Source organism: Bos indicus, chromosome 11 (assembly GCF_029378745.1).
Source record: "Bos indicus isolate NIAB-ARS_2022 breed Sahiwal x Tharparkar chromosome 11, NIAB-ARS_B.indTharparkar_mat_pri_1.0, whole genome shotgun sequence".
NCBI classification, from domain to species: Eukaryota; Metazoa; Chordata; class Mammalia; order Artiodactyla; family Bovidae; genus Bos; species Bos indicus.
In genome coordinates this window covers 25,229,753-25,300,974 of record NC_091770.1, presented here as the reverse complement: position 1 = coordinate 25,300,974, position 71,222 = coordinate 25,229,753, and the positions used below count along the sequence as shown (strand labels likewise).

Sequence of the window (71,222 nt, the reverse complement as noted above, 5' to 3'; positions counted from 1 at the left end):
ACACTTAGCCCTGGAGACCTGGGTTCCGATCAGGCTCTGCTCTGACCCACTGTGTTGCCTTAGGGCCACTCAGCTCTCTGAGCCTCAGTTTCCTGGACTGTGACAGTCCCAGTCCCAGTCACTGGCCGAAGAGGGCGCTCATCAGTGCTGGGAAGCCTCTCGCTTCTCCAGTGACCATGGTCTGCCCACCCCGTGCAGGTCCAGGCTGGTGGGCACCCCAGTGAGGCCTGGGAGTGGTCATGGCGAGTGGCAGGCAGCCAGCAGCTTCCATTGGTAGTCACAGCAGAGAGCTGTGAGAGTCTGAAGACCTGACCATGACCATGACACCAGGGGTGGTCTGCTCCTTCCTGGTCTAGTGTTCTGGGCTTGCCCCACTCCACTCCTGCTATGCTGTGTCCCCAGAACCCAGGCGTCTCCAGCTCTGGCTACATCTCCAGCCTTTCTCCAGGGCAGGTCTCTGCTTTACACACCTCGTGTCATCCAGGCTGCCCGGGTAGGTTTCCATCAGTGCTGAGAGCTGTGCAGGGGCCACTTCCAGCATCCCAGCTTTACCACTCAAGATCCCCAGCAGACACAGAGCCCCCTACTCAGAGGGCAGAGCCCAGTGGGGCCAGGATTCTGAATCCAGATGCACATCTGCTTATCACAACACGGTGATATGCATTCATTTGCATCAAAGTCCATATCCACCCCACCCTACACCCATTTCCACTTCTAGGAAGACTACATATTTAACCAGCAACTCCAAAGGTGTAGTACCTAAGCCTCCAACCCCATCCCATCCATTTCAAGTGGGTTTTGAGGACCTGGGTGTGCACAGGCCTGTACCTGGGCTGCTGGGCAGATGAAAGATACAAAAAATAGGGCCCTTGCTCTTGGGGTATTTACAGTCTAGAGGGAGAAACCAAAGTCAGGGATAGGATCCTCAGAAAAGTATTAGATGGACTACACTCGAGTGTGTGGTAATGCAAATGGTGGATGTTAGGGTTGGGCTGGGAGTTCAGAGTGGGCTGGAGGAGCCCAGGTGGCAAGCGCCAGGGTCCCTGACACAGGGCTTTGTGCAAGCAGGCCACTGTGTTGGAGTGGGTACTCAGTCCCAGGTACAGTTGCCTTGGGTGGTATAATTGATCTGCTGTCAGCCTGGACCCCTGGAGAAGGCAATGGCAACCCACTCCCGTACTCTTGCCTGGAAAATCCCATGGACGGAGGAGTCTGGTGGGCTGTAGTCCATGGGGTTGCTAAGAGTCGGACACGACTGAGCGACTTCACTTTCACTTTTCACTTTCATGCATTGGAGAAGGAAATGGCAACCCACTCCAGTGTTCTTGCCTGGAGAATCCCAGGGACGGGGGAGCCTGGTGGGCTGCCGTCTCTGGGGTCACACAGAGTCGGACATGACTGAAGCGACTTAGCAGCAGTAGCAGCAGCAGCCTGGACAGAATGGCTCAAGTGTGAGGCCAACCAAAGCTAGTATCCAGGCTGGACCTGAGAGCTCTGAGCGTGCAGGAGTGTGTGCCCCTTCCCAATCCAATTCCCAGCTAATGAGAGGAGTGAGGCTGTGAGGTACTAGAGACTAGGTCACATGCACCAGCAGCCCCCCAGGAAGAGGAGGAGCCAGGACAGGAACCAGGCAGCCTGGCTCTTCGGCCTGCTCCCCCAGCCTCATGTGAAGGGACGAGCTGGACAGGGCTCCAGGGAGGGGTTAGCAGAGCTGGACTCTGGAGTCTGACTCAGTTCAATTCAGTTCAGTTGCTCAGTCATGTCTGACTCTTTGCAACCCCATGAACTGCAGCACGCCAGGCCTCCCTGTCCATCACCAACTCCTGGAGTCCACCCAAACTCACGTCCATCAAATCGGTGATGCCATCCAACCGTCGCATCCTCTGTCATCCCCTTCTCCTCCTGCTCTCAATCTTTCCCAGCATCAGGGTCTTTTCAAATGAGTCAGCTCTTTGCGTCAGGTGGCCAAAGTATTGGAGTTTCAGCTTCAACATCAGTCCTTCCAGTGAACACCCAGGACTGATCTCCTTTAGGATGGACTGGTTGGACCTCCTTACAATTCAAAGGTCAAGTGTCTTCTTCAACAGCTTTCTTTATAGTCCAACTCTCACATCCATACATGACTACTGAAAAAACCATAGCCTTGACTAGACAGACCTATTTTGGCAAAGTAACGTCTCTGCTGTTTAATATGCTGTCTGGGTTTACCTGGGTTCAAATCCTGACTTCATTGATTACCAGGTGTGTGACTTGAGGGAAAGCGCTTGATGTCTCGGCTGAGGTTTCCTCACCTGTGCAGTGTAAAAACAGTGCCTGCCTGGTGGGTCCCTGACTCACTCTGCACAGTAGTAACTGAGCACCGAACGTGTCTGCCATTGTGTGGGGACTGAGGGAGGAGGAAGAAGAGTGGCCGGCTGTGAGCTGTGTGAAGAGATCAAGCTGATGCGGCGGGAACTGCTCAGGGAGAGGGAAGGGGACAACGCCGGGTTGGGCGGAGGGAAGCCCCAGTGTTTGGGGCTGTCACCCCCGGTTACCTCTGTCATTCCAGAGGCAGACGCGGCAGCCATGTCCAGAGCTGGCCAAGTCTAGGCAGCTTCTCTTCACTGAAATTCCTTGATCATTTGTGTGATGATAGGGCTCCAGGAACACAGGAGTGCCATGCCTTTGAGTCCCAGGTCCTAAAATGTCACCATCTGCCCATGCTGAGCCTTCAAGGCCTAAGTGTGGTGAGACTCTGAGTTATCTGTCACAAACCAGAAAAGCAATCCCTTAAGGTTCAGTTTCGGGTTTCTTCTCTGGGCTCCTTAAAAAATGTCCAAGAAGGATGAGGACTTGGTCTCTCCATGTCATTGTGAAAATCTAATCCCCCTATCAGGGCAGGAAAACTGGGGGTATCTGTGGAGAAGGGCAGGGATGCTGAGCAGAGGTGAGAGAGCAGAGTGGGTGAGGGGCTGCGTATATGAAGGTAAAACCAGAAGAGCCCATTATAAGGAAATACAATACACAGGAGCAGACACACTCTTGAGCGTACATTTCTGCCCACTCACACCCGTAGACCATCATCAAGACGCAGGTTTTTGGAATGCTCTTTCTTTCTTTTTCGGCTGTGCTGGGTCTTCATTGTTGTACTTGGGCTTTCTCTGGTTGTGATGAGCAGGGGCTACTTTTTAGTTACGGTGCACCGGCTTCTCATTGTGGTGGCTTCTCTTGTTGCTAAGCATGGGCCCTGGGGTTCATGGGCTTCAGTAGTTCCGGTGTGAGGGCTCAGTAGTTGTAGCTTGTGGGCTCAGTTGCTCCATGGCATGTGGAATCTTCCAGACCAGGGATGAAATCCATGTCCTCTGCATTGGCAGGTGGATTCTTAACTACTGGATGACCAGGGGAGCCCCAGAATTCTCTTTCTTATGAATGATTCCATCCAGGAGTTTAGATAAAGCAAGCAGAATGAATAAGCTCGCTCCTTGACACCTATTATTTAAGTACATTAGGGCAGATTGAGTTTATCTATTAACAGTGGGTGAAAGAGAAGTTTGGAGTTCAGACTATTCTTTGCCCCACAAGTATGGGCAGGATAGGAAGGCGGGAGACAGATGATCTGAGACCAGCCTCCACGTTGGGTCCCAACCACAACGTCCAGCCCTGTGCAGGTCACACACTGCAGGGTAACCTGACCTGACACATGTGGGGTCAGTGCGAGGGCCATGTCCTTCACGTCCTACCCACTCCTTCAGGGCGGGCCCTCCTTGGCCAAGTCACTCAATCTGGGAAGAATACTCCAGGCCTTCTCTTTTCCACTCTTGGCTTCACTCCTTTCCTGTTTCCTGGCCTTCGACCCCGTTCCCTGTAGAACTCCTCCTGTCTGCCTGGGTTAGACCCTTTGTGACTTGGGGTGCTCACCTAATAAAACATGTATACATTAGCGTAACAGTGCACAGCTGGATGGATTCCACAAGTGTGCCTGTGCCCATGTGACCAACAGATAAAGAGATATAGCGTTTCAGCACTACGGAAGATCTCCTGTGCCCCTTACCACCCCTAGAGGTAAAATCCCATGGACGGAGGAGCCTGGTAGGCTGCAGTCCATGGGGTCGCTAAGAGTTGGGCATGACTGAGTGACTTCCCTTTCACTTCTCACTTTCATGCCTTGGAGAAGGAAATGGCAACCCACTCCAGTGTTCTTGCCTGGAGAATCCTAGGGATGGGGGAGCCTGGTGGGCTGCCGTCTATGGGGTCGCATAGAGTCGGACACGACTGAAGCGACTTAGCAGCAGCAGCAGCAGCAGCAGAGGTAACCAGTGGTCTCCCTTCTCCCACCATTGATTCATGTTGACTGTTACTGACCTTCTATGAATGCTGTCTGGCTTATTTTACTCAACATCATGCCTGGGAGATTCATCCATTTTTGTATGTTTTGTGTGTAGCAGAAGCTCTTGTTGAACATATGGATATAGGAGTCCATTATATGGATACATTGCAATATGTTTAACTATTCTCCTGTCAATGAATATTTGGGTTGTTTCAGTCTGAGGTACTGTGAATGAAGCATTCTTGTGCGTACCTATTCATGAACGCATACATTTGATCCTCCAGGTATGCAACTAGGAGTGGAATTGCTGGGGGATTTGGAGTTTTAAGAGACCTTCCTTCTCACTGTCCAGGCCTTAGGACAAGGCAATATTAGCAAAACAAATGGTCCCTTCCTCTCCATGTCCTCCCATCTCCTGGGTGCCTCTTCTTGGAAAGTTCAGGCGGCTCTTACACAATGCTGGGTATGAGGAACTGCGCAACCTACCCTGGAGGGCTCTGCACTTTGAAATAGGCCTGAACAGCTGCAGAGGGAGTTGTGGGTTCTCCTTCAGGGTCTGGAAGGGAGGTCAGGAGAGGGTGAGGGCCAGGGCAGTGAGACAGCAAGAATGTGATTGCCCAAGATGCTGGTGGACAATAAGCTCCAGGGTTAATGACCTGCCCAAAGTCACATGGCCAGGATGGGGCCAGCGAGGTGGTCAGCTCAGATGGGCCTCACTCCAGTCCAGAACTCTTTCCATCACAGCAGGCTACCTGCTCCATGAGGAGCCCTTCAAGGATAGTTAAGTATAAGGGTCATGGTCCTGTGGATTGTTCCACCCTGAGATCAGACTTCAGGCCACCCTTTCTGGGCCTCTTCACTCTTGCCTGCCCATCAGCCTTGCCTCTGGCTGGGTGGCCTCTCCAAGAGGCATTCGCAGGCCTTGGACAGCCTGAGTCATGGCCATGGACTGGAGGAGAGACAGAAACAGAGTCTGGGGGGTCCAGTGCCCAAGACCCTGTGTCGGGGCCTGCCACTGAGCCAGCGTGGGTGAGTGGGGGTGGCCCCCAGAGAACACCCCTGGAGAACAGCCTGCCCTGCATAATCACTTCAGGCTTTCTTGGCCAGACCATCATCACAGTAGGTTCCAGATTGGCAGGGGTGATGGGATGGCTTTATTAAGCATCTGGTGAGGCTGTGGCAGGTCAAGGGAGGACCTTGGCCTTCTGGGAGCTGGTGATGGACATCTCCACTGGAAGGCTCTGGATGCTGTGTTCCCAAATAATACTAGGTGTGGTTCATGGTGTGAAGACTTCAGGCTGTGGAATCAGAGATTCTTTGACTTTGCCGTTCTCTGGGAAGGGAGAGAGGCTAGCCGGGCATGCACACATGTATGTGTGTGTATGTCTGGGTAGTGGGTGTGTGTGCATCTACTCAGTAGCCGTTCAGTCTGCAATTATTTACTGACTGCTCATAATGTAGGGATCCTGCTGTGAATAAGAGAGACAAAGTCCCTGCCCTCAGAGGAGCTTATTACACCCAGAGCATGTCTCCACACGATTGTGCGTGTATTTGAAAGTATGTGTTATACGGCTTCCTCTGTGTGCCTATGTGTGATGTGTGTGCATATGTGTGTGTGTCTGAAGGGGGTGGGGTGTGGAATATTTGAGTATGTACATGTGTGCCTGAACATGTGTGTCTGAGTGCATGTGTATGTATATTAAGGGGAGAGAATTACTCATCCACTCAGAAGACTATTCAAGAAAGGCCTCTCCCAGGGCAGTTACATTTTCACAAATAAAAATAATCAGATAATGAGTTCATTTCCGATCTCAAGTTTGATGCCAACATTCCAGTGAAACAAGACCCGCTGGCGGGCGGGCTGCTCTTTGTGTGACTTGGATTAGCTGGGGGAAGTGCAGGGGTGAGACCTGCCACTTGCAGGCTGCAGCGGGGTGACGGGGGAAGAGGGAGTGACCTACAACCAAGGGAGCAGCTGCACACGCCTGGGGCTGAGAAGCCCCTTACTCTTCCATGGGCATCAGGGGGCCCCCCACAGCCTGCATAAGGCCTGGACTTCCTCCATTCATTCCTTCGGGAGCAGGAGTGGGCAGAGTTGGTGTAGCTTTGTAAATGCAGCTGGCTGCAGAAGGAGTGGCCTACCAGGCTTCCCGGGGTCAAAGAGGCGTGCAGATCAGTGCTCACAGATCCTGCTAGGGGATTGGGCCGAGGGGTACAGACAAAGCCTTGAGGAGAGAGAGAGACATGGGGGCCACGCCCGGGCCACAGCTCCTGCCTGGATTCACAGCAGGGGAGTCAAGAGGGCACCTTGGCTTGGCTGTCACAGCCATGCACAGCGCGTGCCCCAACCAGTCCTGCAGCCTGTTCCCCTCGTCCACCTCCCCTTCACCCCTGCTCCTGTCAGGCTGAGCCACCCTGCTCTGTTCCTTCTCCTTGTAATGTTCTTTCTCCCACTCTGTTCCAATCTATCCATCCTTTAAGATCCACATGTTACCCCCTTCATGACATCTTCTCTGATTCTGCTAACTGGGAACGCTTTCTCACCCTCAGCAGTTAACACCTTCTAACTGTCTCCTGTTTTTTCTCCTTGAGTCCAAGTTCCAGTTTGTGCCTCATACAGCTAATTTTCCTCGGCAAGTCCCAGCCAGCCTGAAGATGGGCTTTCCCTAAAGGGCTGTCCAGAAAAATGACCTGAGCTGGGGTTGGAAACCTGCTTCTGGCCTGAATCAGGGGAGTCTGTGAGAGCTTGTGCCCTAAGATGATTTGCCCCTGTGCTGAATCTGAGAGCCAGAGCCAGATAAGAATTCCTTGGCAGTTGGACAGAAGCTGGGAGCAGGGCATTTGGAGAAGAGAGGGGTGAGGAGAGGGTTTTTTCCCAGGAGGCACAACTTGGAGCCTAAATCAAGACATCTGTGAGATGTCAGGGAATGACGCTGGGGTGGGGCAACTACGGCTAATCAATTCAGAGGCAGAGGCGGATTGTCTGCAAAAAGAATTCACAGAGGCCATCTGTCCATCCGTCCGTCTGTCCATCCATCCATCGATCGACTGTTTACCCATTCATGCATTCAACAAGCAATACTGAGCACTTACTGTGTGCCAGGATCTCAGGGGGCTTTACCTACATGCAACCACATACATTATTCATCAATTCCTTAGAACAGCTGGGTGAGGAATGCATCAAGATCTCAGAGAGGAAATCTGAGCCTCAGAGAAGCTGAAGTCAATGTTCAGGGTCACACAGCTGCTGAGGGCCTGAGTGGGATTTACACTCAGGTCAGGCTGCTTCTCCGAAGACTGAGCGCTTCCCACGCCAGGCAGGAACAAATGGCTTATTTCTCGGTCTCTCCACGGCTTCAGGCCGAGCTGGATGGAGGCCCTCTGGCAGTATGATTAAGCCTTACTCTTTGTCTGGGAAGTTCAGCCTGGGTCCCTACCCACTGCCCGCACCACAATGTTGCTATAAGCCAGCTGTCTTTATCTTTTAAAATCTTTGCTGACAAGGCCACTTGTAGGGGTGGGATTCTAACCCAAAGGACCAAGTTCCACTAGTGGAATTTCTAGCCTAGAGGGAAGCTTGGCTGGGCAGGGGGTCCTCTTGTTTTGCTCAGCAGTAAAACAGTCCTGGCAAGAGGGCATAGCATTAGCTAAAGAGGTAGGCAGGGTTGAAAATGTTCTCAAAAAATCACTTGGGAGGTGGTTGAAAATACATCTTCTGGGGCTTCCTCCCTATACAGCCTGAATGAATAACCTAGGTGGGCCCCCAAATCTGAATTTTTAACAAGCCCCAGAAGTTTTTGATTTGAGTGGTCAGTGGACCCATAAGAAATCCCTTAATGGGATTCACAGGACAAAGAAATCTTGGAAAACAAGAACTTCTTCAATGTAGCTGAAGATCACATCTCTGTTTTGTTCAGATTAACCACACAGTTGATTGGCAATATGCTGAATACCCCAGATCCTTCCGTGTTTTTTTTTTTTCCCCACACATGCTGAGGCAGGTGATGTCTTGGACCCCATAAGCAGAGTGTGACACTGAACCGTCTTCAGACTCATCTCAGAAATGGGCCCTATTCACCCAGCCTGAGCAAACCTGTTAGCTTTTATCACACAGTGCATTTCCTATTCTTCTCAGATTTGATGGTCTGCAAACTTGAGGAGTCTTCCACCTACAGCTCCATCCAAGTGCCTGCAAACATGCTGAAGACTTGGAGGCTGTATAGGAAGTGCTTTCCTTGCTGCCATGGGCCTTGAGGCTCATCCTCGGACAACTCACCAGCCCTTGGACATAACCACCCTCAAGGTCTCCGTCATGAAGGATGCTATGAAACACTGTCTGGTCTCCAGCTACAGAGGCTGTGCATCTGGGTGTCTTCCCTCATTCCCATCAGCAGAATGCGAGGGCTATGGGTCAGACCTTGAGCTCACTGCTTTGTTGCTATTGTTCAGTCACTCAGTCCTTCCACCTCTGTGTGACCCCATGGACTGCAGCATGCCAGGCTTCCCTGTTCTTCACTACTCCCGGAGCTTCACCATCTCCTGGAGCTCACTGCTTCCTGCATTTTGAATGTACAAGCCCATCTTTCCACAGTGCGTGTCCAAGACCATGATGTCAAGTTCACCAGTGGTAAAGCAGGTTTCTCTCTGTACCCTCCTCCTGAGCTCCAGGCCTGCCTTGACATCCACGCTGCAGTTAGTCATCTCAAGTGCTCTAGGTTGGAGGTAGGGGGTGCGGGTGGGGGTTGGTGAGCAGAGCTGGGAAGAAAAAAGAGAGACACTTGGGGGAATTTGACTTTCCTCCAGGGTGGAGGCTTGAGTACATGGGCAATGTAATTAGCCTGAAGCCTTGGAATGAAATTCCTCCTCTCCCCTGGTGGAAGGGTGGGCTGTGCCTTGTGCTTCCTGAGCTGGAACTTGAGCTCTTGTGCTGGTTACGTGCAAAGTGGGGAGAGAGGCGAAGAGAGGGACTCTGAGATTTCAGTGTTCTGGCCCAGGCTGGGAACACAGGACTCAGAAATTTGATCGGGGACTGTAAGAGCTCCAGAGTTTTCCCACATTTCTCGGAAGTCTTTCTCACCAGAACTTGGGTTTCTTTGGAGTAATCCTTCCCCTTAAACATGTCTCTCATTCTAACAGGGTGGGGTGAGGACAAGAAGCAAGCACTTACCGCGCTTTAGGGATTCTGGCCTCACTGTTTCTGAAACCACCATCAGCTGCCAGAAGAGCAGAGTGGGCAAGTGCTGGAGGAGAGAGGGGCGAGCACCCCAGGACCCCCAGAGCACTCTAGTGGGGCGACAAGCTCCAGTGATGGGTATTCCTGAGAAAGGAGAAAGTTCTTCCTGGTTCTCAGGTTCTGAGCTGTCCTTTCCCCCATGGAACTGTCCCATGCTCCTTGAGGCCAGTGATGCCTTTCTCTGACTGTCCATCTCTGTGGTCTCGGGAACCCTGATTTGTGCTCTTTTAGGGGCCGGGAGAGAGAGTGGCCTGACCCCCTGCTTGCCACCACTGCCCCTTAGACATCCCTCCCACAAGAAACACCCCCCTACCCCCACCCCAGGTCACTCTGGCCTGTGTCAGAGGTTGGGAGCACTTTGCCACACAGCCCTGCGCCTCTCAGGAGCTAGAGGCAGCAGCCACTGGGGTGTAGTTTTGTCTGTAAAAAGGAGACCACGTGGAGGTAGCCAAGAGGAGGAAAGGAGAGACTGTGTCCTGGCTTTGTGGGGGTTGGGAGCTGACTCAGTTCTGAGCCAGGGTTCCGCCTGGCCCATGGAGCCAGGCAGAGCCCCTCGCCCAGCTTTCCATGAGGCAGACCAGAGGAAAGACCTCGGGAATCATGGGGACCAGAGGAAACACCTGAACAAAAACAAAAACAAAACTCCTTTATGCCTATCACGCTCCCTGAGGAAATCAGGGTCTTGGGTTCAGGGCTACTTTGTCACGAGCTGACTTTGGGGGCTGGTTCCCCAGCCCCGGCTCCTCTCTCTTGTGGCTGTGGACTGCTGTGCTTCACAGTGAAGTGCCAGGCTTTGAGATGCCACAGGATAAACGTGGCGTATCCTCCCAAGGTCAAGCTTACCAGATGATCAAAGGAAAAACTCCCCTTATTTTTATATTGAAACAGCCATGTCTATGTTATGAAGTGGGAAGCAAAATTCACATCAATCATTAACATTTCAAAAAATCTTAAACTTGGAGCTTCTTCACGCTATGCCCCCTGGATGCTCACTCTCTACTCCTTTCAGACACACATTGCAGCTCTCCAGGTCTTATTTTTTTCATCTGAGAAATGGGATTACAGCAATCTTACCCTGGCCAAGAAGTTCGTGAGGGTGATGGAGGAAGAACTGGGTGGAAGCTGGCATTTCCTCCTCCTGTAGCCGTTTTCACACTCCAGCACTGCAGAAAAATTCTCCTTTTCTGGTTCACTGGGCTCTCCCTGGCCGAGCTGGAAGTGACAACCTCCAGCTTTTGGCCAGGCACCAGGTCAGTCAGATCTCAGTAGCCTGCAGATTGCCTGCCTGAGCCCTCTGCCTCATGGGACAGCCTGATGCAGGGCCCAGGGATCTGGCAGGGGCTGGGCATCCTCCAGCACCCATCCCTCACCCGTTCCTCACTCACTGACTCTGGAGAAGATGGAGGGAAAGGGTCTTGGGGGAAGGGATGGGACGTTTCTTTCTCCCGAGGCTCTGAGTACCAGAGCATCTCTAACACTGCACCTAGGAAAGGGGTTTGTGAGCTGCCAACCTGCGGGCTGAATCTATGTTAGTGTGCTGTGCTTAGTCACTCTGTCACGTCCGACTCTTTACAGTCCGACCCCGTGGACTGTAGCTCACCAGGTTTCTCTGTCCACGGGGATTTTCCAGGGAAGAATACTGGAGTGGGTTGTCATGCCCTCCTCCAAGGGATCTTCCCAACTCAGGGATTGAGCCCAGTTCTCCCACATTGCAGGCAGATTCTTTACCATCTGGGCCACCAGGGAAGCCCCCACAGCATATTTTAAAATTGGGAGATTCCACCAAAAAGGCTGGATTACTTTCTTTCTCTCTCTTGAAAAGCTCAGGCCTGGCCATTTTGGCCCATAAAGCACTAGTGGGCCAGAAGGAGCAGTCACTGCCACCTCCACTACAGTTTGCCACAGTCCCCCTCCCACGGCCTCACACCATGCCCCCTGCCCGCTTTGCCCACTTCTCCCACTCCCATCACCAGCTGCTATTGTGGGCAGGGTGTGTGCTCTCCGACTACACCAACTGTGAGGACGGTAACACCCACGGCTCAGAGGATGCTCTTCATTTAAAACTGGAGTATTTGGGGCCCTCTGGAGTTCAAGTGAGAGCCAAGTGGCAGGACAAAGTCCCAGGTCCTCTTCTTCCTACCCGCATGGGTCACCATCAGCTCCTTACACTGCTCTGTGCATTGGAGAGGCCTGTGGGGCTGCAGGCATAGATCCTGAGGGAGGTACAGTTCCGCTGGGGCTGCTGGAAAGGAGACCACGTGGTCGCATTTCCTACCCCTCAAACCCCTGACCCTAGTGACCAAAATTCCCTGGGTGAGTGGAGGTGTGTACCAACACACACCCCTGCACGGATCTCCTAGAACAGCTTCCTAGAAGGGAGTGGACCGGAGTCTCATGCTGGGAGCCCCCACTTCCTCAACCTCCCAGGTCATGCAGGAACCACAGAGTGAGGTCTGGGCCAACCTCCTCATTCATTTATTCATTCACAAATTCATTCATCCGGCATGTACTTGTTGAGTGTCTAGTCAGGGCCAGCGAATGTGTGAGACACCATTTCCTACTGCAAGACCTTGGGCAAGTCACAATCTCTGCCTCCACCTCCCTTATCTGTAAAATCGATCTTACACATCAGCCCTGCGGAAGTTCCTCATGAGGATCAGACGAGGTGACACATCCCTTGGCATGCAGCTGGTACACAGTAAGCCCTCAATAAATGGTATCCATGTTGCCAGAGCGCTTATTAATAGTATTAATAGTCCAGCTCCCCGATCAGATCCCGAGGCTGGACAGGGCTGCCATCTCGGGCCTCTCTGTTCTGAGTCCCCTGCTCTCCTCCCGCACAGTTTGGGGTCCCAAGTCGGGACCCCAAAGCCCGGCCCCGTCAGGTGCACAGAGGCCCCATTCTCTGGCCCCGCGTTCCCTCGGCCGCTCCTGGGGGACCCTGCCTGGTGACCCCGCGAACCCGCCGTTTGCACGGGCAAAGAGGGCCCTTTTGTTCCCGACCGGCCCGCGAGGCTCCCGCCCTAATCCGGCTAATTACCGTCCACATGGCGGCGGGGCGCGCGCTCGCCCACCAGTTTCCCACGGCTGCGAAGAAAGCCCCTCAGTGCGGCGCGGAGAACAGAGCGGCGATTCAGCTGCGCCCGCCCGCCCCGCGAGCCCCTCAGCCGCCCCTTCCCTCGTCTTCTGCTCTCTTGTCCTCCGACTCTGCTTGCCGGGTCTCCAGGGCTGCTTCCCCGACTGCTTCTCTCTCTCATTCCTTTTCTCCCTGCCTGTGTGTGTGTGTCTCTTCCTGTCTCCTCGCTCCTTCCCTTTCTGTCTTGTCCACTCTGAGGCTCTCCCTGTCTCTCTGTTCCCTATATCTTTCCCATGGCCAGGGTTCAACTTGCCTGCTCACCTATGGGCCCATCTAGGGGCTCAGCACTCCTCAGGCCCTTCTTTCTCTCTTTCTTGGGGACTCTAGCGACCTGGCTCCTTAAATGTAAGGAAACCAGGATGCTTTGGGTCCAAGCCATGTCTCTTGAGGTTTGGAGGAAGCTCTGGGTTCTCTGGTGGGGGCAGCTCTGAGATAGTGCTAGCTTGGGGAAGGTGTGGGGTGTCTCCTACAGCAGGGTGTGAGCACAGGCCGGAGTGGACCCAGGACACTCAGCACATGGCCTGCCGTGGCCAGTCCAGAAAGGGGAGCAGCTGTGAAGCTGTCTCAGCCTGTGGGCCGCCACGAGCCCCAGCAGGGTTAGCCAAGGAGAAAGTTGGGTTTGGGTTGTCTTTGATGTGGGTCTGGTTGGCTGCTCTTCTAGAATTCATTGACAGTATATATCTTGGGGCTTCCCAGGTGGCTCAGTGGTAGAGTCTGCCTACCCATGCAGGAGACGCAGGAGATGCCGGAGACGCAGGAGATGCCAGAGATGCGGGTTCAATCCCTGGGTCAGGAAGATGCCTTGGAGGGGGAAATAGCAATCCACTCCAGTATTCTTCTTGCCTAAGAAATCCCCAGGACAGAGGAGCCTGGTGGGCTACAGTCCATGGAGTCGCAAAGAGTCAGACACGACTGGGCACACACACATATATTTGAAGAATTCTGGGCAGGCTATGGAACAGGTCTTTTTGACCACATTTAGGCCTAAGAAATTCATTCATTCATTCACTGAACGAATACTTATTGGGTGTTTACTCTGTGCTGAAAACCATTGTAGGCCACAAGGGAGAAAGACATGAACAAAGCAAAGTTCCTATGTTACATTCTAGTGGGAGAGTCCTCTGGAAAATAAGGAAACCAGCTGTCAGATGGTAGGAAGGGCTATAGAGAATGGCAAAATCAGGAAGGGGGTCTGGGAGCTGGCAGGGGGATTGGGTGGTCACAGGAGGCCAGTCTGAGTTGGTGACACCTGAGCAGAGACCTAAAGTGAGGTCCAGTGCTTCTCTCCAAGGGGGTCCTGGACTTGCTGGAAAGTTCCCACCAGGAGCCTTTTCCTAGTGCCTCAAACCCCAGTCACTGGGAGATGCTGAGACCCTCTGTGGCCTGGTGGAGGCACCCGGCTCACCAAGGGACTGTAGCCAGAAAGGGGCTAGCCAGGAGACCTGTGTTGTGGGAAAACTCTTCCTGGCCCTCACTTTTCTTGCTTTTTCCTCAACGCTGTCAAGGATTTCCCAGTGGTGACCTTTGAATGAACAGATCACAAATAAACCACAGAGCCTGTTGGGCGGGGTCCTGGCCCGGGCCTGGTGGTCCATGCCTGAGGGACAAGTAGGGCCCTCTTGTCTGCAGAGAAACCAAGGGCTTCTCTACATCGAGGTGTTTGAGGAAAAAGTGTTAGTGAGTTTTGTGAGCTCGTAAATCACAGGACAACACAGTTTTGTTGTGGGTGTTCAGATTAGGAGGGACAAGAAAGGAGGAAAGGGACAAAATGCATTCCTAGCGGGCTCATGTTGGTCTCAGGCAAAGCAGGAGAGCCTGGGGAACAGAGGACAGATGGACATATTATAGGATCCGTGGTTGCTCCGGGCTGGGATTCAGGCCCTGAGGGAGTCTGGAGTCCCAGCCAGAGCATGTTTTTATGAGTGTGCTTGCTAAGTGTGGTGTGTGTGGCATCTGGGTGGAGGCAGGAGGCCCACGGGGTCTTTCCCAGCCTCTCCCAGCAGCCCACTCTCCCCGCCCTAATTGCCCACCCTGGCAGAGCCTTGGTCCTGGCTGACCTCCCACTGAGTCTGCTTCTAGGAGGGGGTGATGGTGGGGGGATGGCAAACCCGCCTTTCTCCTGCCAAGCTGAACTGGGGTGGGCCAGGCTGAGGGGTCCAGACACCCTCCAACTTGGACCTCCTCCCCATGGACTATGCTGCCCAGGACTTTGTGAAGCAGACAGTGCCACAGTTCTGATTGGGGTCAAATGCAGGGAAGCCCAGCTGGGTCTGGGAGCCGGGAGAGTTCTTCATAACCTTCCCCTCACTACCTAGGAGACCTTGCGTGTAGCATCAGACCTCTCTGATGCTTGTTTCCTCTCTATTTTTAAAAAATTGCAAGTCATGAGACTTGCCTGGTGGCCCAGGGGTTAATATTCAGTGCTTGCAATTCACGGAACCCAGGTTCAATCCCTGGTCAAGGAATTAGATCCCATATGCAACTAAAGATCCCACTTCCTGCTACTAAGACCCAGTGCAACCCAATAAGTAAACAAAAATAAACATTTAAAAATAAGAATTGCAAGTCATGACCCATTGGGTCCTGAACTACAGTTTGAAAAACACTGCTGTAAACCATGGAATGGGATACAGAAGCTAGTGCAGTTTGCCTGGAGAGCTTGCTGGGGAAAGAGCAGGGTGGGAGCTGCCATTCTGGGGACACTCTGCTGACCACAGTGCGGCCCACCGCTGCTTCTCCATGGTTGACTGCAGCTTTGCTTCTCAGCTGCCTCTCCTGACTGCCCTCCCTGCTGACTGTGCTTGGCTCCGTGCTGAGGCCAGGCATAGCTTGCTAAACTCTAATAGGACCCAGGGATCACCACACCCCTCACGACTTTAGAGAAGAAGAAACTTCTGTAAACTTCCCAGTCAGGGAAAGCAATTTAGTCAACACCATCTGGTGTAGTCAGTCAGCAAAAACAAGATTAGGAGCTGACTGTGGCTCAGATCATGAACTCCTTATTACCAAATTCAGACTTAAATTGAAGAGAGTAGGGAAAACCACTAGACCATTCAGGTATGATGTGACTCAAACCCTTACGATTATACAGTGAAAGTGACAAATGGATTCAAGGGATTAGATCTGATAGAGTGCCTGAAGAACTATGGGCAGAGGTTTGTAACACTGTACAGGAGGCAGGGATCAAAATCATCCCCAAGAAGAAGAAATGCAAAAAGGCAAAATGGTTGTCTGAGGAGGCCTTTCAAATAGCTGATAAAATAAGAGAAGTGAAAGGCAAAGGAGAAAGGGAAAGATATAAGCATCTGAATGCAGAGTTCCAAATAATAGAAAGGAGAGATAAGAACACCTTCCTCAGTGATCAATGCAAAGAAACAGAGGAAAACAATAGAATGGGAAAGACTAGAGATCTCTTCAAGAAAATTAGAGATACCAAGGGAACATTTCATGCAAAGATGGGCTCAATAAAGGACAGAAATGGTATGGACCTAACCAGATGCAGAAGATATTAAGAAGAGGTGGCAAGAATACACAGAGGAACCATACAAAAAAGTTCTTCATGACCCATATAACTTCGATAGTGTGATCACTCACCTAGAGCCAGACATCCTGGAGTGCAAAGTCAAGTGGGCCTTAGGGGGCATCACTACGAACAAAGCTAGTGGAAGTAATGGAATTCCAGCTGAGCTATTTCAAATCCTGAAAGATGATGCTGTGAAAGTTCTGCACTTAATATGCCTGCAAATTTGGAAAACTCAGCAGTGGCCACGGGACTGGAAAAGGTCAGTTTTCATTCCAATCCCAAAGAAAGGCAATGCCAAAGATTGTTCAAACTACCTCACAATTGCACTCACACACTAGCAAATAATGCTCAAAATTCTCCAAGCTAGGTTTCAACAGTATGTGAACCGAGAACTTCCAGATGTTCAAGCTGGATTTAGAAAAGGCAGAGGAACCAGAGATCAAATTGCCAACATCCGTTGGACCACCGAAAAAGCAAGAGAATTACAGAAAAACATCTACTTCTGCTTCATTGATTATGCTAAAGCCTTTTACTGTGTGGATTACAACAAACTGTGGAAAATTCTGAAAGAGATGGGAATATCAGACCACCTTACCTGCCTCCTGAGAAATCTGTATGCATGTCAAAAAGCAACAGTTAGAACTGGACAGGGAACAACAGACTGGTTCCAAATCGGGAAAAGAGTACATCAAGGCTGTATATTGTCACCTTGCTGATTTAACTTATATGCAGAGTACATCATAAGAAACACTGGGCTGGATGGAAGCACAAGCTGGAATCAAGATTGCTGGGAGAAATATCAATAACCTCAGATATGCAGATGACACCACCCTTATGGCAGAAAGCAAAGAGGAACTGAAGAGCCTCTTGATGAAAGTGAAAGAGGAGTGTGAAAAACCTGGCTTAAAACTCAACATTCAGAAAACTAAGATCATGGCATCCGGTCCCATCATTTCATGGCAAATAGATAGGGAAACAATGGAAACAGTGACAGACTATTTTCTTGGGCTCCAAAATCACTGCAGGTGGTGACTGCAGCCATGAAATTAAAAGACCTTTGTTCCTTGGAAGAAAAACTATGACCAACCTAGATAGCATATTAAAATGCAGAGACATCACTTTACTGACGAAGGTGCTGTACTGTGCTGTGCTGTGCTTAGTCGCTTGGTCGTGTCCAACTCTTTGTGGCCCCGTGGACTGTAGCCCACCAGGTTCCTCTGTCCATGGGGATTCTCCAGGCAAGAATACTGGAGTGGGTTGCAATGGCCTCCTCCGGGGGCTGACAAAGGTCCATCTAGTCAAAGCTATGATTTTTCCAGTAGTCATGTATGCATGTGAGAGTTGGACCATAAAGAAAGCTGAGCGCCAAAGAATTGATGATTTTGAACTGTAGTGTTGAAGACTCTTGAGAGTCCCTTGGACTGTAGAGATCCAACCAGTCCATCCTAAAGGAAATCAGTCCTGATTATTCATTGGAAGGACTGATACTGAAGCTGAAGCTCCAATACTTTGGCCACCTGATGCAAAGAACTGACTCATTGGAAAAGACCCTGATACTGGTAAAGATTGAAGGGAGAAGAAGGGGATGACAGAGGATGAGATGGTTGGAAGGCATCACTGTCCTGATAGACATGAGTTTGAGTTCTGAGAGTTGGTGATGGACAGGGAAGCCTGGTATGCTGCAGTCCAGGGGGTCGCAAAGAGTCAGGCACGACTGAGCGACTGAACTGAACTGACCCAGTGAATGGGCTTCCTCAGGTGGCACTAGTGGTAAAGAACCCACATGCCAGTGCAGGAGGCGTATGAGACTGGGATTCAGTCCCTGAGGTGGGAAGATCCCCTAGAGAAGGAAATGGCAACCCTCTCCAGTATTCTTCCCTGGGAAATCCCATGAACAGAGGAGCCTGGCAGGCTGCAGTCCATGGGGTTGCAAAGAGTTGGACACGACTGAAGTGACTTAGCAAGCATACACGCACACCCGGTGAACAGGTGGCAGAACCAAGATCATAGCTTGGGTGTCCCTGTCCATGCACAGCTTGTTTTCACTTATGGCCTGGTCTCCTGCCTGCCTGAAATCCCTTCCTGCCTCCATCTCTAGGGTCTGGGAGCCACTCTTGACCTTAGTAGAGTAGGAATAAAGCAGCAGGATCACTCGGGTGTGCACACACCGGCCATGTAGCCAAAGGCAAGCTCATTAATGCTTCTGAGCCTCCATCTCCTCTCCATGAAGTAGGAATGATGCTTCTGCTCTTTTCAACCACTTTTGCAGATTAAATAGGTAATGTGCATAAGAAGAACTTCGAAAAAGCATTTAAATATGCTCTAAAATTGAAGGCTTCTTGAGGATGGGGAAAAGGTTGAATAAGTGAAGCCCAGGGTTGGTGGGCTACAGTCTGTGAAGTCATAACGAGTCAGACACGACTCAGTGGGCATGCAGGCATGCATGAAGGTTTTGTTTTTTTTTTTTAGAGTGAAATTGTTCTGCATCTTTTAATGATAGGTACATGACATTGTGTTTGTTGAAACCCATAAAATTTTACAGCTGCTGCTAAGCTAAGTCGCTTCAGTCGTGTCCGACTCTGTGTGACCCCAGAGATGGCAGCCCACCAGGCTCCCCTGTCCCTGGGATTCTCCAGGCAAGAACACTGAAGTAGGTTGCCATTTCCTCCTCCAGGGCATCTTCCCCACCCAGGGATCAAACCCGAGTACTGTATCTCCTACATTGGCAGGCAGATTCTTTACCACTGAGCCACTTGTAAAGCTTAAATCTGGATGTATGCACATTTAGAAAAATCATTTAGGAGGCCTGGAGATCCCAGGATGGAATACAGACTATGACAAACTTATCTGTATTACAGATGTATGAAACAGCCTCACTGAAGTGGGTTGGGGGGAAAGGTTTCAATTTAAATAAAGTTTGGAATGCATAGTCTGTAAGACTAAAGGCAAAAGAAACTATGAGCACTGTACGCTACTCGATGAAGGGGTTTCCTGTTTGGTATGGACTAACAATTCTGAAACCTCCATACATGTATATTGGAACTGAACCACCAACCAAATGGATGGTGGATGGTGACCTCCAGGTTTCTCTCTTTGGGAGTGGGAAGTGGAAGTTACAGACAAGCAAAGGGAGAAGGCTGGTGTGATCCTTGTGATAATGGGTTAAAGTTGTAGATATCAGCATGAACTCAGGTTTACCTTAATATAGATATAGAAGGTTACATATAGGAACGTTTATAGATTTGTGTTTATTTGGTTAGTTTGATAGACACACAGGTCAGTATACATACATATTTTATTGTTGTATCAGCTGAGAGGGCCTAGAAGCAGTGATACCCCACTCAGACCTTCATTTCTAACACTACTTTCCAATAAAAAGAACTAGGGCTCCATGGAAAGATGGCTGCTTCTAGGACAGGAGGCAGGAAATACACAAGATGAAGCTGGAGCATCATGTAGTGCCGGAAAGCAAAAAAGTGCCTAAAAAAATAGATGGGAGTATGCCAAAGAGATACACGGGCCAACTGAAAGAGCTCCAGTGATCAAAGCTGGAACAACCTGAGCAAGAAAATAATTACAGTTGTATTGGATTATTACCCAAAGTGTAAAATGAATATTCATGAGCCTGTACTTAAATAAATAAATAATTTATCAATTAATGTCATATTTAACTACGTTATTAAATAAAACAAATAAATGGGGGAGGAGAGACAAACTCCAGTGCAGAAAAATTCCCAGTGATTTATGCAGACACGTTCCTCTCAAGGAGGAGCCTGGCTCCCCACTCCTTAAATGCGGGCTATACATAATGACTTCCTTCCAAATAGTGCAGTGTGGAAAGGGGACAAAAGAGTAACTTGATACTGGAGAAACCTCAGCCAGGTGGTCAAGGTCAGCATCAACAGTGATAAGTCATGTTGGTAGCATGTACCCTTGCTGTGATGCGACGACAACAGCTTTACCTCTGTGGTCTTCCTTCCCGAACCCGGGATTCCAGTCTAACTATGAGAAAAAGCACCAGACGGATCTCTCTGGAGCAATAGTCCACACAATTCCTGACCAATACTCCTCAAAACTGTCAAGATGATCAAAAACAAGGTACGTCTGAGAAATGGTCACAGCCAAGATGGACCTAAAGAGACGTGACAATGAAGTATAATGTGGTACCCAGAAAAGAAAGAGGACATTAGGCAAAAAACTAAGGAAATCTGCAGGAAGTATGGACTTACACTATAATAATAATGCTTGCCATAATACATTGATATTGGTTTATTCATTGTGACACATGTATCAGACTGTCAGCTGTGGTGTGCTGGTTTAGTGCATAGATTCTGAAGCCAGACTGTGTGTGTGTGTGTGTGTGTGTGTTAGTCACTCAGTCTTGTCTGACTCTTTGCGACCCCGTGGACTGTAGCCCACCAGGCTCCTCTGTCCATGGGGATTCTCCAGGAGAGAATACTGGAGTGGGTTACCATGGCCTCCTTCAGGGCAATCTTCCCAATCCAGGGATCAAACCTGGGTCTCCAGAGTTGCAGACAGACAGATTTTTTAACTGTCTGAGTCACCAGGGTAGCCCAAAGCCAGACTGTTGGGATTCAAATCTGACCCTACAACATACTGATTGTATGACTCTAGGCAAGTTACCTACTCTCCCTGTGCCTGAGTTACTTTATCTCTAAAATGGGGATATTGTTGGGCATGGGGAACAGTTGTTGGGGAGATTAAACAAACGTAAAGTACATAGAAAAGCACCTGCATGTGCATAGTTACTCTGTCAAGTCATGGTGCCAGCCCCCCTGGGTGCTGGGGTGCTGGCCAGCTGGGCCTACCTCGGAGGATCTGTCATTTTGTTTAGCCACTTGGGTCCCCAAGCTGACTTCCCAGGTGCCACCAATCTGTCTCTCTGGAGGATGAGTTATTGCTCTGCCTGTGTCTTGCTCACTGTCATGGCCCTTGGCCTTCTGGTCTCTTCTGTGCATCTCTGATTCTGACTGCCTATCTTACTTGCTTTGGGCAGGGTCATTGGGAATAAAAAGAGTTGTTAGATGCATGTAGAGTCCCCCACTGTGGGGAGTGGTGTATGACGGGGTGGATTTTTAGTTCATAAACTTCTCTGGGAAACAGTTTATCATCCACACATCTCACGGGAAGACATTGATTTGTTGCTGAAATAAGAGTCCAGAGAGAATGGGACACATTTTCAGTGAGTCTTGCCGCAGGGAAGCCAGAGTTTTCACAGCCCCTCTCAGGACCTGCCTGATGGATGCAGCAGACTCCCGAGGAAGCTAAGGTTTCATCTTAATTACTTGTAGCCAGAGAAAAATGAACAAACTCTAAGAGACTTTCCCACATACATCTTCGAGAACTCAGACGTGCTTCTGGTCCAGCCTGCACCCCAGGACTCAGGTTTCACCATCTCAAGGAGCCTCCTTTTGATGAAGGAATGCAGTGACCTGGGGAGTAGGAAAATTTCTTTGAAATTCCTTTGGAGGGGGGAGCCCTTGCCCTAGTCTTAGGAGCAGGGAGCAGCCTGCGTATTGGAGCTTGCGGGGCCTAAAGCTCTCCTGAAAGGTGATCACGTAACCTCCAGCAACTCTCCATCAAGTGCTCCCTGGTGCCTTCCATTCCACCATCGCACCTGGAAGAATGACCCACCTTTTAGTGTGGGGAAGCCCATTTTGATGATGTGAACTTGCAAAAACAGAACTGGAAAACTGTCCACCTTCCTTCCTACCTGCAGGGGAGCCAGATTGCTGGGAGGATTGCGAGCCTGCACCAAACCAGACCGAGAGGGTCTGGGCACAGGGAAGGCACTAGCACCCCCGCAGGGAGGACAGCACGGGCTCTGCCATATGTGAGGGGCTGGACAGGAAACAGACCGGGCCAGACTGCAGGGAGAGACAGCAGTCCAGCTGCAGAGGGAGCTGAGTGAGTATATTGCCCATCTGGGGCCACCTGACTCTCAGGGGGCGTTGCTGAGAGTGCCATTTCTAGGGGGGTTTAGGAGCATTGAGTGGGGATGATGTTCAAAGTGGAAGGAGACCTGTGTCTGAATCAGCACTCTGCCCCTGATGTGGGGACCACATCAAGCAAATGTCCTAATCTCTAGGAGTCCCATTTATAAAACAGGGATAGCATTGCACTGTGCACACGCATGTACACACACACACACACACTACCATCATCAAGAACAACAACAAGTTTCCAGAAGAAAGACTTTTTTTGCTCAGGAAGTTCTTTGAAATGTGCACTGTGAATCATTGGGAAAGACTCTGTTGATGGGAAAGATTGAGGGCAAGAGGAGAACGAGGTGACAAAGAATGAGATGGTTGGATGTCATCATCGACTCAATGGACATGAGTTGAAGCAAACTCTTGGAGGCAGTGAAGGGCAGGGAAGCCTGTCATGCTGCAGTCCATGGGACCGCAAAGAGTTGGACATGACTGAGCGACTGAGTGACTGAAGAACAACAACCTGTGAATCACCAAAAGGAGCTAGAAGTAGAAGCCATTTCCCAAATCTCATTGGTCTCAGAGCCCTTTCTGGAAAGATAAGCCTCTCTTGGAGTGAATGATCAGGGCATTCACTAGCTGGCTGGTGGCACAGCAGAATAACCTTAAGCCTAAACGTAAATGAATAAGTGAAATGTGACCTTACTCCAGAATTATGCAAACCTGGTGCGGCCCAGAGATTGCATTGCTTTAAAGCTCAGGTGATTCTTAGGAACACACAGGATTGAAGGATTGAGGTTCATGGAATCGGACTTGGTGGAGGACCCCTCATGGCTACCCCTCCCAGCCCCCACAGGCAGGCTGTTGTTAGAGAGAGGGCTCCCTCCCCCAATCACATGTCTAGATGCCACCAGCTCCAGGCAGGGCTCCGTGGATGTTATGGCCTTGAATGGAGGCTCAGGCTCGTTGCCTCCCAGGACCCCTCATGTCCCTCAGCCTCTGCTGCCTTCGGGGCACATCCAAGGCCATGGTAGCTGGGCTGCCATCACATGCTCCCTGGCCCTGACTTTAGCAGCCCCACCAGTCTGGCAGAGCCGGGATTCCCCCTCTCAGGTCTGCCGTGCAGCTGGCTCAAGGCCCAGAATCTGTGGGCCTTCAGCTTCATTAAGATGCTGCCCCAACTCTGCCCTAGTTCAGATTTCAAAGCCCATGGCATGCACCCCGAGGTTTCCCTGCTCCCTCTCTCACTCTGGAAACAGGTCTCAGTTTCTGGGGGCCCAAGAAGCATGGTGGGCTTGTCCCCTAGTGCTGACGGGTTGAGGTGGGAAAGAGCCTGGCGAGTCATGCAGCCATGGGGAGGGCCCGGGCTGGCCCTGCAGAAGAGGCCTTCTCTGAAGTTCACTGACATTCACTGGGGGTGTTTTCGAAATTTGTCTCTCTTCTTGAGGGTGCCTTTCTAGTACACATAGAGAGGTTGCCAGGGTACACGGTGGCCTGGTCTGGCTGCTGTTTTCTGGCAGCTCGTAGGGTTCAGCCCTAGGATTCTGACCCAGCCCCACACCACGGTGAAGGGAGGAAGTGCCTCCTCCTCCTGACTCCAGCCCAGCACCCCTGCTGAGGCCAGGAGGAGAAGCCAGGGTGCATGGCTGTGCAGAACCTGTCTTGAGTTCTCCAGGCATTTCCTGAGCCCCGAGTCCCTGTCAGACCCACCTGGCCAGTGACGTGTCTGTGGGTACCACCAGGTGATGACAATGATTACACTTGGCTTCCTTGCCTTTGAGACTCCATGACACTTGTGGGTCTTCTCTCCCCAAACACCCACTTATGCATGTGCCACAGCCAGCAGGAGATTCCTGGGGCAGGCACAGGTCTCTGACCCCCAGCGAGGGGCTCCTGCCCCAGAAGTAAGGGCCTGGCTCTGCTGCTCTTCTGTCACCTGTTCCTGGGGCCCCCGTGCTCCTCTGGACACAGGGCCTTTGCACCCCCGAGGCAGTGCTGTGGAGAGTTAGCTGAGGGGAGCCTACAGGCTGGCGTGTTGCTGGCTGCCTGGGGGCTCCCCGCCTAGAGTGAGATGAGTATGGCGGCTGCTGTGGGTGCCTCACACAGGTCCCTTTACCAGCTGCTGTAAGACTTGGCAGCTAAGGTTCACTGCACCCGCTTCTCTGCGACATTTTCTTGGCTGCCGTCTCCCAGGAACCCACACACCAGTTCCCCACCTACAGCCAACCACTGACCCAGGGCATCATGGGCTGGGCCATCGTAGTGCTATGTCATCTCTGGGGCTCCACAGGATCAAGCTGGAGCTGGAGGCCACATCTTTGCTTTACTGATCCCTGCCCCAGCCTGCTTCCCTCACAGCCCTGTCCCCAGGAGTGCTCTCCCAGTTAACTATTTTCACAGGGATTATCATTTCAGGCTTTGCTTCTAGGACCCTAACCTGAGGCTCAGGTGTGTCTATAGAACTCTGAGGACTCCTATCTCCAGATGCGTATGGGTTTGGGGCAAGGATGAAGCTGTCCTCAGCTGCGGGACTAAGAGCAGAGAGAAGATGGAGGGGAAATGGGAACCTGAGCTGGGGGCTCTAGTCGAAGCAGAGGAGCAAGGCCAGGATGAGGGCTGCTCAGCCTGTCTCTTCCCTTCCCTCGGCCTCCACCCTGAGCCTGGCCTATTATTAGTCCTGTCTTCTTGATGTGGTGACTGAGAACAGATAGTTCTTCTCTAGGCTTCAGTGTCCCAGGGAACCGAGGGCCTCTGCCAGACTAGCTCCCAGTCTCCTGCAGACACCCAGTCCCTTCTGCCCGGTGCGGGTGGTGGCGAGGGGCGTTGGCAGAAGCCCGACACTCCTCAGGAAAGAACCAGGGGAAATTGAGTACTGGCTCTTCCTGTGGCGGGGAGAGAGGGCTTAACAGGGTTGGAATGGCTGAAACAGCTGGCCTGGCCCGCACAGCTGGCAGCTGAATTATGAGTTTGGGGAAGCAGTCTTCCTGTCAGCTTCCTTCCCCTTTCCCCCAGGAGGAAGAGGTCTCCTAACTTCCCTCTGTCCTGCTGACTCGGCGGCTCCCTCGTGAATGGGCAGGTGGACAGCTTCAGACACAAAGGCAGAAGGACAAGGCGGGCCTTTCAGGCACTGTCTGTCACTGGGGACTTCTCAGGGCTAGTCACGTCATGTCAGATAGACTGGCCCTGATCTCAAAGAGGACAGGCCTTTGACGCTCAGGTCATCCTGAGCTCCTCCCCCACGCCCCTGCATGCAGCTGCCCGCCTGAACATCAGGGCATCCTTTAGGGATTGGGGAAGGGAAATCTGTAAGAGGTTCAGAGAGAGACCAATGCCCAGAGGAAGGGCTGAGGAGGAGGAAGCGCTCGAGGTTTCGCTCACCCGCTGATGTTCTCATGTCGGGGGGCCTGCATCAGCACTCCTGAGCCAGTGCAGCTGGCCCCACTGTGCTGCCGCCATGCTTCCTGTGCTCGGCCTGGGGGAGGTCAGCGAACACTCTGGCCATAGCAGGTGGAAAAAGAGTGGTGGCCCCGGGGCCCCAGCACCCGGCCCTGAGGGCTGTGACCATTGTGCTTTCGGCATGTTTATCCTAAACCTTCCTTCCTTTCACCGTCAGGAGCCAGAAAAGCCTTGGCATTGTGGGCTTTGGGGATGGGGCTAGGCACGTTCAAACAGGGAGGAACTGTGGGGTTTGTGAAAGCCTCTCAGCCAAGGGCACACACGATCAGTGCAAAGGGGAGAGGATGCACCCTCTCTGGGGACAGCTTAGCATGTGGGTCTTCAGCCCCAAAAGATGTACATACCTTCTGACTCAGAAATTCAGATCCTAAGGAAATAATTATAAGTTCACACAAGGTGTATGTATCAGGACGCTTATCTCTGCCTGGTTTAGAGTTGATACGGGGCCATGAGGTTGGTACGTGCACATGGTGGAGAACTTGGCAGCCAGTTACACTGATGGATTATCAATAAAGCTGCCATGAGCACTCTGGTTCATGTCTTTTGGCAAGCATAAGCCTGCCTTTCATTGGGTATGTACCCAAGATGGAATTTCTGGGTCAGAGGATAGATGTGTGTGCAACTTGATGGTGCTAACCAGTAACTGTTCCAACCAACCCAGCCACCACTAGCGGCCCCCGTCTTCACCAGCACCCAGCATCATCAGCCTGTCTCACGTTGGCTTTTCTAGGAATATGCAAAGGTGTTGCTTTGTGGTTTTCATCTGCATTTCTAAATATATGTCAGCAGAAAAGGGCATAAACATACTGTGGTATACTTATAAGCTGAGAATTGGCACAGCGATGAATAAGAATAAACTACAGATTCATGTAACCACATGGATGAATCTCAAAAAAGAGGATGTTGAAAAACACAGAAGAGTATATATACTGTGTGAACCCATTTAGATGCAAATCCCAAACAGGCAAAACTATCTACAGTGATAGAGATCAGAAGCGTTGCCTATGGGGACAGAGAGGTATTGACCAGGAAAGAGATGAGGAAACCTTCTGGGCTGTTGGAAATATTCCTTATCTTGATCTCGGTTGTGGTTAAATGAATGATATATATGTAAAATATTTTATCAAATCAAATAACTTTGCATTTTCAATCTTTTTTTTTATTTTTGGCCGTGCTGTGTGGCATGTGGGATCTTCGTTCCCCAAATAAGGATCAAACCTGCATCCCCTGCAGGGGAAATGTGGAGTCTTAACCACTGGACTGCCAGGGAGGTCCCTATCTTTGCATTTTGTTGTATCTAACATTTACTTATATTGAAATTTAGAACAGTGTTTAAGCAAAAGAAGAGAAAAGAATGTTGATTAATCTGGAATTATGTTTAAGATATATTAAATACATAAAGCAGGTTGCAAAATTCTGTGGATGTTTGGGGGTGTTACTCATAAACTCTTCTTTGGTGGAAGTCTAGGGCATCTCATTTTAAATTAACATTAGATGTGGAGAAACTGAATAATGGTTTTTGGAAAGGATCCAAAATGCATAGGAAGTTAAAAAATTGGGAATAGAACTGCCATAGGACCCAGTAATCCCACTGCTGGGCATATACTCTGAGGAAACCAGAATTGAAAGAGACACATGTACCTCAATGTTCACTGCAGCATTTTTTACAATAGCTAGGACATGGAAGCAACCTAGATGTTCATCGGCAGATGAATGGATAAAGAAGTTGTGGTACATATACACAATGGAATATTACTCAGTTATAAAAAGGAACGCATTTGAGTCAGTTCTAATGAGATGGATGAACCTGGAACCTATTGTACAGAGTGAAATAATTCAGAAAGAGAAAGACAAATCCTGTATGTTAACACATATATATGGAACTTAAAAAGATGGTACCAACGATTCTACATGCAGACAGCAAAAGGGACACAGACATAAAGAGCAGACTTTTGGACTCAATGGGAGAAGGTGAGCGTGTGATGATTTGAGAGAATAGCATTAAAACATAAATATTACCATATGTAAAATAGATGACCAAAGCAAGTTCCATGCATGAAGCAGGGCACTCAAAGCTGGTGCTCTGGGCCAACCTAGAGGGTTAGGGTGGGGAGGGAAATGGGAGAGGGTTCAGGAAGGGCGGGCGGGGACACATGAATGGGGGGGCCTATTCATGTTGATGAATGGCAAAAACCATCACAATATTGTAAAGTAATTATCCTCCAATTAAAATAAATAAAGTAAAATAAAAAAGAAAACAAACTGCATAGAAAGCATTGTATAGGCATAAGAAATAACAATTAAAAAATTGAGGCATGAAATTTCTGAGAATATAAAGAAATACTATGCTGTTAAAAAAGCAAGAAATTAACATGTATCACATGTTAATTATGATAATTATGTGATACATACTTAACATGTGTTTATTATTAAGTAAAGTACAGATTTCTTTCAAATTTCACATGTGTCCATTATTTGTTTTCATACCTTATTCAAGATTCCACATTGTATTTAGTTGCATTGAGCAACTTCAGCTGCAAACAACAAATTCTGATAAATTCTCCTTTCATTTTTATTCTGTTACAAATATTTTTTAGTTTTCCTGGTTATGGCTTCTTAGATACACTCTCCATTTTAAAGTGGACATTTAATTTCCACATACAGGGTTTTTAAAGTATCTTTGAAATTAATGTTTCATTTCAATGCAATGATCTCTGCAGTCACCTTCTGTGTTTTTTCAGACTTCTAACTTTCTTGAGGCTTTCAAAAAATGTCACAATGCACCTGAAAATATGTGGGTTATTTTCAAATACCTTTTAATATGATTTCTAACATATCAGGTTTCTAACATATTTCCACAGTGATAGGAGAACAGACTGTGTGATTTCAATACCTTTAGACCATGAAATTTTTGCCTTGTTTTATGTCCCTGGCTATGTTCCAGTGTCTCCTAGTTTATAGTCTATGGGAACTTGAATAGAATCTGTATCCTGCTGTTGTGTGAAAACTGTATAATCTTAATTATAAATCTTAACGTTGAACTGGTTCATGGTACTTTTTAGGTCTACTATATCCTTCTACCTTTCTGTATATACATTCTATTAATTTTTGGGAGTTTGATGTTGAAATTCCAACTAAAAATCTTAATGTATTCTCTTAAAGAATAATTGTGGAATAATATATAATAGTGGAATAATATAGTGGAACTATATGTAACTTTGTTATGTATTTTCTGTAAATATGTTGTAATACTTTCATAATTTAAAAAAATTAAAAAAAACTAATTTTACGTTGATGAGGAAACCCGAATTTTATAGCAGTCAGTACCACATTTTGAAGGACTGAAAACATATCCTGTGTCTGGTGGGCACAGCAGGAATATCTATAAATTATATAAAATGGAAGCAGATAAAGAGATTTGGAGTGTTTTTTTCCTTTCCTTTCTTATCTCTCCTCCTTCCTCCTCCTTCTTTCCTTCCTCGTCTTCCACCAGTTCTGCCGGGAAGGCTCCTGGTTCTCTCTTCTGTGTGTGCGAATCGTGGCAGCAGGAAGACACGTGTGACTTGAAATTCAGGTTGGGGCCTAGTCCTGATTCTGCCACTTCCAGGAAGGGCGACCTTGGGATGATCACTTGTCCTTCTGAGTCTCAGTTTCATCACCTGTAAAATGGGGGAAATAATGCCCGTCATGCTAGGTGGCTGGCAGGAGCAAGGGAGCAAATGACTGCAGACACTGATAAATCGCCGAAGAACTCTGACACCTCTAATGCAGATGTCATCGCTGGGGTGAAGGAAGCACAGAACAGACTGTCAGGTGAGGTGGTCCCGGGCTCCAGCACCTGACTTACCGTGTGGCCTCAGGCGTGGGGGTTAACGTTTACGCACCTTGATGAGTTTGTTTTTAAAGCATTGATGAAGACAATGTCTCTAACACAGGGTTGCTCTAATGATTAGAGGTCATGTTCATAAAGTAAGTAGTGTAGTGAGAGCCTAGGTGGAAAAAACACTCAGAAAACAAAACAACAGCAGACAGACAGCCACAGGCTGCTCCTGGGACATCGTTATTCTATTATCATTTCCCACACTGAAGCATGGGGCCCCTCAGGCTAGAAACACAGACTCTCCCTGAGGGTGGGAGCTCACCGCTCCCTGGGGCGTGGGAATGGTGGCCACCCTGTCACTTGGCTGCCCCCACCCTGGTCCTGCCTCTGCAATGATTCCACCTGTGTGGCTGAGCCTTGTTCGAATATGGCCGGGTCCCAAGAGAGAGGACAGTGCCCGTCAAGTGTTTCACTGAGGCCAAGGCTCCTGTAAGAACGTCCCCCAATGGCTCAGCTGGTAAAGAACCTAACTGCCAAAGCGGGAGACGCAAGAGACACAAGTTTGATCCCTGGTTCAGGAAGATGCCCTGGAGAAGGAAATGGCAACCCACTTCAGTATTTTTGCCTGAAAAATTCCGTGAACAGACTGTAGCCTGGTGGGCTAGTCCATGTAGTCCACAGGGTCTCAAAGAGCCAGACACGACAGAGTGCACATGCACACACACACACACACACACACACACACAAGCCTCTTTTAGAGTCGAGAATGCCAGGAGTGTCTCTGGAACCTAAGCACAGAGCCTGAACCACACTCAGGGCCCTGGGAAGCCTGGTCCAGGAAAGGGGATCCACCACGGTCTCACCAACCCTGACTTGTCCATGAGGGTGGGGAAGGTTTGCCTCAGGAAACAGCCTCTTAGCCCAGTGGAGGGAGCACCTGGCCTCTCCTTTAGGAAGATTTCAAAGGGCAACCTCTGAAATGCTCCATATTCCCACATTTGATAGAGGGTCCCCTTTAAAGCTTCCACTCCCTCACTGTCCCCTTGTCTCACCCTGCCCCATCCCCATTTAACAAAATTTCCAAGCTGAAAGGACAGTGGAGCTGCTCTTTGTTCAGAAACCAGGGAGCTGAAAAGTCAAGGAACTCAGCCAAGGTCGCCCAGCTGGTCCTGGCTGAGGCTGGGGACCTAGAGCCCCTGGGTCCCCATCCAACATTTTTCCACCATGTGCGTCATGGGGCTGTTGTTGAGGCTGACCAGGGTGAGCTCTGGGCTGTGGGCTCTGGGGTCTAGAGAAGATACAGACAGTCCTTAAAGCCCTGGGTCTGAGCTGGGCTGGAATCAATAGGATCTGGGGTTTTCACCCTGGTAAGGGCAGAGTTTTTCCTGTTCTGCCTTTGGTTACTGCATTTTCTTCCTTCATTGTTGGAAATCATTTCAGCCTCTCCCAGTGTTGGTTCTGCCCAAACTCCTGGTGGAGGTGGCCATTTCGTGTATGGATTGTACTTGGGTTGGGGTATCTGTGTGGGTGTGTGATGAGCACCCACGATGGCACATCTGTCTCTCTGGGTCAGTATCTGTCTGTCTGGGTGTGATGTGACTCAAATGTTGAGGCTCACACTCCCTTAGCCTCTCCCACCCTCCCCCATCACCCCGCTGCTCTCAAAGCAGCTGTATCCCGCCCCCAGGGAAAGAATGTCCCTGGCAGCCTCAGTGCCCACCCCAGGCTGGAACGGCAGCACAGGTGGGGGTGCTGTGTCCAGCTGGCCCCATCACAGGGCCTCCTGGGAGGAGAAGCCACCCCTCCAGCGTCCCATCCGTGCTGCCTGCCACAGCTGTTGGTTGCCCTAAGAGACCGACTGCCCTGAAAGGAAGTGTCTGGAAGCTGGGCAGCCAGTCCACGGGAGCCCTCCTGTGTTCAGCCTGGGGCCTAGTCCAGGGAGTGGGTTTGCCCGGGAGCCCGTGGAGGGCAAGGGTTCCCCATGGTGCCCCACCAGCATCTAAAGTGTTCTGGGGTCTGGGGCCTGGCCAGGGAGCTTTCAGTAGGATGAGCAGAAGTTCCCATGCTTGTCCTGGTTGTCTGGTTGTGGCCAGGAGGGACAGGCTGCCCCCTGGAGAGGAACTCTGTAGTTATCACGAGTCCCAGGCCTACTGCACTGAGGGGCTGGAACCCAGACAACATTCACTCACTCTCATGGCAACAGTGAGCAACCTGACCAGGGTTGTGAGAAAAGCCCAGAAACGCAGTTTTGGTGATTTTGAGCAAGGCACATGTGTCCTTTGGGAAAGGCAGGGTGACTCCTGTGACGGGTATTAAAGGGTGGGTGGGAACCCGGGGAAGGTGGGAAGTGCAGAGGAATGGCCATCAGTTAGGGCACTTCTGATTCCTTGGAGGGATCATACCTGGTGCCCAGATAAAAGTTGGTAGGTGTCAGTGTATGGACAAATGTCTGTTGTGAGGTGTGGCAATTCTGGGGAGAAACACTAGGCGAGCCTGGGTGGGGTCAAGAAGGCCTCAGGGAGGAGAGAAGAGCACTTCAGGGGAATGACATCCATGAACCCTAGAAGGCCCTCTACTTCCCACCTGGACCTTGCAGGCCAGAGGCCCGGGGATGCAGGGCCAAGGGCACTGTATCTGAGAGAGCAGCGACACTCAGCTTCTACCAGCGAGGGGTGGACAGGGCTTAGATCAAGGAAACAGGGGCTCAGTGCATCCAGGGAGACCCAGCCTGGCCTCACCTCCCTCTGGCCCATCTCCTTCAGCCCCTGGGAAGGGCCCTGCCCCTCCACCAGCCATACTTGTGGAGCACAGAGCTGAGCAGATTGAATGGTGCTGTGCGACCTCACATGAGTCACTCTGCCTCTTTGGGCCTCATTTTCCTCACCCATAAATCAAAGGGGTTGGAATCCGTGGCATCTCAAATGATTCCCAGGTAACCTGCCAGCCCTGACTAACCGGTAAAGCTTAGTGGAGGACTGTGCCACCAAGTCCAGGCTGGGAGGAACAGATGCTGTGATCCATTAGTGATGTCTGATGTGGCCTCCTGATTGGGGGTGGGGGGCGTGGTACCCATGCCTTCTACCTCCAGTCTTCATACATTCTAAAAGCAGGCAGGGGGTGAGGGGGTGGACCAACCTTCTGTGAAAAGAGGTGCTCCTGTCCTTGTGACAAATCTGTGTATTCTCCAGGGCCAAACATCTAGATGGGGAGCAGGTGTTGCCAAGCATCCGTCTCTTGGCCTGGTATAAACACAGGAAGAGCCACAGTTTCATGAGGAAGAAGAGGGAGGGTAAACACCCCCACATCTGAGTTCTTGGTCCATTTGTTTCTTTGGCATTTTGAAAAATGTATGTCCAGCTGCATTTATTTATAGCTAATAAGAAGGAAAGTTTTGTTGTTGCTTTGTTGCTTTTTTGCTGAAACAGAAAAAAAAAATCCATAAAAATTGTAAAGAAAGAAAAGGAGAGTCCAAAAGAAGTTGATGAGTTACATAAATGAGTTTCATTGGATCTTGAGAACTTTAATTAGAAGATAGAATGTTTGTGAGATGCATGGGTATCTGTGAGTGTGTATATATGTATGAGTTGGTGAATGTTGTGCGTGTTTGTGAATGTATTGTATGTGTATAATGCATGTTGATGCACAGGGCATATTTGTGTAGCCTAAGTGTGGCATGATCATGTGTGTGTACTTAGTGTGTGCTCTGCAGCAGGTATGCCTGTAGAGCATGGACATGGCTTGTGTTCCGAGTCAGCGGTGTGTGGGGTATGTACAGCATGCCTGTTGTATATAGTAGACAGCAGACTAAGTAGGTATAGTGTGTACTCGTGCAGGATATGTGTGCACTGTGTACGTTTGCATGACCTGTGACGTGTGCATTCTGGGTAGGCACATGGTGTCCTTGTACAGAGTGGTGAGGCTTATATGTCCCATGATGCTCTGGCCTTTGAGCAGGTCCTGGCGATGACGTGAAGTATCATCAGAGCTTGAGAACAAAAAGCCCTGAGTCTTTTTTTAGGGTTGGCTCTTCCAAGAAGAAATCAGGAATTTCTGAGCTCTTCTTTCCACATCCTGTGAAGTCCAGACAGGCAGAAAAAGACTGGATCCAGTGGGCACCCAGCTGCCAGCTGGTGAAGGCTGATTAAAACCTTGCAGCTTGCTGTTTCCAAGAAACATTGCTCATCAAACTTTTCAGACCTTCCCACCACTTGACAAAGGTAGGAAATGTTCCCAGTGACTTTTTACTAGAAAGCTTAGCAATTTCTACGATGAATTTGAGGTATACCTTTTTTTGAAAAGTAGCTCCATGCTAAGGGAGAAGGTTGCCAGTGAGCTGGAGCTCCTAATCCAAGTGTTCACAGTAAGAATCATTCTCCTCCCCACCAGTCCACTGGAAGCCACAGAATGGGGGCAAATCTACATCTTTTATCTGCCCTCAGGCAAGAGGTCGAGAGGATTTCATTCTCAAGCCAGGGGGCAGCAGGGGGAGTGAAGGCTGCTCTGTGGTGTGCCTTTATAGAGCTCTCGGCACCTTGTTGAAGCTCTGATTTGTCAGGAAGTGTTGTCCAGAGACTTCCCTGGTGGTCCAGTGGTTAAGAATCTGCCTTCCTATTCAGGGGACATGGGTTTGATCCTTGGTCCAGGAACTAAGATCCCACATGCTGCAGGGCAACTGTGATGGCCTGCTGCGACTACGGAGCCTGCACACTCTCGAGCGTGAGCGACACAACTAGAGAGTCCGTGCACCATGACAAAAGATCCCGCGTGACACCACGAAGGTCCCACAGAGTGCGTCACAACCAAGACAAATAAATAAATAAAATATAAAAAAGAATTGCAAGGCACTGAGCAAATGAGATTTGTTATTTAAAAAAAAAAAGAAGAAGGAAAAGTGTTTTCCATCACAGCCCTCCCTGCTACACAGGACTGTTGTGTGGGCCCAGAAGCCACAGTCGTGAATATTTTTGCCCGGTGGAAGGGACAGTCCCGAGGGGCAAGGTTGTTCCTGGCATAGGGCCTACCACCTAGTAGGTGTCCAGTAAATAGCCGTTGAATGAGTGAGAAGCCGGGAGGAACCATCCAAGAGAAACAGCCTGGTTTCCACCCACCGCCAAGCAGAGCTTCCAGGGCAAGGCTGGGGCGGACGTGCCTGCCTGTCCCGGTTGCTGGGTTTCCCCTTCGCTTTTCCTGTCCCTCTCCCCATAACTTCGGCTGGTTCCCACGCCCTTGCCCAGGGCCTTCGCTGTCATTGTTCCACTGTTATCAGGGCTCAGGTCCCTACCAGCCTTGCCCCTTTATTGGGCCAGGAAAAAGAGTGGGAGGAAGATTATGGAGAGGGGCAGCTTTAGGGATGGATGAAGAAAGGAATCAAATGCAGCTGATCAGTGCAGCCACAGGGGAGGAAGCCACAGTTTAGGGAGGGATGGGGACATTCCCAAGGTTAGATGGAAAGGTAGAAGACTAGTCATGATCATTGTAACTATGGTAATAGTAGCGACTACTATCGATCCCTGGGTTGGGAAGATCCCCTGGAGAAGGGAATGGCTACCCACTCCAGTATTCTGGCCTGGAGAATTCCATGGACTGTATAATCCGTCCATGGGGTCGCAAAGAGTCGGACACGACAGTGACTTTCACTTCACTTTCGCTATATAAAACAGGATACATGCTGGGATGATACTTTTGAAAATTCGCAGAGGGCAGGGAGGGATTGGGCGATTGGGATTGACTCATATGCACTATTGATACTATGTCTAAACTAGACAGGGTTTCCCAGGTGGTGCTACTGGTAAAGAATCTGCCTGCCAATGCAGGAGACTTGGGTTTGAACCCTGGGTCGGAAAGATCCCCTGGAGGAAGAAATGGCATCCCACTCCAATAGTCTTGCCGGGAGAATCCTATGGACAGAGGAGGCTGGCGGGCTACAGTCCATGAGGTCACAAAGAGTCAGACACGACGGAGCATCTGATCAGACAGAGCAGATAAAATAGATAACTAATGAGAACATATTGCATAGCACAGGGAACTCTACTTAATGCACTGTGGTGACCTGAATGGAAAGGAAACCCAAAAAAGAGGGGATGTATGTATATGTATGATTCGTTTTGCTGTGCAGTAGAAACTAACACAGTGTAAAGCAATGTCAAGCAACTGTGCGAGGCTGCGTGCTGTGAAGTTGGACAACTTCAGTCATGTCCAACTCTGTGGACACGACCAGGGACTGAACCCCTATCTCTCACATCTCCTGCATCGGCAGGCGGGTGCTTTACCACTAGTGCCAATGTACTCCAGTACAAATTAATTTTTAAAAAAAGATCACAAAAAATAATAAAATACTTGAGACTTCCCTGGCCATCCAATGGCTTTGATCCCTAGTCGGGGAGCTAAGATCCCACATGCCACAGAGATGTGGCCAAAAGAAAAAGAAAAGAAAATATTAGTCTTTTCCCCCAATGTTTTCTTGCACCCGATAGCTTTGCCCGCTTTCTGTAGCTAGTTTGCTTTAAGGTCCACAGAGAGCATGTGTGTTCACATGGCACTTGGGATGATTGAAGGAGACCTAGAGAGGCTGCTGGGGGCTGGAATTGTCAGCCACGGGATACTTGGTGGGAAGCGGGATCTTGACCATTCCAGCACTTGTTGGCTCAGAGAATAGTCTAGGATTCGTGGGTTTTGAGTTTCAAAAGCCAGAATGTAGAACTTCTAAAATAAAAAGCATAATCACTGAAATTGCAGTGACTTTCTTGGTGGTCCAGTGGCTAAGACTCCAACCTCCCAATGCAGGGGTCCTGGGTTCGATCTCTAGTCAGGGGACTAGATCCTACATGTTCCAGTTAAGAGTTCACATGTTACAACTAAATATCCTGTAGGCTGCAATGAAGACACAGCACAGTCAAATAAATAAGTAAAAATAAATATGAAAAAAAGAAAGAAAGAAATTTCAAACTCAGTGGGAGAAACAGAGCTGGAGAAGGAAATCTCAGAATTCACCCAAAAATGCAGCACAAAGAAGTAAATAAGTAGAAAATAGGGAAGAACCAAAGGTGTGGGGAATAGAATGAGATGGTCCGATCTGTGTCACACAGAATTTCACAAAGACAGATTGGAAAGAATGAAAGGCCATCTTCAGAGAGACAATGGCTGAGAAACCTCTAGGACTGAAGACAGATGTGAGTCTTCACACAGCAGAATCACACCAGGTTCTGGGCCATCATAATATAACTCCAGATCTCAAGGACAAGGCTTTTGGATCCCCTTGTTCCTGAAATCCCTCTCTTCTGACCTCCTCAACTCTAACCACTGGGCCTTGGCTTCTGCCTTGAACCTTAGACTGCTTCCATTCACCATTCTTTGGTGAGCAAATTTCTCCTCCTCCGTGAAACGGGGAGCTTCCTGGGGGTAGAGGTCCTTCTCTTAACCCCTGGTACTGAGGAAAGATGGCAAGAAACCTGGTCAGAGATCTGATTAGAGTCCTGGACAGATAATTCAACTCCTCCTGTCCCACTTTCTCTACTTCAGAAGTGGAATTAGAAATACTTGGTCAGAGAACTGTGAGGTTATACACTAGATGATTTCCTCAGACACTCTGCTCCTGTTCCATTTAATCGATTGCTTTTTAAATTTCACTATTTTTATTTCCAGATTGCCTCCCTCCTTGCCCAGAGCATCTCTGCCTATTTCTTTCTCTTTCTTCATATACACATATAAAATCATAAAACAATTGCTTTCAAACTTAGTTTTAGCTGCAGAACCCTTCTGCCCAATAAAATTGTATTGTTGGAAAACCGATTCAAGCAGAATATAGGACCTGCTGGTGAAACTGGGTTGGGATGGAGAACCAGCATCCAGCTGGCTCATTTCCCCCTTTGCCTTAGATCACCCCTGGGACACCTTGGCTGGAACAAAGTTAGAAAACCACCCCCCTGAAAAGCTTTATTAGAGCTTTCCCCAGAATGTGTTTCTGGGAACTCTTCTTTATAGTGTTTCATGAAAAAAAAAAAAAAAAAAAGGTTTCCATGGTCAAATAAGCTGAAGAAACAGTGAATTAACTGAAGTTAATTGGGTGTCTTCAAGATTTTTTTTTGAGACTTTATTTTTTTTTAGTTAAAAAATATTTATTTATTTATCTGGCTGCATTGCATCTTAGTTATGGCTCCAGTTGAGGTGTACAGCCTCAAGTAGCCCCGCACAGCATGTGGGATCTTAGTTCCTTGGCCAGGGATCAAACCCGTGTCCCTCGCACTGGAAGGCAGATTCTTAGCCACTGGACCACCAGGGAAGTCCCTTTTTGAGACTTTAACATTCACATTGTGCACTAGGAGTCTTTAAGAGGGTAGCTGATGTGCCAGGGTCTGTAAACCTATTTTACCAAGGATTACGCTTGTAGGCAGAACACACTAGAGAAATGTGTGAGAATAACAACCATAACAATAGGAAGTTTTCCTACATCTTCCCAAGAAGATCTAGTACAGGGTTAGACCCTGAAACGGGAGGAGAGGCAATAACCAGTCTGGGTTGAATTTATGCTTTAGTCTCCCCCATTCCCAGAATCTGAAAAGGCCTGTGGGAAGCCCAGTGATTTCCAGGCTTTCTTTTTCCTGCCTCAGCTCTGCAGCCACAAATGTGGCCCGGTGGGCGTGGACCCGGCCAGGTGCGATTCCATTGGTCAGTTCTTCTGACACCTCTGGCTGGGGCCCAGACTCTGTCTCAGGGCTCAGACTCTGTCTCAGGGCTGATTGGCCTTTGGCCCAGGCAAGAGGCCCCATTGCTCCAGCCTGGCCTGTGAGACCTCTGGGAGCCCTGGTTCTCACTTGCCTGTCCCTTTCCCGGCAGCCCAAGAGGCTCTCTAGGCTTCTCTTTCCTCTTCTTACTGGAGGGAAGAATTTCTGGAAATGCGGCTGGGTCAGTGACAATATAGCAGGATGCCCCCCCTCCCGCCCTGACCATGCCAACCTTGCCAGCAGACCTAGTGCCTCTCTGGGCTGGGGCCCACTGAGGTAACCTTCCCTGGCCTGTCAGCCTCTGCAGAGGTAGGGGACAGCCAGCTGAGCCCAGCCCCTCCCTGGCTGCCCTTCCCCAAAAAAGAGGGGCAGAGAGGTGCCCTGGAGCCTCTCCCAGGAGGCCACACCCCATGGTGGTGGGTTTGTCGGATCTCCTCCTGCCCACCGTCTTTCCCTCTTTCTTTCTTACCTTGAATAGACAGTGAGGGGTGTGGCTGCCCCTGTCCCAGTAGCTGCCACGTAATAGTGATCAAGGCTGGGGGCTCCAGAGTGGGGTGCGGTGGTCCAAAAGGCAACTCAAGCATGTTAATACAATGTTTTAGGGCTTTGACAGACATTCACGCTGTAGAGCATTTAGTCCAGGCCTGATAAGGACCGTCTTCCAGGACTGGGGAGTGGGGTGGGGCAGGGGACACAGTTCATGAGCAGCTTCCCCAGCTTCAAGGCTAAGGATACACAAACTGAGTGAGACCCAGCCCTTGCTTTCAAGGAATTTCCTCACTGGGTCACTCTGCCTCTCCCTGTCTTTCCTTCTTTTTTTTTTTCTGGTTCCTTTGGCTGGCTCTATCCCACCTTTCTCTCTGTTTCCGACTCCACATCTTCCTGATTCCCTGCCATGCCCTGTAAACCTGTTATGTTATTCCCAGGAAAGGTGAATGAATACTAGAAACTCAGCAGACCCCTTTCCACAGCTCCCTGGTGTGGCATCCCATCCGGGGCCTGGGGGTCTCAGGAAATCTTGGCCATTGACGCACACCTTGGGTCTGCGAGCTTACTTTGTTTATCTTCTCGGCGACTCTGTTACTATGGCTATAGCTACATCATCCAGCCATCCTTCCTGGGGGGAAGTTGGGCAGAAATTTTTGTATCTAAAAAAAAAGTTGTTTTTGTCCGAGGGGAAGCAGCCACGGGAAAAAAAAAAAAAGAGGGGTTTTGTCTGCAGGCTGGACCTGGCTTTTCGTCACAAACTAATGGGGTTTCCGAAGAAGGGATTCAAAGAGGTACTTAGTCCAGAGGAGGGAGCAAGGTCCTAGGGTATCTGTCCCTCCCTTAGACTGGTGGCTTAAAGATGCTGGGTTCCTTGAGGGCAGGAGCCCTGCCTCTGCCATCTGACTGGAGTGTAACAATACAGAGGCCCTGCCCCACACCACCCTCCTCCAGGTCTGAGTGGGCCCTGGATGTTGCCAAGACCAATGTTCCTTGGGCTCAGTCGTCAGTTAACATTCATCTCTTCCCAGACTCATCTCTTCAACCATCACTAGACTACTCTGTCCCCTCTGCTCCTGGGCCCCAGAGTCTCTCAGGCCTTGGCTTTGGACTGCTGCTGCTGCTAAGTCGCTTCAGTCGTATCCAACTCCGTGCGACCCCATAGACGGCAGCCCACCAGGCTTCCCCGTTCCTGGGATTCTCCAGGCAAGAACACTGGAGTGGGTTGCTATTTCCTTCTCCAATGCATCAAAGTGAAAAGTAAAAGGGAAGTTGCTCAGTCGTGTCTGACTCTTAGCGACCCCATGGACTGAAGCCTGCCAGGCTCCTTCATTCATGGGATTTTCCAGGCAAAAGAGTACTGGAGTGGGGTGCCTTTGACTTCTCCATGTGGACATCCACTGTAAATTTCTCAGCCTGGCCCTAGCCCTCCTGTCTCATCAACCCAGACTCCCTTGCCTGGAACCCCTTCAGCCTGGGTGCTCTCCAGCTCCCTTCCTATCCTCTATACAGACTGGACTGCTTCCCACCTCTGAGCCTTTGCTCAGGTCGTTCCCTGGACCTAGAGCTCCCTTCCCATCTCCCCACTGCCCGGTTTCACCATCTTTTGGGGCCCAGGACTGGTCCCACCTCCCAGCAGCCTGCCTGGAGTGCCCCACCCAATGCTGGCCTCTCCTCCCTTGCTGCAGTCCCTCCATGGCCAGATACCGGTCATTTTATGGAGACCGACACCTCGACGCTCAGCCAACGCCCCCTACCCTGATAGACACACACACACACACACACCCCCCAGCTGAGGGAGGAGGCCCAGGGCTGGCTGCACGATGATGGATGAGGCTGCAGTCACTCCCTTCTTTGCTGAGGCTGTGGTTAGATCTCCCCTTGAAGAAGCCTGATATTTTCCAGGAATTTCCTGAGGGGAGGGGCCCAAGCATTCTGGAATGAGAGCCAGCTGTGGGGTTGAGGCCTGGGGATGGAGAGGGGGTGCTCTGGGCTTCCTGGCTGAGTCAGCGACCATCCCCAGGTAATTTATGGGCTGAGTCAGGGCCTGGGGGAAGCAGGGGTGGATGTGGGGGTAGGGATGGGGAGGGTGGGGTGCCTTCTAGGAAGTCTGTTAAGGGGAGGGCAGTCTGACTGCTGAAAGTGAGGTTGGCCAGTCCAACTCAGACCTCCCCCCGCTCCCAGGTCCTGCTCTCCTGCCTGGAGCTGGCAGAGGCAGCAGCCAAGAAGGGGAGGGAACTGTAAGAGGATGGCCGGAGGCAGCAGAATGGGGAAGGCTCTGGCAGGCCCTGGGGACCCAAGAAAGCAGACAGGCCTCGGCTGGCAGAGAGCGGACGTGGGAAGGCCTCAGGGCTGAGATGGGGGTGAGGAGAGCTGCTGATTCTGGCACCCCAGTCTGAGAGCTGCTTATACTTCCTCCCTTCACTGCCTGACACTGACCCTGACCCCAACCCCATTCCCAGCAGGCTGGGCCAGCACTGACAAGCGGATCTGTCTTTTGACCCCCTTCTGCCGTGGACCTGCTGGGCCACAAGGGCTTGGCGGCATCCTCCTCTCTGAGCCTCAAGTTCTCACTTGGGCAGGATGGCCTGGCTCCTCTGAGCCCTGATGTGGAGCTGCTCAGCTACAGCCAGGGAGTCCAGTCCAATGGCGGTGGCCTGGAAAGCAAGACTAAGCTGGGCTTTGAAGGGAGGTGCGGCCTTGAAGGGTAGGAGGGCCAGCAGAGAGAGGCTGAGCCTGATTACCATCACCTCCAGGTTGGAGGAGTTGCGGGCAATGCGGGGCAGGTGCGTCCCCACACTCAGGAACACCCATACATCACAGTGTCCCAGGAAAAACCTGTTTCTGCCCACATCACCCAGCAAGGAGCTTGACTCAAGATGAGTCCTGATTTAAGCTCCTAGGAGGAGCTCCCTCCTGCTGACGAGGGTGGTGGAAGCGTCCCCCAGGGCAAAGGGGCCCAGCTTTCCCATGTCATTCATGCACAGCTGTTGAATCATTGCACCTGCTGCAAAACCATCACAGCGCTTTCCCAGCAAGGGCATTGCTCTGCCGGGGCTCCACCATCCCCGGTCACATCATCTCAGAGAGGCCCCTGCACTGCTGACTTTGTTGCTTTGAGTGAGGCTTGGAATCCTCATGCCGGAGAGGAGTCCCTGTGAGGATGGTGGGTTTCATAAACCCTGGATTAGGATGGAAGATTTGAAGAATTTGGGAGATAGTGATATCCTGTAAAGATATAGAAAGAATCTCATTTGTACATGACTGAATGAACTGTTTTTCTCAGTAAGACTGGCTAAGATGCGATCAAATCTGGACAGGAGTGTCCTGAACGCACATGAGGGTCAGTGGCAGAGCCTCCATCCCCATCCAGCTCTGTCCCCTGGCTGTTCTGTAGAGCGGGGACACTGGGTGGAAGTCTGTTGAAATTATTTGGGCAAGAGATAGATGCTAGAGCAGAACTAGTGAAAGGTGGCTGGGGTCTGGACTATGTTAGAATGCAGCTGACAGGACTCTTGAGGGACTGAACCCATGTTCTGAGAGAAGAGATTCAAGGTCAATTCCAAGGTTTTGACCTGAGCAACTGAGAGCATGGAGTTAACCATTAACTGAGAGAGAGAATGAGTTTTGTCGAACATTTAAACTGCTTCAGCTGTCGAAAATCAGGAATGGCTGGAAGTGAGTAGGACGTCTATGGGGTCCCCCACCACCCACAGGGACCTCTGGCTCATTGCTCCACCCACTGCAGCCCTAGGTGGTCCCAAGAGCCCCTGTGGAGAAAGAAGGAGGCTCACCGTCTTGCCTCAGGGTGGGGGAAAGGCAGCAGCCAGAAGAGGTTTGCTCCCTGCCACCACCCCCCTCCACCCCCCCAGTCCTCCAGGCTGGCACAGGAGACCTGGGGCCCAGGTAGGGGGTGGCATTGGAACAGGAAGGGTGATGTGTGGGCCTCTGTCTGCAGACACCAACCTCTGGCCCACAGAGGCCCTTCCGCCTCAAACTGCTGCTTCCAGAGCCTCTGGAGGAAGTGTCCGCAGGAGTCTGGGGATGGTGCTTTGATTCTCCGGCCACAAACCCTGTAGGCCTGGCTGACAGAGGAGAGCCTGTGCACCCGGTCAGGCCAGCGCCTGGGGACGCACAGCCAGAGAGGCTGTGAGGGTGGCTTTGTGCGGCTCTCAGTTTGTCCCTGGCCAAGTCTCCCTGCCAGGAGAGGCCCATTTGGCTGCCAAAGCTCCTGAACTCAGGTTACCTGAGGAAGCAGCCTTGCAGCCCATCTGTTTGTCATTGCTTTCCCTGCCTTGGGCCTGCCTGACTCAGGGGCCAAATGCCCTGTCCCCCCACCATATCAACAGAGATGAGGGACAAGAAGCCAGCTCTGTGCAAAGAACCAGGAAGACCACCCTTTGTGCAAAAATGGGTTCCAGGGAATCTCTCCAGACCCACAAAGCCTGTTTTTCTGGGGGAGAGGCCCTGGACCCCACGTATTTACAGAGCTCCCCTGGTGTTCTGACAGGGTCAGGAACCCCATGCTCCCCAAATTACGTGGAGAGACACCAAACTTAAAGAGAGTCAGAGATGTGACACGGGACAGGCAACAAGTAAGGGAACGTGACCTGATTGTCTGAACACAAGAGAATCCCGGATATTTGTGGGGTCTCATGGGGCCATTGGCAGAGTTTGAGCCTAAAACAAGGATAAAGCCCTAGAGAGGGGATGGCTGCACATGCTCAGACAGAGGCCGGAGCAGGATTCCAGAAGCCAGCACCAGAGAGGCCTCATGGAGGTGCCCCACACCCAGGAATGGGGATTCGGGAGATTCTGCTTCTCACGATGAATGCTTTGGGCACATGGCTCACAACCCAGCTCTGCCTCTGAAGAGTGGAATCCTCACTGCCAGCTCAGCTACATCAGTGATGTTTCCTGAGCCCCAGGTAGGGAGGCAGGATGTGGGAGGATGGAACTAGGGACGGGATGTTCTGGGGGTGAAGGAAAATGGGGCCCCCTCTGGCCTTCATGGGACGAGCCCTGGAGCTGGTCACTCAGCACTCCATGAGTTGCTCCTCCTCCTGTGAACTCTTAACCTCGGTCTGGAGAAAGGTGATCTCTGACAGTGGAGGCTGGCCTGCCCAGAAATACATTAAATAAATAAATGTGCTCTGCCCAGATTTTATCTCATCAGGATTCCAGAGCATAAGACAGATGGCCTCATGTCTGGCTTGGAGGTGTAATTCACTCTCTCAGGTGAGCCCACAGCCTGGGGGTGTGTTTGGGAGAAGAGAGGAGGATGGCTTGAAGCTTGTGGAGTTTGCAGACTTGGGGGCTGGGTGGGCCCCAGAACTTGGCGCCAGACTGAGTGCACAGACTTCTAGAAACACCCAGCCTTCCCTGGGGCCTGCTCAGTGATGAAAACAAAACCTAGAGTCTTTAATTCAGGGAGTTTATTCCTGAGACTTTATTCTAGGGGCATACATATCATATGTGTGAAGACAGCTATAGGGTTGTTCTGCACTGTTATTTATAAGCTTGAAAAACTGAAGACAGCCTAAACAGCCAATGAGAGGGGATTGGTTAGATAAATTATGAACCATCCAAAAACTAAAATGCCTTTGAAAGATGGTGCTGAGACTCTGCTGTTGGTCCAGTGGTTAAGACTCCATGGTTCCAATGCGGGGGCATGGGTTCAATCCCTGGTTGGGGAACTAAGATCTCACATGCTGGGTGGCCAATAAATAAATAAAATAAAAGTTGATGCCACAGAAGAACAGTTAATAACTCAGAGATAAATTTAAAGCATAGTAAGCAGAAAAACAAAAGGCTGATGAGTATAAAAATCAATCTGATTTAGAAACTATGTCAATTCATTCAAAATACTGGAAGGATACACACCAAAACAGTCTTTGGCTTCTTTTAGCAGAGCACAGCTAAGAAACCTGGGACAAGTTATACTAGAGTTAGTAAACCCTATAGGGGGACAACAGGAACAGAAACACAGCACCTAGAGGACTATGAAGCCAACCAGGGGACGTCCTTCGTGGTCCAGTGGTTTCGACTTTGCACCTGCAGTGCAGGGCGCACACTGGGGAACTTAGATTCCACATGCTGTGGGGGGCTGCCAAAACCCACCCTCCCCCCAAAATCACCCAGGCTTCCTTCAGCAATGGTGTCAGGCTCCCCCCAGAGACTCCCAGGTCCTGCCCACCCTCTGAAGAGCCATGAGGGACAGAGGCCGTGAATCTCTGCAAAGTTTTTGGTGTCTCCCGTCAATGCATACTCATTAAATTGTATTAATGGGAACAAAAGTAACAGGGAACAGCAGAGCAGGGCTTTACCATATTTGCTGCACTTTCTGAGACCTATAGAAATTTCCGGGCTTTCGGGTGTACCCCCTCCACCCACCTAGTGTGACTGACTGTCTTTGGAGCCTGGCTGGAGGCTGAAGCCAGTGCTCCCTGGCTGGGTCTGGCTCCTTCTTCTGCCACACAGCTGCTCCTCTCAGCTTCTCAGAAGCATCCTGGAGCCCAGGGGGAACTGTGAGCAGCTGAGCAAAGGGAGGCTGGGAGGGGTAGTTGTCCTGGGCTTGGTGGGCATTGCACTGCCTGTTCAGAGCCCCCTGGGGGCTCCCAGCACCTGGCATGGGGCACCACGCCCTCTTGTAAGTTCCTTCACAGAGGATTTCCTTCCAGTCCATCCTTGTGGCCTCTTGGGGAAGATACAGAATAGGGATTATGCTTTCCTTCTTCACACAGGGCATCCTAGTCTCAGAAGGGCAGAAAGGGCTTGTTTGAGGCTGGCAAGGTGTGAGAGGCAGGACAGGATCCAGAACTCCAAGACACACCTTGAGTTCTCTCTCCACCATCCAGTGTTGCTAAAGCACAGGCCTATACAGGACACTTGACATCTGTTGTCATGAACCTTTGAGGTTAAGGGACTCTGCTGTGACAGCCTTCTCTGGGCTGGAAGACAAGGGAATGGAAGAGGGGCAGGTGCAGGGTTCTATCTCCCGGCCAGACTGTGGGTAAGGAGCGTGTTCTAGAGTTCCATCTGTCCCATTGTTTTAGGTGCTGAGGGTCCAAGGTTGACCAAGCTATGACTCTTCTTCTAAGGGTTTCACAGTCCCTTGGGGCCAACAGATGGGCAGAGTTAACAAGCATATGGCAAGGAAATCCTGTCATTTGGGACAACTTGGGTCAACCTGGAGGGCATTATGCTAAGTGAAATCAAGCAGACCCAGAAAGACAAATACCGCATGATCTCACTCATATGTGCAAGTTTAAAAAGTCCAACTCACGGAAGCAGAGAGTAGAATGGAGGTTACCAGGGGCTGGGAGGTGGGAGAAATGGGGAGATGTTGATCAAAGGGTTCAAAGTTTCAGACACACAGTATGAATAAGTTCTGGAGATCTAATGTATAGTACTAGACTAGAGTTAATATCCCCTGGAGAAGGAAATGGCAACTCAACCCAGTATTCCTGCCTGGGAAATCCTACTGACAGAGGAGCCTGGGGGGCTACACTCCATGGGGTCGCAAAAGAATGAGACATGGCTTAGGGACTAAACCACCACTGCCATAGTTAGCATTATATTATATTATAAACTTGAAATTTGCTAAAGGAGTAGCTCTTAATTGTTTTCACAAAGGAAAAAAAAGGTACTACGTGAAGTAATATGTGTTGAGTGCCTTGGTTGTGGTAATCATTTCACAATGGACATGTAGAGCAGAACATCGTGGGGCTTCCCCAGTAGTCCAGTGGTTGAGAATCCATCTTCCAATGCAGGAGACACAGGTTGGATCCCTGGTCAGAGAACTAAGATCCCACACACTCAGGGGAGCTAAGCCTGCATACTGACTGAAGTCCATGGGCTTTAGAGCCTGCGCAGTGCAACTAGAGAGAAGCGCTAGGGCCTAAATGAAAGAGCCCCCATGCTGCAACTAAGACTCAATGCAGCCAGATAAATTAATTAACTAATTTAAAACAAACACAAAAAATCACACTGTACACCTTTAAATATATGAAATTCTTACTTGTCAATTATATGTCAGTAAACCTGGATGAAAGGAAAGACGGGACAGAGGAAGGAAGGAATTAAAGAAAGAAAGAAAAATAAAATGCCTCTCTACTACACAGATTTGTTGAGTGAAATGAATAAGACAATGTCAATAAAAGCTGGTCACACAATAGCCTATGAAAAGTAAGTGCTCCTCAGGAACTTTCTGTTTAATTTTGCTGTGAACCCTAAAACTACTCTAAAAAAAAATAAAGATAAAAAAAAAAACTTACTTAAGATAAGCATGTGACATGGCAGACAGAGAAGACATCCTGGAGGAAGTGACATTTGAATAAACTGGTGAGCCAGTTTATTCAATTATAAACTGGACCTTGAATAAACTGGTGAGCCAGATTTCAACAGGTAGGGAAGGTGGAAAATGCTTTCGGATAGAGATAGTGGTTTGCTGAGGAGGGAGCAGGAAGACCACTATTACCAGCTGGCTACTGGGGTGTGGAGCACATGGCCTTGATTTTGGGATCATCACTGGAATGTGACACTCCGAGAAAGTAGAAAGTGAGCAGAAAGGCAGGTTGAGAAGAGAACCCTGGGACACACAGCCATGTTGGAGGTGGGATAGAAGAGCACTAGGAAGGGCTGAGGAAGAGGACCCGAGAGGCAGAAGGACGACCAGGGGAGTGGGCTGATGCAAGATTTAAGAAAGAGCAAAGTGGAAAATATCAAACATCGCTAAGAGGGCCAGGGACAGCAGTGCTAAGAAGGGCCCAAGTGTTGGCAAGAGTTCGGTCCCAGGTGGGGACTGGGTGGTGGGGTGGACAGGGAAGAGGTCAGGAGGTGCACGTCTTTCTGTTTCTTAAAAAAAGTACTTATTTATTTAGCTGTCCTGGGTCTTATTACAGCGTAGGGGGTCTTTTTTAGTTGCAGCATGTGGGGTCTAGTTCCCTGACCAGGTTGAACCTAGGGCCTCTATGCCTCAGGAGCACTTAGTCTTAGCCACTGGACCACCAGAGGGAAGCCTCAGCGTAGGACTTTCTGATTGCTACGTAACAAATCACTGCAAACTGAATGGCTGAAACAGTAAAGCTTCATCCTCTTACATTTCTAGAAGTCCAAAGCCCCAAATCAGTCTCACAGACTAACATCAAGTTGTCAGAGGGCTGGTTCTTCCCTGAGGCTCCAGGGAAGAACCCATCTCCTCGCCTTCTTCAGCCTCTAGTGGCCACCTGTATTCCTCGGTTTGTAGTCCCTTCCTCCATCTTCAAAGGGCATCACTCTAATCTCTGCTTCTGTCATCTCCTCACCTTCTACTCTTTGATCTGCCTCTCTCTTAAAGGACCCTTGTGATTACATTAGACCGATCAGAATAACCCATGATAATCTTCCCATCTCAAGATCCTTCATTTAATCACGCATGCACAGACCTATATGAGGGCAGATTCCAGGGACTGGGACACAAACACACTGTGGAATTGAAAGGCTTTATCCAGCTTCCCATTGTTCAGGTAGCAGGGGCTTAAGGTGGAGGAAGAAGAGGGAAGGGAGAAGGTAGGTGGAGACAATTCACTGGAAAACAAGTGAAAAAGGAAGGAGGGATGGGACAGAGTCATTCAGCGGAAGACCCAGCCTGGTTGGAGAGAAGTGGCTTTTAGGATTTTTCTTCCTGATCCTGTTGCATCTCCTCTCCCTCCTTCCCAAAGCCTAACGGGAAAATTAGAAACATGACCCACGCTGTTGATTCCATAAGACACTGCTTCCGCTCACTCATTGTACCTACCCACCCAGGGGTCTTCCAAGCTACATGAGTTGAAATCTGCATTTTCTAAAGATTTACATTGTATTTCCAATAGCAGATTCTCCTTAATTAAAAAAAAAGAAAAGCTGATTATATTATTAAATCTTCCAAGTTCAGATATTAATGTCCAGCTTAGAAATGTGACAATTTAATTCACTTTCCTCAATCTCCACATGCACTGAAAAATCCCCTCTGAAAAAGTTTTCTTGCTGTGCAACTGATTTTCCTTCTTCAGCTGACTTTACATGTAGCTTAATTTTTTCCCCAGCTTTTCTGAGATATAATTGACAAGGGATCTACATTTTTAAACCACAAGGAAAAAGAAACCCAGAGCTACCAAGAATAATATTTTATTGACTTGGAACACATTTTGGAATCTGTATTTTTAACCAACTAGGTGATTTTGATGATCAGACAGTTTTAGGTATGTGGGTTTTTTTTTTTTTTCCCCTCCGCTTTCCTCTTTCTCTTCCCTTCAGTAAACTGTTTTTCAACTTTGTTTTTCAGTGAAAACCATTTCCTCCTCACCGTGGACTTGATCCAGAGGCTGCGCCCATCTCGCCCACGTCAACAGTCCTGTGTCCTTGGCGGAGGACAGTGCTCTCATTCTGGGCCTTTCCCTTCTTCCTCAGCCAAAGCCCAGTCCCTGCACCTCTGCGCAGCTAACAAACAGGCTGAGTTCCCCGCAGCAGGGAAGGCCCCCATCGGCTGTCGTTCTCAGGGGTGAGGGGAACCCGACACTTTCTCTACATTTTCCCCAGCGCAGCCAGCTCTGTCCCAGGCCTTGGGGGTTCCAGGGTTGAGGCAGAATCCAGCCACCCCTAACCTACAGAGCCAAAACAGTCCTGAGTGAACCTGCAGAAATGTGAAAGCTGGGCATTTCTGGGCATTCCCAAGAACAGTCTTCCTGTGAGAGGGCATGAGTTGATTTGGGACAGAAGGCACTCGGTGGCCCAGGAAGGCCGCATTGGGCAGGGTTTGGGGGGAGCCTCGTGCTGAGTGGAAGGGGCTCACAGAGCCTCTCTGGTTGGGTGGGATCAGCTGCTCCAGCCAGGAGCCACCTGGCCCAGCTTTGGGAGATGTGGAGAATGGATTTCACAGTGGTTTAGATGGGGCCATGGCACTGAAACAGCTGCAGGAGGGGGCACAGCTGGCGCGGCCCCTACCCCTTCCTGCAGAGCTGCTCTGGAGGAAGGCCCCCTCCCCAGAGGGAGTGAGAGGGTCCCACTTGCTGTGGTTCCAGGGGCCATGAGATGGTACCGCTAAGCTAAACCCCTGATTTTGAGTGCACCAGTTGGCCTTTATTAAAATAAAACCCCATTGTCACTTATTCCAGTGGCTCCCAAACCTGGATAAACATCAGGATCACCCAGGATGTTTATTAGAAATTAAAAGATTGATAAAAATAATGAGTTTGGGAACCCATTCAAGACCTATCAAATCAGAAGCTCTTCAAGGAAGGCTGAGGCAGGAATTGGTATGAATCAGCTTAATCAGATTGCTTTTAAAAAAAACTTATTGCACTATAGTTGTTCTATGAAACTATAAATGATAAACTATAATGATGCTATGTTAGTTTCTGCTGTACAGCAAAATGAATCAATAGTATGCTTACATGTAGCCTTTCTTTTTTGGATTTCCTTCCCATTTAGCTCACTACAGAGCACTGGGTAGAGTTCCCTGTGCTACACACAGGGTAGTTTCTCATTAATTATCTATTTTATACATAACATAGTATATATGTTAGCCCCTACCTCCCAATTCATCCCACCACCCCCTTGGTATCATACTTTTTTGATTCCAGAAGTTTGAGCCCCTAGAATGAGACTGTGAAGAGGGAATGGTCAGGGTTCCGGATGAGACAGACTATTTAGAGGCACCATTTAGAGGCATATCTATGCGCCAGAGAATTGCAGACTTCAGTTAAATAGAACATGATCTTATGTAGTTGTCAAAACAAAGGTATGCCAGTGATCATCCCCATTTTGCTGACGACGACATGGGAGCTCAAAAAGGTCCCACAGCTCAGAAGAGGCAGAGTCAGAACTCAGTTCCTGATCTCGCTCTCAGCATCTCGGCCACAAAAAGGATAATGTGAAACCTGAGCACCAGCTTGGGACTTAGGGCAGCATGTGACCAAACTGTGGCATCGCCACTGAGGCTGGTTTTGGACTTCTGACTTCTGGAACTGTAACAGACTAGAGTTGCTTTGAGTCACTTGGCTCCTGGTGACATCCACTTGCCTAGAGTGGTCGAGCCTCTTCTGGGCCAGCAGGCTCACCTCAGTGGAATCCCCATCCCACTCTGGTTGGGGCTGGGCTGGGTGGTCAGGTGGGGCTTCCCTGGTGGTTCATATGGTAAAAGAACCTGACTGCCAATGCAAGAGACACGGGTTCGGTCCCTCAGTTGGGAAGATCCTCTGGAAGAGGGCACGGCAACCCACTCCAGTATTCTTGCCTGAGAAATCCCATAGACAGAGGAGCCTGGCAGGCTACAGTCCATGGGGCCACAGAAGAGTCAGACGTGACTTAGAGACTAAAACAACAATAAGGAGTGCAGTTGAGGCCCTGAAGGGACCCAGACAGCATGGTTGGTGAGGTCCAGATCTCTGGGTGGTGTGTGCACACGCCTGTGTGTTAGAGAAGAGGGAAAGCACACCTTAGTGCACCAGGAATTTCTGGGCAGACGATCCACCTAAGCCATGTCAACATTTTTCTCTCCAGGAAAAAATAACTTAATCCCTATCAGAAAAGTCACAGTGTCACACGAACACACACGAACAAATTTGTGGGTCCTTGGGAGAAGCAAAATCCCCCTTCTGCTCCAGGCATCTTTAATTTTCACAGGGCTGGGAGCAACAGTTCAGAGGCTGGGGGAGCCATCAGCAGAGGACTATGGACACATTGTAACATCTGGATTTCCCCAAAGCTCTGGGGTCCTGTGGCCACCCCCATACTCGCCCCCACAGAGCTTCCCACTTTCACAAAATCTCTGGGAAATTTTGACACTTTTTTTTTTTTTTAAGCAGCAGAGAGCACTTGGAATTTCCAGCTTAATTCCAGTAGTGCTGACCCTGCTGGGGAGTTGGGCCTTACCAAGCACCCAGGAGGCCCGCCATTGCAGGGGACCCCCCAGCACTGGCCTATGCCATGGTGCGTGTCCCCCTTCCTCTACTCCCAGTCATGCGGTTGGGCTTTTCTGTGGGGAGCTGGAGAGAGCCCATGTGCGGTGGTTTTCTCACGTGTGGAGAGGGCAGGGTAGTGGGTGGGCCTGACCTGGTGGGCTGGAGCCCAAAGCACCTCCCGGGCAGGGAGTGGGGGCTGTGACGGGAAAGGAACGAAGTAGTGAGAAGCGCCCTGGGAGTGTGGACAGGGCCAGAGGCTGGATCCAGAGCTGCGAGGGGAAGGGTAGGCGAGAGGGGGATTCAGGGAACCCAGGGGTCAGTCTGAACAGAGATCATAGCTGGTGCCTGGCCAGGAGCTGCTGGGAGAGCAGGCAGAAAGGAAAGGCCCTATACCAGCCAGCACACCTTGGTTCTTGGTGCTCAGTCCTCCAGACAAGATGTCAGGACAATATGGCTCCTCGGCAGGAGTGAGGGTCCCACTCAGTGCTTCAGCATAACCTCAGGAGGATTAAGAATGTCCGCCCCGGGAAATCCCTGGTTGACTCAGTGGTTAGGACTAGGCCCTTTGACTGTCAGAGCCTGGGTTCAATCCCTGGTTGGGGAACTAAGGTCCCGTAAGCCATGAATGCACCCTCTCCCAAAAAATGTCACCCCCTTTCACCAGCATGTCTGTGATTGTCCTGGTTAGCAGACAGAATAATGCCTCCCCACCAAGCTGTCCACATTTAATGCCCAGAACCTGTAAATATGTTAGCTCACAGGCAAAGGACTTAGCAGACGTGATCAGGTTAAGGCTCTTGAAATGAGGAAATTGTCCTAGATTATCTGGGAGGGTCCAGTGTGATCACAAGGGTCCTCCCAGAAGGTCAAAGTAATAGAAAAAGGCAGTGTGACGGGGCCACAAGGCAATGCATGCAGGTGGCTTCTAGAATCTGGAAAAGGCAAGGAGATGGTTTCCCTGGAAGCCTCGAGAAGGCACACAGCATTGCTAATACCTGGACTTGAGCCTGGTGAGGCTGATTTTGGACTCCAACCTCCAGTAACATAAAAGAAATTTGTGTTGTTTTAAACTGCTAAGTTTGTGGTGATCTGTTACAGCGGCAATAGAAAACGCTGTGTGGTAGGCGTCACACTCTGCCCCATTCCCTTCCACCAGTGCCTTTTCAACGTGACCCTGGGTGAGGGAAGGATCCCACCTGTCTCCCCCATGGCCCTGGCTGGGCACCGGCACAGACCACCATGAGGAAGCCAGGAGGGGCTGCTGCCCACCAGCCAGGGCCTCCAGCTGGTAGGACCCCAGACTCCTAGGCCAAGACCTTGGTCCCCCGGCCACTGCCTTCCTCACCTGTGGATGAAGCAGCCAGGGCCCTGTTGTTTTCTCTGACCCTCTACCTTCCCCCCACTCTCTGGGGCACTGCTCCCCACTCCCAACGAGGAGAACAACATTTTCAAGCTGCAAAAGAGGGAGCCAGAAAAGACATACACACACACACACACAGAGTTATGGAAAACTTGTTTCCTGGGAAGTAGATGTCAGCTGCACCTGCTGTAAACAGGATTTTAACAAACAAACTCAGGAACTGCGCTGAGCGAGGGCAGGAGGCGGCCCGGCTGGGTCAGCGCCCTTGCCCCTAGAAAGCCGAGATTCCACTGCATACCTTCTCACTACTTTTTCCTCTCTCCTCACAAAGCCCAGCATAGATCATTGTTGTTGTTCAGTCACTCAGTCACGTCCGACTCTGCGACCCATGGACAGTAGCACGCCATGCTTCCCTGTCCATCACTATCTCCCAGAGCTTGCTCAAATTCATGTCCAGTGAGTCAGTGATGCCATCCAACCATCACATCCCCTGTCACCCCCTTCTCCTCCTGCCTTCAATCTTTTCCATCATCAGGGTCTTTTCCAATGAGTCAGCTCTTCGCATCAGGTGGCCAAAATTTTGGAGCTTTAGCTTCAGCATCAGTCCTTCCAATGAATATTCAAGAGTTGATTTCCTTTAGGATTAACTGGCTTGATCTCCTTGCTAATCCAGGAGACTCTCAAGAGTCTTCGCCAGCATCACAGTTTGAAAGCATCAATTCTTTGGCACTCAGCCTTCCTTATGGTCCAGCTGTCACATCCATACATGACTACTGGAGAAACCATAGCTTTGACTAGACAGACTTGTGTCAGCCAAGTGATGTCTCTGCTTTTTAATATGCTGTCTAGGTGTGTCATAGCTTTTCTTGGAGCAAGCGTCTTTTAATTACATAGATACTTAGGCACAAATCACAAGGCACCCACATGTACACAAACATACACAGGGACACAAGTAGTACCAGTGCATACAAGAAGGAAACAGGCAAATACACACGTACCAACACACAAACAGGCCGTGTGCCCGAATCCCGACAGACGTGGACAGGCCCACACATACAGATCCTGTACACACTGCACAGACCCACACGGGGGGCACACACACACAGACATACACCTGTGACAAGTAAAGACCCCCGTGCAGATGGACACCTAGACACCTGTGGGCGGGGAGGACCATCCAGTACTTCACACACTCCCTGCAGGGAGGGAGGCGGGGCGTCCTGCTCTGGAGGACTCTGCTCTGGAGCCCTCTGCTGGCGATGCTAGGAGTAGGCTGCCAGGCCCTCTTTGGCCCTGGAACTGAAGGAGGCCTGGACTAGGGGTTCCGAGGGCAGGGCGATGAAGTGAGAAAGGGGATCAACTAGAGCCAACTCCTGAGCCCTCAGCATCCTGTCTCCACTTTGTCCAAAGGACTTTCTGCAGCCTTGACTCAAGGGTTGAAGGAGAGATTTCTCCTGCAAAATTTCCTCTTGGACCCCAGCCTCTTTTTGTTAGACTCCAGGCCTGCCTCGTCCTTTCAGTGGGCATAACTAGGTGGCCATGTGCAGAGGAAGAGATCCTGGCCTGGCAGTATACATATTCCCCTCTCTCTCCAGGACAAGTCGTCTTCCCCTTCGACACTCCAGGAGCCCAAGCTGGCTCCACCCTACTCCTTCCACCCAACTTGAGCCATCTTGCAGAGGCGGATCCCTGACTCTCCTTGTTGCAGCTGCCTGTTCAGCGGTAAAGAATTCACCTGCAAGGCAGGAGACGCAGGAGACACAGGAGACTCAGGTTCGGTCCCTGGGTCAGGAAGATCCCCTGGAGGAGGACATGGCACCCCTCTCTAGTACTTTTGCCTGGAGAATCCCATGGACAGAAGAGAATCCCATGCGGGCTACAGTCCACAGGGTCACAAAGAGTCAGACATCACTGAAGCAACTTAGCACGCACGCACTTTCAAACCTCTACTTCCTGTACCTCCTCAGAGGAATCACCCCCCTGCTCTCATCACCTTTCTCTTTCCATTTTCTCCTGGGGCCAAGGGGGAGGAAATGAAGAAGATTTGGGCTTTGGAATGAGATGGACGAAGCTGAATTCAGATCTCATCTCAAAGGTGGGATTCACTCACCAGCTATGGGCCTCTTGGGCAGCTAACATAACTGCCCTCAGCCTGGGTTTCACCAGGTAGAATGGAGATCATGTTACTTATACGGCAGGGTGAGAACATTCTCAGTGCCAGCACCAGAGCTGGTGCAGGGGGCAAGCCAGTCAGGCAGCTGCTTGGGCACCATCTTTACAAGGTGCTCAGGCATCACTGGAAATTTGAGGAGATGAAGAAAATCATGGAACACTTTTAAGAGTCAGTTGGATGTTCTGCTTTAATAAGCTACTAGCAGTGGGGTTGTTCTTTAGTCGCTCAGTCTGTTTGACTATTTGCGACCCCATAGACTGCAGCACGCCAGGCTTCCCTGTCCCCCACTATCTCCCAGAGCTTGCTCAAACTCAGGTCCATGGAGTCGATGATAGCATCCAACCATCTCATCCTCTGTCGCCCCCTTCTCCTCCTGCCTCCAGTCTTTCCCAGCATCAGCAGTGGGGTGGGGAAAACCAAAAGAACAGGCCAGAATAATAGTTGATCTCTAAGCTGTTTCATGGAGAAGGAAATGGCAACCCACTCCAGTGCTCTTGCCTGGAGAATCCCAGGGACGGGGGAGCCTGGCGGGCTGCCGTCTATGGGGTCGCACGGAGTCGGACACAACTGAAGCGACTTACTAGTAGTAGTAGTAGTAAGCTGTTTCATAAGGAGCGTGGGGCAAGGTCTCAAGTTTTTGTGTGTCTAATTGCAGCAGGTGAGTTCACAGAGCTGAACTGCTCAGAGGAGATGGAGTGTTGCCAGCACGGATCCTCTCCTCTGTCTGCTCTCTCCTTTCTCCAAGCAAAGATTAGTTCCACTACAGTAAAGCTGAACTCATAGTAAAGGAATGCCAGTTTGATGGGGCACAAAATGATTAGGCTCTGTTGGGAATCCACATGCTTCCCCACTGGGCCCTTCCTGACACATGGACGGTGCTTAATAGATGTTAGTTGGGTCTGTCTCTCCAGTGCATGGCCCTAACCCTTCTCCCCAGACCCCTCCACTCAGCCCAGCCCTTCCTGCATCCTCTCTGCCCGGTCTTCGGGTCTACAGCATCACTTGGTTCTTCACCATACCTTCTCCTCCACCAGCCTTAGCACACTGGCCCCGCCCATCCTGCAAGCCTCAAGAGTTCTAGCAGATTTCTATTTCTTGGGAAATCAGACAGTTCTTTATCCTTTTTGAAACAACAAAAAGCCTTCACCATCTTGCCCGGGAAAGTATCTCTTTATCTTAAATGTCTAGGCAGGCAGTCCATCCCTGCTTACCAGTGAGCAATATTTCAAAACTTGGTTTCTGGGAAGTGGGTTAGGGCTCCAGACAATGAGCCAAGAGAAAAAACCGAGGGCTCAGCATTATGAATGGGGCTCAGGTTTCCAGGTTGAGCCATAAATGCTCATTTAACGCATCTCAAAGCTGAGTGTCACACGCCCACACGGGGGAAGAAAGAAAAACCCTACTGTTGCAAGACCTGGAAGTAGAAATGGAAAATGTGCATCCAGAAAAGTCTGTTTACTTTTTTCTTGAAAGCGGGTGCTTGAGGGAAAGGAGGTTTCCTAATAGAAGTATGAGGTGATGGGTGGGGCGCTCTGAAGGAAACTTCCAGGTGCATTTCAAGGGCTTTGAAGGCTGAAAGCTTTTGTTCTTCTTCATTCTGATGGATCTTTCTAGAATCCAGTCTGCCTTTCTTTTGATGCAGGAGAAGTCCTGGCTCGATCCTGACAAGCAGTCAGCCAGGATTGTTTGAGCTGAAAGAATAAACTCGGGAAAGGAACTCCTGAGGTAACTGGGGTTGGGCTGTTAGAAAGGAGATGAAGGAAGAGGATTCAAGGGTGTGAAATCTGAGTTTTAAAGATGCCCTGAGGGGAATCCCTGGCAGTCCAGTGGTTAGGATTCCGTACTGTCGTTGCTGAGGGCCCAGGTTCAATCCCTGGTTGGGGAACTAAGATCCTGCAAGCTGTGTGGTGTGTCCAAAAAAAAAACGTCCTGAGGAAGAATGACGTGAACTGAACTGAGTGTGGAAGAAGAAACGAAGAACAAAAATAGAGAGAAGATACTTCCCTAGTGGGCCGGTGGCTAAGACTCTGCACTCCCAATGAAGGGGGCCTGGGCTTGATCCCTGGTCAAAGAACTAGATCCCATGCAAACTAAGAGTTTGCATGCTGCAATGAAGACCTGATGCAGCCTAATAAAGTAATGAATACTGAAAAAAAAAAAAAAAACCACAGAAAAAAGGCAGATTATGGTACATATGTGACCCTCCCTTCAACTGCAAAAGAAACAAAAGCAGGTGGGAACCGGACAGTTCCATAGCTGGCCATCAGGGGACACCACAGGCCCAGGACAGCTTGGTTGCAATCCAGGGGGCTCCGGAGGCCCCAAGGGACGAGGGGAGTCACAGGTTTGGAAGTACAGGGAGTTCTCAGATTCTATCTCGTTCTGACTGAGTTGGAGAGAGATATGCATGCACATCGCCTTCCTTCTCCAGCCCCCACCCCATCTCCTCTGAGGGCTTTATGCTGATATAGGAGGCCTGGGAGCTAGGTGAAGTGGTGATGGATGGTGCCCAGAGGGAGGGGAGCCAGGGGCTGAGGGTGAGTGAAGAGAAGAGGAAGAGGGGGCTCAGGAATGCCTTGGACAGAACCCTGATAGCATGAGGGGACAGAAAACAATGAGTGTTTGTTAAAAGTCCGCCCCCACTCACAGGTCCTGACACAGGCAAGCCCAGAGGGGAATCAAGCCGCCCCACCTATGGGGCTGCCCACAGATGCAGGTGATTCAGAGTTTAGGTTCGGCTGATAACAGCCCTGGATAAGCTGAAAATGCGCCCTTTGTGAGGGTGGCCCCTCCTTGGGCCCCCCTTCTCACTGCTGGACTGGCTACACCAGGAGAGCTGCCTTGCAGGAAACAGAACTGACTGGAAAAAAATGCAAAGAAATGGAAGATTTCTGTGCAGTGAGATGCCGAGTGAGAGCTTCACGCGGCCTCAGACCAAATGTGCAGGAGACTCGGTTCTCGTCCTTTTGGCTAAGATCAAGTGAAATGTGCAGGAGGAAGCTGCCCTTGTCTGGAGCCTGTGTTCTTTTCCTCCAGGTCTGCAGTCTCAGCTGGGTCCCACCCTGTCACCCCCACCCAAAGCCCCCCGAACTCCCCCAGGAGAAAGCATCACTTTCAGTACTAAGTCAGGACTCTGGGCTCCAAATGGCCAAAACTGAGCTTGAATCGGCTTGGTGAAAAGGGACCACTGACTTAACTGGTTCAATCAGGGCAAGGGTGGAGCTCACCCCACTGGGACTGGTGGCACCCCATCTTCTGCAGACAGGCTTTGCCCTGCTTTGGCAGGAAAAATGACCGTGGTCAGTTCAGGGTTACCGTCTCACAGTTTTACGATCAGAAAGGAAATTGTACCATCGGCTACTTGGTTAGGGAAAAGTCCTGAGGAGGTGTTCTCATTGGCTTACCTTGAGTCACGCACTCAGTTCTGGACCAATGGCCGTGAGCACAGGGGTGCATTACTGTGGTTTTCCGGACTGAGTCACTTGCCCAACCCTGTAGGAATGAGGTGCAGGCCAGACACATACAATACAAGAACCTCCTTGCTGTGCACTTGGGGTCTCATGATCCAGAGCTGCTACTTGCCCCACAAGAACAATTTCCCCTTTTCTCTAACAGAACAAAAGATGCTTACTGGATGCATGGCTGCTGAGAATAAAAACTACATTCCCCAGTTTCCCTTGCTCACATCAATGGGATGAACTTCTGGATGGGAAGCAGCCCCTCTGGATCCTCTTTCCCCTACTCTGTGCAGTCTGGAAGTCTATGTGATGATGATCTTTGGATCCTATGGATGAGAACAGGACCATAGAGATGGCACGATAGCAAGTCAGTTAGAAAAGCCTGAATCCCTGTTGTCATTTTGGCCCCAGTTTAGACACCTCTCTTGTTAGGGTGTGTTAGTCGCTCAGTCATGCCCAACTCTTTGCATCCCCATGGGCTGTAGTCTTTGTCCACGGGATTCTCCAGGCAAGAATACTGGAGTGGGTAACCATTCCTTCTTCCCGACCCAGGGATAGAACCCTGGTCTCCCGCATTGCAGGCAGGTTCTTTACCATCTGAGCCACCGGAGTTTAAGCTAGTCCTATTTGGGGCTTCTGCTGATGGCACTAGTGGTAAAGAATCCGCCTGACAAGGCAGGAGATGCAAGAGATGCAGGTTCAATCCCTGGGTCAGGAAGATCCCCTGGAGAAGGAAATGGCAACTCACTCTAGTATTCTTGTCTGGAAAATCTCATGGACAGAGGAGCCTGGCAGGCTATAGTCCAGAGATCACAAAGAGTTGACCACGACTGAGTGACTGAGCACAATACTACATCTTAAATAATAAATCTTGGGGCCTTCTATTGGTTCCCACTGCTGTGAGCTGAAAATGCCATCTCTTGCATCTGGGCCAAATTTGTTCTCTGACTATGTACGCTGCTGCTGCTGCTGCTAAGTCGCTTCAGTCGTGTCCGACTCTGTGCGACCCCAGAGATGGCAGCCCACCAGGCTCCCCCATCCCTGGGATTCTCCAGGCAAGAGCACTGGAGTGGGTTGCTATTTCCTTCTCCAATGCATGAAAGTGAAAAACGAAAGTGAAGTCGCTCAGTTGTGTCTGACTCCTAGCGACCCCATGGACTGCAGCCCACCAGGCCCCTCTGTCCATGGGATTTTCCAGGCAAGAGTACTGGAGTGGGGCGCCATCGCCTTCTCCCTGACTATGTATACTTTCATCCAAATCCAGAAAAGTCTTCCCTATAACCAACCCTTCATTCGCCGAGAATATGACCGGACACGACTGAAGTGACTTAGCAGCAGCAGCAGCAACCTAAAAGATGATTTTCGTGTCTCCCCTACACCCTGACTCCATCTCACTGGGTATGTTCCAAAGTGTTTCATATGTGGGTTAGACCAGACTCTGTCCAGGGCTCCTCTAGAGTGGAGACCATGCTCCCTTATCAGACTAGGATTCCTGGATGCTGGAGCAGTGGAGAAGTATAAAGCCCCAGGCCCCTTCGCGCCCCACCCCAGGGTACTAGCTAAAGCCCTCTCTTTAGGGTAAGGGCAGCACACAGATGGCCCATCTGCCCCTGAGGCAGAGACTGGGGGCACTGAGTTACTGAGCTGGGCAGTGGAGCACTCAGAAGAAACTGCTAGTTCTTGCCTCTTCTGCTGCCACCTTGGGGTGTTCCAACCCCGGGCTCCTACCCAGATCCTGTGGTCCATGGCCCTCAGGGAGGGAAGAGAAAGCACCAGCAGGGTAGGGCCTGGCTTCCTGGGATGGAGGAGAGGCCGTGGCTGGGTCCTGTGTGAGGTCAGTGTAGGAGAGGGGGCACAAACAATAATCCAAGGACTTTGTGTCTAATAATCCCAGACTCTTGCTCCAAGCTTTCATAGTTGAAGAGGAATAACTGAGTTAAACCCAGGTGAGAAATTCAGAAGGAAACCTTGCCTAAGACCGTAGAAATACAGTCTGGGCTGGGCTGGACTCTTCCTTTCTGTCCTGATGTTGTTGAAAAACAATGGCTGGCAGGCTGCATCTTTTTTAGCACCATCCTTGGCTCAGTGGAAACAGTGTCAGACTTTATTTTGGGGGCTCCAAAATCATTGCAGATGGTGATTGCGCCATGAAATTAAAAGACACTTACTCCTTGGAAGGAAAGTTATGACCAACCTAGATAGCATATTCAAAAGCAGAGACATTACTTTGCCAACAAAGGTCCATCTAGTCAAGGCTATGGTTTTTCCAGTGGTCATGTATGGATGTGAGAGTTGGACTGTGAAGAAAGCTAAGCACCGAAGAATTGATGCTTTTGAACTGTGGTGTTGGAGAAGACTCTTGAGAGTCCCCTGGCCTGCAAGGAGATCCAACCAGTCCATTCTGAAGGAGATCAGTCCTGGGTGTTCATTGGAAGGACTGATGCTGAAGCTGAAACTCCAATACTTTGGCCACCTCATGCAAAGAGTTGACTCATTGGAAAAGACTCTGATGCTGGGAGGGATTGGGGGCAGGAGGAGAAGGGGGCGACAGAGGATGAGATGGCTGGATGGCATCACTGACTCGATGGACATGAGTTTGAGTGAACTCTGGGAGTTGGTGATGGACAGGGAGGCCTGGCATGCTGCGATTCATGGGGTCTCAGAGTTGGACACGACTGAGCAACTGAACTGAACTTGGCTGCCAAGAGGCTGGCTTCACTTCATCTTCTTTCCCTCCAAACTCATCCCTTAGAGGGACCTCCCTAAGAGCCAAGAGGTTGTCTCTAATCTCAGACTGGAGTCAGAAGACTTCTCATAGAGCAAGTTGGATGAACCCAGGGCACTGGGAGCTGGTAGGCCCCACCTGAACAGACAGGAAGGTGACACTGGGTGTCCAGGATCCCTGGGCCTCCTCTAACCAAGGCAGTTCTCTGCACTGGCTTCCCCTGACTCTCTGGCTCCCCTTCACATGAGGTTCATCAGCCCCGAGGGACACACAGGGCTGGTGACACAGCGGCGTGGGAGCGAGATGCTGAGCAATGACCCTTGCACATGTTTGCCACGGCCAGGAGCAGGCAGCGCTCCTAGCCGATGAGAGACGGCCAAGGCTGGCCATCCATCCACGAGGTCCAGGGCCACCTGCCCTCCCACGCCTGCGCGGCTTCCTCGCCTGCCTCGCTGAGCCCCAAGATGCAGGCCTGCTTCCCCACCATCAGCCCTTCTTCTGCTCTCACGATACACCGCAGGCAGCGCTCTCTGCTACACCTTCAGCCTCTTCTCAGAGTGTGTCCTACTCCTGGGCCTGAGCTACCACCTCCCTGCCACCCTTAGGAGTGGAGGCTGTTGAGTCTCACATTCTCTGCACCTCAGAGCTGAAAGGCGGAGCTTGTCCTTATTACTCCTCAGGGTCATTTCCAGCTGTTCCTCCCAGCCTTCTATAAAGCCCTGACTCAGACACTGCTGCTTCTGGCTCTGCCATCCTCCTCCCTTGTTCCGGGCACCTCCCAGCCTCTCAGGCCTGCTCCCTCCCCCACTGAAGACCCCCATTCGAACCGCCTCATCTTCTCCTCTGTCCCCCTCCTGCCACCATCCTAGACAAATAGAATGGCCCGTATCCACACTCTGACCTCTTGCTTCTGTCACCTACATCTCCAATTATCCCCACCTTAGCTATCATTGCCTCATTTGTCCTTGAAGATCTTACAGCCGCCAAAGCCTCATCACTTCTGAAGTCGGAAATTCTCATCCCCTCACTCTTCATCCATCCGTCACCTCCAAGCCTTCCTGCTCCCCAATCCAGGTGCCCCTGCCACAGCTCTCCGGCCTCACAGAACACTCTGGTCCACTGATTCCTTCGCTTTCTCTCTATCCATCAGCCCCTTCCTTTCTTCACTTCTTTCCCTTCTCAGCTTAGAGCCCATGGTTTATAAACTGTGAGATATTCTCATAATGGACCATCATTCGCTGTTTTTGTTGCTCAGTTGCTGTCGCATCTGACTCTTTGCGACCCCATGGACTGCAGCACGCCAGGCTCTTCTGCCTTCCACTGTCTCTGGGAATTTGCTTAAATCCATGTCCATTGAGTCGGTGGTGCTATGGACTATCATAGAGCAGGTTAAATAAATGAGCCACAGCAAAGTAAAATAACATGAATAAATCTTAGCAATATACAATTAGATTAAAAATGTACATCCTCGAAGATTGTGGGGGGAAATGGTATTCTTTTAATTAGGTTATAAACAATTAATATAAAATACATAAATTTTGGAAATATACATAGGTACCATAAAACTACACGAAAAGGATGCCAAGGGCATGTGGTACATAGACTTGAAGATGGTAGTTACTGCGGATGAGGGAGGCAGGGGATGCGATGGGAGGAGGAATCATAGGGAAAGATGTGGGTCATTGTCAAGGCTCCGGTTTGGCTGGTGGTTTTGCAGGTGCCTATCACATCACTACAAACAACTAATTAAATAAAAATAAAGAATTCATCGATCAACGATGAGTGCATCAGGGAACAAATGATATGCGGAGGAGTCCAACATATACAAAATTTCATGGGTTATAACAGCATCACTCCCTTGCAACTATATTGAGTCTCCCTCATCTTCCCACCACTAGATTCACAAATATTCCTATGTTTGCATTATCACAATGGAAGACAGATCCAAGTTTATTCAGTGAAAGGAAGATTCTATCTCTTGTTTCCTGAATCCCATTCCTTCTCATCTTCTCAAGGACCTTGTTCCTTCGGTTATCTGCCCACTCTTTCCTCATCAATCCCTCCCTCTTTAATGGGTTATTTTCATGAGCACACAACATGCTCTAGTCTCTCTCAACTTAAAAACAGATAAACTGGGGATTCCCTGGCGGTCCAATGGTTAGGATCCGTTCTTTCACTGCTGTGGCCCGGGTTCAATCTCTGGTCAGGGAACTGAGATCCTGCAAGTCATGAGGCATAGCTGGGAAAAAAAAAAAAAGGAAAAACAGATAAACTCTCTGATTAGTTAGGATAACGCTAGGCTGCTGTAACATAGAAACCCCCAAGAGTAGAAATCAAAAGTAGAAGTTTGACTCTTGCCTGTAAAGCCTGGGAAGGCAATTTAGGAGTAATATGGTAGCTTCTTCCATCTGCTGGTTTGCCATCTTTCACTTGCAGCTTCTCTTTGAGATTTATGCCCCAGCCCTTGCCAGCACTTCATTCTCCCAGCCAGATAAAAAGGGGAAAAGAGGAAGAAGGTATGCGTACTTCCTTTGAAGGGCACTGCCTGCCAGCTGCATACATTGTAACTACTCACATGATGTTGCTCTCAGGGGTGGTCAAAACACACACCTAGTTGCAAAGGAACTTAGGAAATACATTCTTTGCTTGGGCAGCAAAGTGTCAGATTCCATCCCTATTGAAGAAGAGGAGAATGGCTGTCCAGGGAAAGCTAGTGATCTCTGCCATAGTCTGTACCTCTGACGACCTAAATAAATGCACATTCTTCTCATACTTGCAACATACTCATCCCCTTCTCAAGCCTAAACACACAAGGTTTCATCCATCAGTGCAAGCAGCTCCAAGCCCAGGTGTTCCTGACAATTGTCAGACCTTTATATGAAGTTCACATATAGGTCTGGGGACATAAAAACTGAAAAATAAGTTATTTGCCCCCTAATCTTTACCAACCAGCAACACATACACATATACAATAGGAATGGGATGTGCTGTGCTGTACTTAGTTGCTCAGTCGCGTCAGACTCTTTGTGACCCCATGGTCTGTAGCCTGCCAGGCTCCTCTGTCCACGCGGATTCTCCAGGCAAGAATACTGGCGTGGGTTGCTGTGCCCTCCTCCAGGGAATCTTCTCCAGGTCTCCCGCATGCCAGGCGGATTCTTTATTGTTTGAGCCATCAGGGAGGCCCATGAATACTAGAGTGGGTAGCCTATCCCTTCTCCAGGGGATCTTCCCAACCCAGTAATCGAACCGGGTCTCCTGCATTGCAGGCAGACTCTTTACCAGCTGAGCTACTGGGGAAGCCCAGGAATGGGATATACACAGTTAAATTTGCCATTTGGATGAGAGAAACACAGAAAACGCAGAGCAGGACTATAGCAGTTAGCAGATGCAGATCTAACTGGGCAAGAATTCCAAAGGTTCCCTACCTCAGAGAGGAGAGTGTTCTAAAAACCTCAGACTCTTGGCTCCACCCTCTGGGCCATCTTTCTTTGTCTACAAGGCTCCTCCGGGGCCATATCTGAAGAGGGCATTGGAGGATATAACCTTTTGGGTTTTTCACAGCCTGTTACCCACTGCTGCAGGTTTGGGAACTCACAGCTTGCTTTACAAGTTGAGCCATCCTAGAGTTTGTACTGGCCAGCCCTGTAGCCTTTTGCCAATTAATTTCCCTCAGAAACTTAGCATAATGTACAAAAATTAAATATAAAAAATAATCCAATTGCAATCATATAGAAAAGGATTAAATAGGAATAAATCTAACAACAGAAGTTCCCGGGTTGTACATTGAAAACTATAAAACATCATTAAAAAAAATTAAAGAATAACTAAATAAGTGGAAATCATCCCATGTCTGTGGATTGGAACATTTAATATTGTTCAGATGGTAATACTCTCCCAAATGGCCTTACAGATTCAATGAAATCCCTGTTAAAATTTCAACTGCTTTTTTTTTTTTTGCAGAAATGGAAAATGTATTTTAAGACGCATACAAAATTGCAAGGGACCCAGAGTAGCCAAGACAGCCTTGAAAAAGAAGAACAAAGTTGAAAAACTCATACCACCTTATTTCAAAACTTACTGCAAGACTATAGTAATTAACACAGTATGGTACTGGGATAGGGACTGACATAACCAGTGGAACAGAATCGAGACTCTGGACTCGGAGACTTTTACAGATGGTGAAAAAGGAGGTTCTTTTGGAGGTAATGAAAGTGTTCTAGGATGAGGTTGTGGTGACAGTTGTACAACTCCATGAATACACTAAAAACCACAGAATTGTCTACTTTTAAAGGGTGAGTTTTATCATATATGAATTATACCTCATAAAACTATTTAAAAAAAAAACCAGCATAATTAGAGTCTATTTATTTCTAATCTGTCTCATAAGCAAGTAGCCCAGTGAAAAAAGCTGTGTAGACATAATTCTTAAGCCGGAAGACACACGTGTGCATATTTATTTCCCAGCCTCTATCCTCTGTCCGTTTCACTCTCTCTTATTTGTTTATTTTTGGCTGTGTTGGCTCTTTGTTGCCCACGGGCTTTCTCTACTTGTGATGTGTGGGTTTCTCGTTGCAGTGGCTTCCCTTGTTACAGAGCACGGGCTCTAGGGTGAACGGGTTTCGGTAGTTGTGGTACAATGACGGTACGTGGGACCCTCCTGAACCAGGGATTGAGCCCATCTTCCCTATATTGGTGGGAAGCCTTCAAACCACTGGACCACCAGGGAAGTCCTTCCTACCTTCTCTTAACTTCACAATATTTCATGCGGTTACTTAACCTGGCAGGTCTGGGTGGAAAGGCAACACCCTTAATCTGCTCTGGGCTGTTGAACTGACTCCCACTGTCTGGCAGGCTGTTCTTAATGGGAACTGATTGGGAATGGCTTGGGCCACAGTCTTATCTCCTGGGAAAGCTGCCTCTTCAGGGCCCCTTCACATCACTTCCTCAGTTTGGGGTACACAAGCAGTTGACTTTCTCAGCATGCGGAGGTTCCAAATACTAGATTATTCTTAGTCAACTTATGATACTGGCCCCAGACACCAAGAATCTCCATAAACAGGGCTCTGTTTATTTTCACCTCTGCTTGCAAACTGCTGTCTCTGCTGAGTTTCTCTCTCTTCCAGGACCTTGCTTAATGTGGGGAGAACACTATACCCACCAACATTTGCACCTTTTCTAACCACTTCCTCCAGAACTAGAGGCTCAGTAGGCATGTGAACTGTCTTCCAAGATATCAGAGGAGATACTGTTACCAACTGTTTTGCATAGCACGGGTCACCAGCCTTCCAACCTGATATACCTGCTCACTGTCTGACAATGGCACAATGCCTCATATTTAAATTTTTGCCACATCTAACATTCTGCTTCTGGATATCAAATTCTATGTTAATCAGAATATGGTTTAGACTGCTGTAACAAAGACCTCAAACTACATTAGCTTAAACAAAATAGAAGGTTGGTTTTTCTTTTTTTTTTTTGCTTGTTTTTCTATCATATACCTTGATGGTTCAGGGCTGATACTGGGGTTTAGTGGTTTTCGAGAACTCAAGTTTCTTGTACCTTTTTACTTCACTATTTGCAACATGCTGCTTCCAGAACACAGTCTAAGACAGCTTCTGTCAGGGGTTGGATTACTCGGGAAACGAGCTCTGAGATAGATGTGCAGCCAGATGTCCTATTGGGGAGTGGACTCTCATTGTGGGTGGCGGCAGAGGGGTGGTGGTGATGCAGGTAAAACAGGGCAAAGGGCAGAGCCGAACTATGATGCAGTCATAACAGAGGACTCAGCCAGTCCCGGAGGAGCTCGGGAGCTGGGGTGGCCTTCAAAGTTATCTCAATTAAGGCGAGGAGCTGGGCTTGTTACTTCACTAGTTATTGGATATAGGCCCCCTTTAACACCCCCCAGGAAGGAAACATAAAAAGCCGTTTCTGGGGGCAGATTCAGTTGAACTGTGAGTGAACAATACTCTCGGCAGATGGTGGAAGGGGGCTTCGGTTTTACACGGGGCATCAGGCAGTGTCTACTGGAGTCCAGGGCTACCACGTCCATGAGAGCTACTCCTGCAGTTCTCACCATCCAGTGGGAAATGGAAAGCCCCCGCAGGACCTCCACCCACGCCCCTTTAACCTGATCTAGTCCCACAGTCGCACCTACCTGGAGGGTAGAAACTTGAGAAAGAAAGCAAAGGTGAATGTTGGAGTCCCGTGTCCTTTGATTCCGTCACGTCCATCTCTAGCCAAGGTCTCATTTGTCTGTCCCTCCTCAGAACCTGACTTCCTCCACGCCTGCATGTCTTTGTTCCAGAAGGCCCACCTGACACCTCTAGGATGCGGTGTTAGCTTTATTGGATTGTCTCTTTCAGTCACATGGAGAAGTGTTCAAACTAGCTCCTAGGGGGAAAAAGATTTTCTGAGGTCAGGTATTGGATCAAAGAGAGGATCTAGCTTCAGGTAGGGATGGACCCAGAGGTTCAAATGGTGTTGCCAGAGCTTAGTCTGTCTCCATTTCCTGATCAGAGTTTCCTCTGTGTGGGTTTTATTCTCTGGCTGAACAATGCCACTGGCAGCACTAGCTGTACCTTTCCTTATAGCTTGCAAACTCAGAGAAGAGCGCAGTCCTCCCTTCCTCAGTGTCCCCCACGTGTGCTTGCCCCAACAACCATCTCCGTGTCCAGGGTGAGTGCTCTGATTGGGCAGCCCGAACCACGCCCTTCTGTGTCTCTGTATGCTTGTGGAAGTGAGGCTGTGAATGTGACAACTCAACCAGAAACACTTGCTGGAGTAGGGGGATAGGCAGGAGGCTTCCACTGCAGCAAAGGCGGGTAGGGATGCCAATGCTGTCATCTCCTGGGCATCTCAAGCTAAACATGCCTACAGCTGAACTCTTGGTTCCCCTCCCAGCCCCAAATATGTGCTATCCCACTTTCCCCATATTGTAAATGGCATCTCTGTCAATCTAGCAGCTTGAGCTAGAGAACTAGGAGACATGCTTATACCTTCTTCCCATGTCACCCTGCATCCGAGCCCCCAACAGACCGATTCTACCGCCCTGATGCTCTTGAATTGGTCCTTCCCTCCATTTTTTCCATCGCCAGCATGATACCGGGCCTTCATCACCTCTTCCTGTGTTATTCTGATGGGCTCCCCTCTCTCTGCGTGCTCACTTTCTCTTATTGTTGGTTGTTAATGGCAAACAGAGCCATCCTCTCAAAACCTGCAAACGAAACTTAATACGACGTGGTGACGAGGGGTCTACTGGAAACAAATGGTCCCAGTGCAAAGAAACCAATTCTTCTTTTCCACTGGGGAAGTCCCAGATGAGACCTCACTGTCACTCATCACAGCACTTGCCACCTGAAGACTTGTTCAGTATCCATTTTTCTCTCCCGAACAGGAAGTTTGGGGAGGGCCAGGGTCTTTTCAGTCCCATAGTGCACTGTGTCCCAGGCACTGTTCCAAGCTCACAGCCCAGGGGGGAGGGGGTGCCTGGTGAGCCAGGATGGTGTTTTTGGGGTGAGTGGGAGGGGTCCTTGGAGTTAACTGCTCCCCCCACCACATCTTAGAGCTTTCGGAGAGGTCAGAGTCTTGGGAACAGCAGAGTTGCCCTCCAAGCTCCTTCTGTGGCAGAAGACCCAGAGAGAAGGAAGAAAATGGAAAGAGAGGCTGGCCCTATGGAGGGGGAGAGCCCAAGAAAGAAGGCAGGATAAAGCTGAAGATAACAAGGGCAAGCAGAATGAGAGAGGTGGAGGAGTGCAGAGAAAGGGAGACTAAGAACAGCATGCAGTAGGCTGGGGGTGAGGGGATGCACAGGAAAGAGAAAACATTCTTTGTGACTGGACTGGAGTAGGGGGGTCCCCCAGCACACTGATTCTGAGGTGTGGGAAGCTGAGACCGCCTGCCTTGTGCTGTGGTTTTCCTAGTCAGTCCAAGACCCCTGGGAGAAGAGTGGAGGACACCCAGCCAGAGGCTCCCCAGACAGGAGAGCCACGGTACATGGTGACAATCCCCAGAACTCTCACTGGGGTACAATGTACAGCAGTGGCCCAAGCCCAGCAATGCTCTATCAGGACATGCAATTACAGGGCTTGGGTTACACCCCCAACGCTGGCAAGCGCTCTGCGGCAGGAGATAAGAAGGTGGCACCCGGAAGGGCTGTGTGTGTGCTGAATTGCAGGCTCACAGCACACCCCCAAGGCCGGCTCACAAGGCCTCCATTGTTGGGGGCTGGCTCTCAGCCCATCGCCAGCCAGATAGGAGCTGCTGTTCTGACAAGGCAAGAAAAGCACACCCCAAGTTTGTCCAGATGCCGTTACCCCATCCTTATCAGGTGGAGGGAAGGGAGTTAGCAAAGCTAATGTTGATTCAGAGAGAAAAAGGAAGGGCCATATTAACAATCATGGCACAAGTGAATTCTGGCAGCAGGGGCGAGGATCATGGGTGCTAGTCTGGGGGGTTTATAATGAGCAGCTGGAGGCAGGGGTGGGAGTGTCCAGTGGGTAGGGGAGGAAGTCCTGCAGTGTGCCCAGCCCTGTGCTGGGGACAGAAGCTAAGCAGGTATGTTCTGTTGTTTAGGACTTGATATCTAGTTAGGAAAACAGGGTTCATTTCTTCACCCAAGATAATCAAGGGTTCAGCATGTGCACGTTCTGTTTGTAGGTGCTGTGGGTTCCCAGGCTGGTGTTCTAGAGGAATGTACCCAAAAATAAAGTGGCCTGAGGACTCGCGCTTAGGGGAGCATGGGGAGCATGTGAGCAGGTCAGACAGAGGGAAAGAGGCTCTGAGACGGCAGCTCAGGAAAGGGACCAAGGGCTGGGCCTGGGCTGGGGGCTGAGGGAGCAGAGGAGATTGTTGCCAGGAGGCCTGGTGTGAACCCCACTTCCTTCCTCTGCTGCCTGATTCTAGGCAGGGAAACTTGTCTCAGTGAATCAGTTTCCTCTTCTGTAAAATGGGGACAAGAGAAACTACCCAAAGGAATTAATACTGAGATTGGAAAGAGAACACAGGTAAGCACAGTGGTAAATCACGGCAGGCTCTTGGTCATTCAGATTCATAAAGGTGAGAGAGACGCGGCCACCAACTGCAGGGGGCTGACCGTCAAAAAGGGAGGTGAGACGGGGGAAGAGGGGGTGGACCCAGGCCAGCGTGCTGGGCTAGAACTGGGTTAGCTGGTGAGGAGTGGGCAAGGGAGGCTGGGGACAGGAAGAGCAGGAGTGAAGAAATGACAGCCCAAGGGAGCCCAGCCCTTTGGGGTGGGGGGCATTCACATACCATCTACCCCTCCGTTTCCCGACCCCTCAGGAACACAGAGTGAGCGCTCCAAAGACGGCCACTCAATGGCATCACCATTTAAAAACTGCTGTGCCCTTTGGGTACGCCTTAAAATACAGATTTGGGGGGGAAGAAAGCACTTCAAAGATGAAAAGTGGCTAGAAAATGCCAGTTTATAGAATCTGCTGCCTTTAGCATAGTGAGCAAAGAAGTCCATTCAATGCTTCAGAGGCCAAACTCTGGTCTTGGTTGCTTGAGGGACTTTGGGTAATTTATTTAACCTCTCTATGCTTTTGGTTCCTCATCAGTAAAATGAGTATCATTATAATAATACATCCTTCATACTACTATTGTGAAAATTAGATGCATAAATAAAACCAAAGCTAAAAAAAAAAAAAAGCCCGTTCGATGAAGACTGAACCTGATTAAGAGGAAAGGGAATGGGCTGCGTGGAAAGTTGGTTTCTGGGGGAAACCCGCTGATTAGAAGTGGAGAGGGGCACTCATGTCACGTGCTGGCAGGAGTTTGAGACAAAGCCGCTGTGGGTGGATAAGGCATGGGAGGCACAGAGAGGCTTATTTGTCCACTCGGGCTGCCATAACAAAGCACTGGAGGGGGGTGTTTTCAACAACAGATATTCATTTCTCATAGTTTTGGAGGCTGAAAGTTCAAGGTGAAGGTGCCAGCT

General features: G+C 50.0%; 1 long non-coding RNA gene and 1 other non-coding gene across 3 annotated transcripts; both read left to right on the top strand.

Annotated features, from left to right (window-relative positions):
* The first annotated feature begins 42,087 nt into the window (after positions 1–42,087).
* On the top strand, positions 42,088–52,628 carry LOC109566024 (uncharacterized). 2 transcript variants are annotated; one of them, XR_011569228.1, is made up of 4 exons: positions 42,088–42,309; positions 43,142–43,559; positions 43,793–43,869; positions 48,935–52,628. It is a non-coding gene; the product is annotated as an uncharacterized lncRNA (long non-coding RNA). The 2 variants fall into 2 exon arrangements; XR_002181736.2 differs by lacking the exon at positions 42,088–42,309 and having other exon boundaries at positions 42,316–43,559.
* Positions 52,629–56,896: 4,268 nt separating this feature from the next.
* TRNAD-GUC (transfer RNA aspartic acid (anticodon GUC)) lies at positions 56,897–56,969 on the top strand. Its single transcript has one exon. It is a non-coding gene; the product is annotated as a tRNA-Asp (tRNA).
* The last annotated feature ends 14,253 nt before the right edge of the window (positions 56,970–71,222 follow it).